General features: G+C 36.0%; 4 protein-coding genes across 5 annotated transcripts in view; all 4 read left to right on the top strand.

Annotated features, from left to right (window-relative positions):
* Window positions 1-7698, top strand: part of LOC139983307 (solute carrier family 22 member 3-like) — a 22821-nt gene extending 15123 nt beyond the window's left edge. For both annotated transcript variants that reach the window (XM_071996768.1, XM_071996766.1), the window contains exons 8-10: window positions 237-445; window positions 1131-1239; window positions 1541-7698. In XM_071996768.1, the coding sequence (XP_071852869.1) occupies window positions 237-445; window positions 1131-1239; window positions 1541-1787 (565 nt within the window). In that variant the 3' untranslated portion in view covers window positions 1788-7698. The remainder of the gene's footprint in view (window positions 1-236; window positions 446-1130; window positions 1240-1540) is intronic.
* On the top strand, window positions 3769-9482 carry LOC139983309 (uncharacterized). Its single transcript, XM_071996769.1, has 2 exons — window positions 3769-3906; window positions 7861-9482. Exon 2 carries the CDS (start codon window positions 7923-7925, stop codon window positions 9345-9347), a length of 1425 nt encoding a protein of 474 aa, XP_071852870.1. The 5' UTR covers window positions 3769-3906; window positions 7861-7922; the 3' UTR covers window positions 9348-9482.
* LOC139982501 (uncharacterized) lies at window positions 6454-6861 on the top strand. The gene has a single exon (XM_071995395.1). It carries the CDS (start codon window positions 6454-6456, stop codon window positions 6859-6861), a length of 408 nt encoding a protein of 135 aa, XP_071851496.1.
* A 27117-nt stretch (window positions 9483-36599) lies between the features above and the next one.
* Window positions 36600-53815, top strand: LOC139982500 (uncharacterized). Its single transcript, XM_071995394.1, has 2 exons — window positions 36600-39741; window positions 52885-53815. The coding sequence occupies exons 1-2, from the start codon at window positions 38321-38323 to the stop codon at window positions 53813-53815; spliced, it is 2352 nt and encodes a 783-aa protein (XP_071851495.1). The 5' UTR covers window positions 36600-38320.
* The last annotated feature ends 17471 nt before the right edge of the window (window positions 53816-71286 follow it).

The following is a 71286-nucleotide window of genomic DNA, read 5'->3' as shown; positions in this document are numbered from 1 at the left end:
TGTCTATCTGTCTATCTGTCTATCTGTCTATCTGTCTATCTGTCTATCTGTCTATCATATACATCAACAATCAATAATAATGTTACTGTTTCAGAAACTTTCGGCCATGGTATATAGCTGTTAAATTTATATTGGTATCAACAAACCAATAAATAAACCGTTTTTGGTTACCAGACACACCATTCAACTTTGCTTTCAAATCAATTCGTGTCTATTTGTCGTTTCGTTGATTAAAGGTTCGTTCAAAGTTTTGTATACTATGGCCTCTCCCTTGGTACTTCCAACCTCGGCGTGAACATCTACGTTGCATTTTGCATATCTGGTGCTGTGGAGATACCGTCTTACGTAACTAGTATATTTACCATGAAGTATCTTGGACGAAAGCTATCATCGGGAATTCTGATGATTCTAGCGGGTTTGTCGTGCTTTGCTACCATTCCAGCACGTAAGTAGCTCAGCATACGAAAAGACACCGGTTCTTTATTGTTAGAGAAATGTCAGTCCGTCAGGAAACTATCAGCTTATTACAATTTCCTTTTTAATGTTTACATTCATATTTACTTCAACTTTATTTCAACCACTGCAACATATATAACAAGACTAAGGTACATTTTTACATACGGTAGTAATGGTGCAAATAATGACAAATGCAATATATATATATAATGGAACTTAGACTACCTACGCAGTCGTTTTGTGTAACAGTCTTACTTTAATAAAGGTATAACCGTAAGCGCTTCACCCTATCATTTGGTTTCATATTCCAAAAAAAAGCATAGCATGAATTTAGTATGCGAACAGTTGATTATATGTAACACTGGTTTCACTTACACCACTAAACAAAGCAATGTTGGTACTTCATCCGCTCTATTCAATTTGATTACCACCCAAGAAGTTTACACTTGAACGGAACCTTGAAATTCACGAGTCGTGAACTTCATCGAGAATATAACATAAATGAAACCCAACATTGAAGCTCAGTACTTAATTTATAGACTTCATTGTTAAACTATTTCATTGCAAAATATACTGTCGTATATAGTTCATGATCTCACATATTCGGATACATATTTACATAAATACAAAGTATAGATCACTTTAATACTGCTTTAACTTTCTCTCGTCTACAGCATTAGGACCAGTCCGGGCAACTTTTGCTATGATTGGAAAGTTTGCGATCGCAGCCTCCTTCTCTAATATCTATGTTCACACAGCTGAAATATTACCGACACCTTTAAGGTATGTATTGCCACTTACATCGCTTAGTTCCTTTCTATGAGACTTTAAGTCCCCGTTCTCTAAATTATAACCATTCCAATGGCAACGGAAACTTCCTGTCAGTTGCATGACTTAAACGAGAGATAATTAACCAATACCCCTGCTACTTCTTTAATGAAGACTACCTCTGGCGAGAGATCTGTTTCTTTATCTGTAACACGTCCCTGGTTACACAAAAGTAAATGAACTTACTTTGAAAACAGTTGGACAATCCTACTAACCGTTAAACAAAAGTATTTTACACATTTCATTTCTCATACAGAACACTCGGTGTTGGTTCCTGTTCGATTGCAGCTCGAGTGGGAGGAATCATGGCCCCTCTCGTCTTAGTCTTAGAGAACATCTGGGGACCACTGCCTCTCGTTCTGTTTGCCTCTTCATCAGTTCTGGCTGGTGTCCTGATATTTTTGCTCCCAGAGACAAGAGGGAAGGCAATGCCAGATACAATCGCGGATACGTTGGCATTGAAGACACCAATGAAGCATCCGTCTTCTATCCAAGATGCTTGATAAAAATTACAGTCTTTTGCTATATTACGGTGATCGAATGCTCTGGTGGAACTTTCGCCCATTATATGTGAAACATCATGCGACGCAGTGGCGTGTAACTCTTAGTGGCTGAGCTTTAAAGATATAGTCGCAAAGGTCATTTTGATTTCACAGGCAGCCTTTTATGTAGTTCAGTCTAAACTGTTTATAAACCTCTTTTGCCAATTATTGATATTTGGGTTACATGTGCTAGTTATAGCCTAACATCTCGATAACAGTTTTCGCTTAGCATATTTAACAACAAATACATAAGGCATCATTATAGTTTCCATGTCCTCTTTACCTTAACCACTTAAAGAAACCAAAGGTAGAAAAGTAAAATAAAACGTTAAAGATATAAAAAGATAAGAATCAGCAATCATCTTCTCCAATCTGTAATTTAAAGGCCATGGTTTTTATCTTCAATATCGAGAATAAAAGGACAATCTTTCTCAACTATTTAGCAAGTCAAATGAGCTTTTAGCAATTAGCAATTTAGTAACACGGTTTCAAAGCCTACCAAGAGAACTCATTTGAGACGAATCGCTCGAGGGGAGTTCACCGCAAAGCAAATCACTTCAAACAGAAATATTGTCAATGCTTCTTGGCTGTGAGGATATCAGCAGTGTCACTATTATATATAATTTCTTCCCGTGATACATAGATACACATAAATTAACAAACTAGGCGATATTGGACATTCTAATTGTGCAAAAAAGTAAGTTGGTTATGTCATTATATTGTTGGTTGTACCATACCAACTGATATTTCTTTTTCAGTGCAAAATTCTGCCTTAGACAGTCTTGTCACTATCTGGTTAATTAAAGTACAGTTGAAAGGCTTAGAAATAATAAGGTATATGTACTATATTCGCCTCAAGTTTCCGATCGATGGATCAAGAGGGTTTCCCTTAAAGCCCATCTTGGGAAGATTTTCTTTATAAAGTAAGTATTTCTTCAGTTTTATACTTCTATGCTTGATGTTGTTATTATTCTTGTCGTCTTTAGTTTTGGTTGTTATGGTAATAGATAGGCTCAGGAATGGTTTCGAAAATGACAGGTTTGCATTATTTTCTCATAATCTAATCTTAATTGTTAGTAACATTGCATAAAGTTAATTAAAGTGGATAGCATTAATCAAGTAAATCAATTCGGCAGTCACGCCAGTTTTGCTTAGTTGTTCTGATGTTCTGGGATTTATCATGTGTAACCATGAAGTTAATTTTCACTCTTATGCTGATGCCACTCAGCTTTATGTATCACTCAACACTAACATACCTGGTGAAGCAAAACTGGTATTAAAGATATTACAAAACTGTATCTCTGATATTATGATTTGGATGAATTTGAATAAGATTAAATTAAACAATGACAAACCTGAGTTTTTCATAGCTGGTACAAAACAATGTCTCCAAAACCTACCTCCACTTCAGTTGGAAGTTGGAAACTGCCATATGACCCCCTCCAGTGAAGTTCGTAATCTCGGGATCATTTTTGATTCAGATTTTAAAATGACAAAACAGATTAACAGCTTAGTTTCATCATGTAATTATCATCTCAGGAATTTATTTCGTATTGGCCGTTATCTTGATAAAGAAACTCGCCATTCTGTTGTCCGCGCAGTTCTCCTCTCTCGTTTGACTATGGCAATGCCCTTTTATATGGTGCTACATCAAAAGACCTGAATCGCCTTCAATCTCTTCAAAATCGTTGCGGTTGTGCTAAATTTATTTTCTCGGCAGCTAGGTTAGATAGCCCAAAACCTCTTCTACGTGACCTGCATTGGATACTTATCCGTGAAAGAATCCATTTTAAATTATGTCTTTATGTGTATAAATGTATGAATCATGCAGCCCCGGCTTATTTCTCTGACTTGTTTCAGCGGAAAACCGCACCATTATCTGGTCCTGTTACTTGATTTATTTTATTGGCAGATCCGAAATATTGGCAAAATTAGAAGGTATATCTCAGATGATGCGTGTAAGACTTTAATCCATGCCCTTGTGACATCAAAACTGGATTACTGCAATGCCCTGCTATATGGCCTGCCTCACAAGCTGACCGATCGCCTTCAGCGAGTTCAGAAACGCGCCGCACGGCTTGTAAGTCGCACTCGTAGACATGAGCATATTACACCTATATTACGTGACTTACATTGGTTGCCTATTCATTACAGGTTCAATTATAAGATTCTGTTATATATATAAATGTTCGACAGCATTTCCCATCGAAGTTCACTGGGTTCAAGCCACTTTCTAATGATGAAGTTCTCACAATTATGAAATCCTCCAACACGGCTACCTGCAATCTTGACCCTATTCCCACTTGGTTACTTAGAAAGTGTCTTGATCCCCTTTTGCCTGTATCGATTACCATGATAAATCTTTCACTAAAAGATGGTAATGTTCCTGACAAATGGAAGATTGCTACCGTTAGTCATTGTTAAAGAAAGCAGGTTTGGACTCTTTCTATTCTAGTAATAGACCAATTAGTAATTTGAGCTATGCTTCCAAGTTAGTTGAACGAGCTGTAGTTAATGAGTTTGTCTCACATTGTTCATTACATGCTCCTTTTCCTGATTGTCAATCTGCATACAGGCAAAATTACTCTACAGAAACTGCTCTTATGAAAATACATAGTGATATATTGATGAATATGGACCAACAACAATGCACTCTTTTAATCCTGTTGGATTTGAGTGCAGCGTTCGATACTGTTAACCATGATATTCATGTGAACATGTTGCGTATCCAATTTGATATTGTTAATAATGCATAAAAATGGATTGGCAATTATCTGTCTTTCAGAAAACAGCATGTATCTATAGAAAATATCTCATCGAAAGATTTTTCTTTGAATTGTGGTGTACCCCAGGGCAGCTGTCTCGGTCCTATTCTTTATCTTTGTTATGTTTCTCAGTTGTTTGCCATTGTCTCTAAACACCTTCCTAACGCACATAGTTATGCTGATGATACACAGTTATATTGATCTTTCAATGCTGGTTCTCTGTTATCTGAGGAACGGGCTGTTCTGACAATGCAATCACTTATATTCGAAATAAGACATTGGATGATCAGCAATAGGCTAATGATCAATGATTCCAACACTGAGTTTCTTTTAATTGGTACTCGTCAACAAGTTGCTAAGACTCGGGTTCAGATGATAAAAGTAGGTAACGTGGATATTAAGCCATGTAATAGTGCAAAAAATCTTGGGGTTAATCTTGACAGCAACATGTCAATGGACATTCATATTGGAAAAGTTTGCTATAGGGCATACCATGGACTCTATAATATTCGTCAGATCAGAAAATTCCTAGATAAGGATTGTACTAAAACTCTTATTAATGCTTTTGTAATTAGTCATATTGACTATTGTAATGCACTCATGATTGGTTTACCTGATTATAAGCTTCGAAGAGTTCAAATGGTACTTAATGGAGCGGCTCGGTTGATTAACGCTCTTCCTAAATTTTGTCACATTACTTTTACTTTACAATCTCTTCATTGGTTACCTGTACAGCAACGCATTGAATTTAAACTAATCTTGCAAGTATTTAAATGTTTGAAAGGTCATGCACCTAAGTATTTATGTGATATGATCTTGGTGAAGTCTAGTTCTTACTCTTTGCGCTCACATTCTCAAATCACCCTGCATGTTCCTCGTATCAATCATAATACTTTAGGCAATAGGGCGTTTGCCTACAAAGGACCTCGGTTGTGGAATTCACTTCAGTGGAATTGATGTGTATTGACTCCTTGACCCTGGATGCTTTCAAGATAAAGATAAAAACGTATCTGTTTAGGCTTGCTTATTTTGATTGACCCGACTGGTTGGCTTTTTCCTTGTTGAGCGCTTTTGAATGTTTTGTACAAAATTAGCGCTATATAAATGCATATATTATTATATATATATATATATATATATATATATATATATACATGTAAATGTATATATATATATATATGTGTGTGTATACGCCTGATACATTACATTGAACAGTGATTCGATACATAGATACATCTAATTTTTGGATCGCTACGGACTACGTGCCGACGCTCTGTCGTGGTGTGAGAGTTATCTCTGCGGTCGTCGGCAAATGGTTGCCATTGGTAACAGTGTATCAGAAACATATCTCATGGATTGCTCTGTGCCCCAAGGTTCCGTTGCAGGACCTTTCATGTTCACTGTCTATGTATCACCACTCGAGGATCTGATGGAGGCTCGCGGCGTTCAGACAATGATGTATGCAGACGATACCCAACTGTGCCTTGTGCTTAATCCTGCTGAGGCTTGAGGGGATCAACTTCAGCGACTTGAAGACTGTATTGGCAGCGTGAAAGCGTGGACCACTGCCATCAAGTTAATGCTGAACGACACCAAGACGGAGGTTCTTCACTTTTCCTCGCGTTTTATAAAGAATCCGTCTCATATCTCCACTATTCAAGTTGGTGACACGAAAGTTGATGTTGCTCCGGAAGCACGGAATCTCGGTGCGTTGATGGACCGACACATTTCGCTTCAATCGCATGTGAGCAAAGTGTGTCGCTCTGCAAGTCTTGGGATATCAAAGATTGGTCGTTTAAGGAAATATATAGATCGGCCGACTGCTGAACGACTTGTACACGCCTTCGTAACATCTCATCTCGATGCCAATAAGTCTTCTCTGTGGCCTACCAAATTCTGCCATTGTCAAGCTACAACGCGTGCAGAATAGTGCCGCTCGAGTTGTCCTGGGTGTATTTGGTAGGGATGTTAACTTAAATGCCTTGCGAAAGAACGAGTTCCATTGGCTTCCAGTGAAGGACCGCATTGTGTTTAAATTTCTAATGCTTACTTACAAGTCACTCAACGTTCTTTCTCCTGCTTACATCAGAGATCTTCTCGCTGCTTACACCCCGGGACGCTCGCTCCGTTCAGCATCGCAGGCACTCCTCGTGGTCCCGAAAACCGTCTCAACCAAGAACTACGGAGATCGCGCTTTCTCGGTCGCTGCACCGAAGCTTTGGAACGACCTACCACACGACATAAAGACTGCCAAATCTCGCCATATTTAAGAAAATTTTAAAAACACATCTTTTTAGTTTCTCTGCGTGATTTTGTCACTTTTATATACTCGTGGTTTTATCTAGACTGTTACTTTAAAAGTAACAGTCTAGATAAAACCACGATTTATATAAAATTTATATAAATCTATTTTATGTGCTTATCCTTTGTTTTGTTTTTTATAGGTTTTGGTCTGTTCTATAGTCTTCTCGTGTTTTAAGATTTTTGTGTTCGTATTTAACATACTGTTTAATTTTCGTTTATGTGTTTTCTAGACTTTTTATTCCTTTGATATCTCTGTCTTTTTGTTTCTATTTGTTTTAGGTTTGTAAAGCGCCTAGAGGCCTTTTGGTATTTGGTGATATATTAAGAACTTATTTATTATTATTATTATTAATTTTGATAACATTTCACATATTACACTCTGTTAATATGTAAGATACCAATAACTTGAGCAAAATGTCGATAGTTTTATGAACAATTTTCTTAATATTGAGTAACGAGTTGAATCTTTCAATAAAGTATCGTCGAAATCTTCAGAATAAAAAGTCGAAAGTTGGATGATGAACGAGGAAAGTTTGAAAAATAAAATAGTCGACAGTTTGAAATGTCGAGAATAAATGTCACATTTTCGAGAAATAAAAGGGAAAAAGGGAAAAGTTTAAAAAAATTGGTGGGGGGGGGGGAGATAACCAAACTGGCCCGCATCGGTTTCTTTCTCCCTTCCGTCCCCTCCCCTATCACACATTTTGATAGCTTCCTACCTAGCCCACTGTCATTAGGACTCAAGTTCGCTTTTGATTTCTCAGAGGACAAAGTTCGAGAAATCTTGTTCTCACCCCACCTACCCTCCCCCCCCCCCCCAGCCCCACCCTCCCCTAACCCGCCCATCCCTAACTCAATATGTGTTCCGCCGTTTCCCGTGTTAAATATTTTAACTAACATATGCCACCCATTGAATAGTCTTCAAACGTTTATAATCCATTTTTTTTTATATATTGTTTCGGCAGAATTCTTCAAAAACTGGAAATCATCCTTTTGAAATACAAGACTAAGACAGTTAATTATTACAATGTATAATGTCAATTTGACTTGGTATTATATGATTTGCATCAACCTGGTGATTGTGCAGGCAAGCAATAATTGTCCGCAATATTGCAATTGCGGTTACACTGCCGTCATCTGTGACGGTGACAGTGGTACAGTGCCTAACTTTCCGATACAACATTCTATCTCATGGCTGACGGCGATTAAATTTACGAACACCGACCTTCCACGTTTGCAGACCGGACAAATTGTCCTTCCTTTTTGCCCTAACTTGTACCATTTGGACCTGAGTGACAACCAAATACTGACTGTAACTGAATCGTTGGTTGGAAACAATTCATACATTACGTATCTGAAACTGGCAGGCAACAACCTAACGAGGATTCCAATCGAATTACTGCAAACTCTGTCCTACCTTGAGACTGTTGTCTTAAATAGGAACCAAATCGATTCCGTGCCATCATCATCTTTTCAGAACAACCGAAACCTATCCGACTTGTACTTATTCGACAACCAAATACACACCATCTCACCCGGTGCGTTCATAGGATTACAACATTTAGCCTCAATAGATCTAAATAATAATCGTCTGGAGCGTTTTGCTCTGTTGGAACTTGTTAATTACCGCAAAGTGCATCTGGACGGCAATTTCTTATCGAAGTTAATAGTACACAACGATTGTACCTTTCCCAGTCTCCTAGAGTTGGTATCGTTGAGCTCAAATAGACTTAAACGTTTACAAAATTATTCTCTCTGTAGTCTGAAGAATCTACAAGATCTAATTCTGTCAAATAACGGCATAAATCAGGTTGATGGTTTCATATTTGGGAACGAAACTCATAATCTAGAATATTTGAATTTAGCTAACAATGAATTACGTCAAATTCCTGTGGAATTATTCAAGCAACTGCCGAAGCTACATGTTTTGAAGTTGTTTAAAAACAAAATTAGCCATATCCCTGCCAATGCTTTCATCAACAATAACGAATTGACTGCGATTCACCTGTCCGATAATTTGATCAGATGGTTGGATGTCTCGTCACTCCATGGATTAAACCGTTTGGATTTTCTCGACATATCGACAAATAACTTGACATCATTACCTGACGGAATTCTGGATTCATTGAGTGATTTTGGTATTGACTTGAGATATAATCCTTGGTATTGTGATTGCGAGTTAATATTCCTTAATAAATGGTTAACGAATACCGGGTATTTTACATACGGAATGTTATGTTATGACCCAATCGAATATCGAGGTACTGATTTCATGGACTGGCCTTCTAGCCACTGTGCAAGCACTACAGTTCTGGTCACACCCGTAGTCTTGACGACTCAGACGTTTGCCGAACATTCCCACATCCTAGACTTTCAAATAATAACAACACTAATGTTGTGTTTTGTTGTTAGTGTCATTGCTATTACTGTCTTGCATTGTATTACACAGTGAAAAAGAAAATATCTCTTAAACTTGTGTTATTATTACATTTATTATTCAATCCTATGGTAGAGTGTTGATATATGATATTGTTATAGTGTAGATATAATATATTGTTAGTGTTGACATATTGTATTATATAATGATGATATATTATATTATATAGTGATGATATATTGTATTGTTATTGTGTTAATATAGTACATTTTTAGTGTTGATATATTGTATTACATAGTGTTTATATATTATATGATATCGTGTTGATATATTACATCGTTATAGTGTTGATATAACATATTGTTAGTGTTGATATATTGTATTATATTGTGTTGATATATTATATTATATAGTGTTGACATATTGAATTGTTATTGTGTTGATATAGTACATTGTAAGTGTTGATATATTTCATTACATAGTGTTTATATATTATATGATATCGTGTTGATATATTATATTGTTATAGTGTTGATAGAGTATATTGTTATAGTGTATTTATATTATATTATATAGTGTTGATATATCATATCGTTATAGTGTTGATATATTATATCGATATAGTGTTGATATATTGTAGAGTTTTGATATATTTTATTGATAATATGTTGATATATTATATTATGTAGTGCTGATATACTATATTTTATATTGTTGATATATTATTTTGTATAGTGTTCATATATAATATTATTGTAGTGTTAATATAGTATAGTGTTATAGTGTTGATATTTTATATTATAATTTTTGATATATTATATTACATAGTGTTGATATGTTAGATGATATAGTTTTGATATATTATATTATTATAGTGTTAATAGTGTATATTGCTATAGTGTTGATATATTGTATTGATTAGTGTTGGTATAGTATATTATGTAGTGTTGATATAATTTATTATATAGTGTTGATATATTATATTGTTATAATGTTGATATATGGTATATTGTTGATATATTATATTGGATAGTGTTGATATATTGTATTGATTAGTGTTGGTATAGTATATTATGTAGTGTTGATATAATTTATTATATAGTGTTGATATATTATATTGTTATAATGTTGATATATGGTATATTGTTGATATATTATATTGGATAGTGTTGATATATTATATTATTAACTGTTAATATATTATATTATATAGTGTTGGTATATTATATTTTATAGTGTTGATATATTATATTGCTATCATGTTAATATATTATACTGATACTATGTTAATATATTATATTATATGGTGTTGATATTATATATTATATAGTGTTGATATGTTCTATTGTATAGTGTTGATATATTATGTTGTAAAGTGCTGCTATATTATATTGTTTTATTGTTGATATAGTAAAGTGATATAGTGTTGATATATTATATTACTATCATGTTGATATATCACATTGATATAATTTTGATATATTATATTATATAGTGTTTATATTATATATTATACAGTGTTGATATGTTCTATTTAATAGTGTTGATATATTATGTTGTATAGTGCTGCTATATTATATCGTTATAGTTTTGATATATTATATTATAAAGTGTTTATATATGATATGATATAGTGTTGATATATTGTGTTATATAGTGTTGATATATTATATTGTTACAGTGTTCATATAACATATTGTTAAAGTGTTGATATATTGTACTATATAGTGTTGATGCATCATATTGTTATAGTGTTGATATATTATATAGTGTTGATATATTAGTTTAGTCTAGTTTGGTAGAAAAGAAGGATCAGGAGGGACACTTAAGTCCCCATCAAGGACCCTATAGAAAGAGAAAAAACTGAAGACACAAACACTCAGACCCAATTACAATGCTTAAAGTGCTTGTGCAAAGCATTCTTAAACCCATTGACACTACTTGCAAGCACATCTTTCTCAGGCAAACCATTACACTCATTCACACCCCTATTAGAAAAAAGTTATGCCGAATATTAATCCTACTATGTGACTTTTGGAGTTTAAGACAATGACCTCTAGTACAACTACTGTTAGCAAACATGAAAAAGTCGGTAAAGGATAAATTGTCGAAACCATACACAATCTTGAAAACCTGGATCAAACCTCCACGTAACCTCCTAAGCTCCAGTGTGGTGAGATTCAACAGTTGTAACCGCCTATTATAAGGAACACTCTTTAAGGAACTAATCATCCTAGTAGCCCTCCTCTGGACCTTTTCAAGTACTTCCTTATCCTTGGCTTATGGGTTCCAAGCCTGCACAGCATACTCCAGATGAGGCCTAACCAACTGCTTATAAACCCTAACTACGATGTCATCTTTCAGAAAACTGAAGTTCCTCTTGATCATACCTAAAACCCTATTACCTCTTCTAGCAGCTTCAAGACAATGTTTAGAAGGTTTCAGAGATGAGTCAATGTAGATACCTAGATCTCTTTCAACAGAGACCTCCTGTAACCATTAAGATTGTATGTAAACTTTTAGTTACTACTACCAATGTGCATTACCTTGCATTTATTAATATTAAAAAGCATTTGCCACCCCTGAGACCAGGAAAAAACCTTGTCCAAATCCGTTTGAAACTTCTCAGAATCGCTTTTCGAAGAGACCTCAGAATACAATTTGGTGTCATCAGCAAACTTCTTAGCTGTACACAAAATATCTCCGTCGCTGTCATTTATATCGGCAACAAACAACAAGGGACCTAATACAGACCCTTGTGGAACCCCACTAGTAACGTCCTGCCAAGAAGAAGCACAGCCTTTAATTACCACCCTCTGTTTCATATTACCAAGCCAATTCTCGATCCAAGACAGTAAATTCCCATTGACACCCATACTCTTCAGCCTACGTAAAAGACGCCGGTGGGGAACTTTATCAAAGGCCTTCTGGAAATCCAGGAACACAACATCTACATACTTCTGCCTATTTAGTGAGCTTGTTACATCTCCCATAAACTCAAGGATATTAGTGAGTCAAGACCTTTTTTGACAAAAACCATGCTGAGACTCTCTGATCAAAGACTGACTGCTGAAGTGACAGACCATAGACTTTTTAACAATAGACTCCATGACCTTACAAACAACACTAGTGAGACTAACAGGCCTATAATTACAGGGCTTAGACTTATCACCCTTCTTGAAAATTGGGGTAATATTAGCACATCTCCAGTCCTTAGGAACATAACCTTCATTCATAAATTTACTAAAAGCCAATGAGAGTGGAAAACAGAAATGGTGTGCAAAAGTCTTCAACAAATATAGATGGATTGCATCCGGTCCAGAAGCTTTAGACGAAGCAGCTCCTTTAAGACAACCTCATTCGAAAATAAGACCGTATCCAGTTTAGGCCTATCACTGCCCCCTGAAAATCTGGAATACTACTCATATCTTCCCTTGTAAAAACCAACACAAAATAGTTGTTCAAAAGATCTGCAAGATCCTGACTATCAGTAAGTGTATTATCAGCCTGTGGTGCCCGAAGAGAAACAATTGCATCTTTAACTTTCTGCTTTGACCTGACATAAGAAAAGAAGGCCTTTGGGTTATCCTTAATTTTTAGGGCAATGCTATTTTCGAAATTCAATTTTGCATCAGAGACTAAGCAATCTATCTTCAGCTGATGAATTTTAAACTTGGCCAAAAGAGATTCAGATTTAGTCCTCCTTAACAACTTCCACATTCTTCGTTCTTGCCTAATTGCACATCTAACTTACTTATTCATCCAGTGAGGCATACTGCTTTTACGACGACGATTCTTCCACGGAACATGATTTTTCATAATGACCTTTAATTTATCAGCTAAACAAATCCAAGACTGAGAAGCACTCATATCTCTAAACAAATTAATCCAATCTGTACCCTTTAGTAAAGTTTCAATTGCCTCTGTATCTGATCTCGCAAAATCAGGGACTTTTTCCTTGCTAACAGAATTTACGACTTTGCAAACAACATCAAAAGCTAGTATATCATGATCACTAGATCCTAGTTTTCCTAGACACGTCAAATCAACAACGTTGCTTGGATCAGAACTCAAAACATGATCCAGGATGTTATCCCCCCTAGCAGGGAAAGTAACATGTTGATGTAAAAAGCAATCTTACACAACATCTAGAAAGTAACTTCCCTTCCTACTACTGGATCCATCTATCCAATTAATGTCAGGAAAATTAATTATTCAAATTGTATCAAACAGCAAGACATCATTGTCATCGCTGCTGTTAGGAGAACGGTAAACAACACCAACAACGATAACATCACTGGACCTCTGGAGTTGTCTGTGGAAAACTCGCACCAGACAGAATTTACAAAAGACCCTTGCAACTGAGATTTCTCTACACTTACAATGTCATCCCTAACATACAGTAAAACTCCCCCACCAATATTATATTGTATAGTGTTGATATGTTATGTTGTATAGTGTTGATATATGATATTGTATAGTGTTGTTATATAATATTATAAATGACCCATAGGAGAGAGTGATTGATTTTTCTACAGGACAATTTCATAATATCTGTAATACAATTCACATGAACGTCTTACATGATACATGAAGGTATTTCAAATTATTGTAATACGTTTCCATGATAACTTTGACTCTTTAAGTATAGTGTATGTTAGTCCAAGACACCGTAACTTACATAGATTATTACATGTCTTGTTACTACAGCACCACAATTAGTCGTTTTTATTTTACTCAGGGCGATGAGTACAACAGTCTAGAGGTGGTACTCGGTAACATTGTATCGTGCGTTAGGTTGTTTATTTCGTGAACGAATCTAGCGACAACGGAGTGAATGATCTCATCAGTTCAACTTAGTTCAATTCAATTCAATTCAATTCAATCCAATTCAGTTCAGTTCAAGTTCAGTTCAATTCAATTCAATTCAATCCAATCCAATCCAATACAATACAATCCAATCCAACCCAATTCAATTCAATCCAATCCAACCCAAACCAATCCAATCCAGTCCAGTTCAGTTCAATTCAATTCAATTCAATTCAATCCAATACAATACAATACAATCCAACCCAATCCAATTCAATCCAATCCAACCCAATCCAATCCAGTTCAGTTCAGTTCAATCCAATCCAATCCAATCCAATCCAATCCAATCAAATCAAATCCAACCCAATCCAATTTAATTCAATTCAGTTCAGTTTAATTAATTTAATTCAATAACATTTCTACATACGGTAGTAATGTTGCAAACAATGACAAATACAATATATATATATAGTAGAACTTAGACAATCTACCCAGTCGTTTTGTGTAAAAGTCTAACTTTGATGAAGGTATAACCGTAAGCGCAATTCACCCTAACATTTGGTGTCATATTCCAATAAAAAAAGCATAGCATGAATTTAGTATGCGAACAGTTGATTGTATCTAACATTGGTTCACTTACACCACTAAACAGAGCAATGTTGGTAAGAAATTTACACTTGAACGGCACCTTGAAATTCACGAGTCGTGACCTTCATCGAGAATATAACATAAATGAAACCCAAGATTAAAGCTCAGTACTTAATTTATAGACTTCATTGTTCAACTATTTCATGGAAAACATACTGTCGTATATAGTTCATGATCTCACATTTTCGGATACATATTTACATAAATACAAAGTATAGATCACTTTAATACTGCTTTAACTTTCTCTCGTCTACAGCATTAGGACCAGTCCGGGCAACTTTTGCTATGATTGGAAAGTTTGCAATCGCAGCCTCCTTCTCTAATATCTATGTTTACACAGCTGAAATATTCCCGACACTTACATCTTACACTTACATCGCTTAGTTCCTTTCTTTGAGACTTTAAGTCCCCGTTCTCTAAATTATAACCATTCTGATGGCAACGGAAACTTCCTGTCAGTTGCATGACTTAAACGAGAGAGGATTAACTAATATCCCTGCTACTTCTTTCTCAACTATTTAGCAAGTAAAAATAGCTTTTAGCAGTTTGCAATTTAGTAACACGGTTTCATAGCCTACCAAGAGAACTCATTTGAGACGAATCGCTCGAGGGAAGTTCACCGCAAAGCAAATCACTTCAAACAGAAATATTGTCAATGCTTCCTGGCTGTGAGGATATCAGCCGTGTCACTATTATATATAATTTCTTCCCGTGATACATAGAGCAGCTGGCAGAGATACACATAAATTAACAAACTAGGCGATATTGGATATTCTAATTGTGCGAAAAAGTAAGTTGGTTATGTCATTATATTGTTGGTTGTACCATACCAAATGATATTTCTTTGTCAGTTCAAAATTCTGCCTTAGACAGTCTTGGCACTATCTGGTTAATTAAAGTACAGTTTAAAGGTTCAATTATAATAAGGCTATATTCGCCTCAAGCTTTCGATCATAAGATCTAGAGGGTTATCCTTAAAGCCCATCTCGGGAAGATTTTCTTTATAAAGTAAGTATTTCTTAAGTTCTATACATTAATTATTCTTGTCGTCTTTAGTTTTGGTTGTTATGGTGGTAGATAGGCTCAGAAATGGTTTCGGAATTGACAGGTTTGCATTATTTTCTCATAATCTAATCTTAATTGATAGTAACATTGCATTACGTTAATGAAAGTGGATAGCATTAATCAAGTAAATCAATTCGGCAGTCACGCCAGTTTTTCAACAACAAAAACTGCTTAGTTGTTCTGATGTTCTGGGTTTTATCATGTGTAACCATAAAATTAATTTTCACTACTATGCTGATGACACTCAGCCTTATGTATCACTCAACCCTAACATACCTGGTGAAGCAGAACTGGCATTAAAGAAATTACAAAACTGTATCTCTGACATTATGATTTGGATGAATTTGAATAAGCTTAAATTAAACAATGACAACACTGAGTTTTTCATAGCTGGTACAAAACAAAGTCTCCAAAATCTACCTCCACTTCAGTTGGAAGTTGGAAACTGCCATATGAACCCCTCCAGTGAAGTTCGTAATCTCGGGATCATTTTTGATTCAGATTTTAAAATGACAAAACAGATTAACAGCTTAGTTTCATCATGTAATTATCATCTCAGGAATTTATTTCGTATTGACCGTTATCTTGATAAAGAAACTCGCTATTCTGCTGTCCGCGCAGTTCTCCTCTCACTTTTTGACTATGGCATTGCCCTTTTATATGGTGCTACATCAAAAGACCTGAATCGCCTTCAATCCCTTCAAAATTGTTGTGCTAAATTTATTTTCTCGGCAGCTAGGTTAGATAGCCCAAAACCTCTTCTACGTGCTCTGCATTGGTTACTTATCCGTGAAAGAATCCATTTTAAATTATGTCTTTATGTGTATAAACGTATGAATCATGCAGCCCGGCTTATCTCTCTGACATGTTTCAGCGGAAAACCGCACCATTATCTGGTCCTGTTACTTGATTTATTTTATTGGCAGATCCAAAATATTGGCAAAATTAGAAGGTATATCTCAGATGATGCGTGTCTGACTTTAATCCATCCATTTTGATATCAAAACTGGATTACTGCAATGCTCTGCTATACGGCCTGCCTCACAAACTGACCGATCGCCTTCAGCGAGTTCAGAAACGCGCTGCACGGCTTGTAAGTCGCACTCGTAGACATGAGCATATTACACCTATATTACGTGACTTACATTGGTTGCCTATTCATTGCAGGTTCAATTATAAGATTCTGTTATATACAAATAAGTCACTTAATGGTTTAGCCCCTATCTACCTCTCTGAATTAATACATAAATACAAGCCTACTCGATCTCTACGCTCAGAATCCAAGTCTTTACTTACCAAACCTGTTTTTAAAACTTCTACATACGGAAACAGGCGCTTCGACTACTCATCTGCGACATTATGGAACAGTTTATTGGAGGAAGCTAAGTGTGCCAAATATATAGATGAATTTCAAAACCTAGTCAAAACCTTTCTATTTAGATCTGCATTCCATTAACCGTGCTTTCTATACTATTTATATTGTCACATTATTACAACGCATTTTCCATTTTGCATTTATGGTGCTTTTAAAATTTTAATTTTACGCATAATTATATATTTTAAATTTTAAGAATTTGTATGTATAATTTTCGATTTCCCATTTGCAGTTTTTATACAATTTATTGTCAGATGGTATATAACAAATTTTCTACCCTTTCTATACCTTACATTAACGATTTATATATTTGTATATCGTGTTTGTTTGTATTTTACTGTAAAGCGCCTTAGAGCAATTTCTGATTGGATAAGGCGCTATAGAAATTTTGTAAAATAAATTAATAAATAAATATATATATATATTTATATATATATATATATATATATATATATATATATATATATATGTGTTTGTGTGTATATGTATATATATGTGTGCGTGTGTATACGCCTGATACATTACATTGAACAGTGATTCGATACATAGATACATCTAATTTTGATAAAGTTTCACATATTCTACGGCTCTGAATATAAATTCTTTATAGGATATTATAAATAGTTGAGTTGCTTATATTGTAATGTTCCTTCTACCTACATCAAGTTAAGTACCTATAGAAATCTCCCTGTCTCTACAATGTATTAATATTTACACCCTCTATTAAAAATAGCTTACAAAATATAGCGATATAATTGTATAGATGGAAATCTTTGTAGGTTCTTTCTACTAAGGTTGACATATCTTACTCGTAAGTATAGTCATCGAGCGAGTGTTCACTCCGAGAGCTACGCGCGCGACCCGCGAACATATGTCATCGTGTTTGGCTTCTGAACAGATAGGCTAAACCAAATTATATCTCCGTTGCGGCGATTCATTGTTTTACGGCGGAGCCGGGGTGGGTGGGTGGTAGGGGAGGCTTTTGTCCACCTTAAAAGATGTTTTTTTGTTGTTGAAAATAAACACTATAACAAGAATGATTTTATGTGTAAAAGTAAGTTGCCCTGACGTTTCGATCCTAGCAGGATCTTCTACAGAGGCTAAATGACAAGTTACAGTAACAGAGGGGACAAAAACACGCACAGAATACAGACAGGTTAATGAGCACGGTGAACACAATGAGATAGATGAAAGGGGATTAAAAGTAGACAAGGGATGGTGAGAAGAAAGTAACAGGGGAAGAGGAGAGGTAGGAGATAAACAGTGGAGGGACAAAGAGAGGATTAAAGGCACAGGGTAGGGAATAAACTGGAGAGGGACAAAGACAGAAAGGTGTGGAGAAAAAAAGGAGGGGAAGAGAGCTGTGAGAAGATGAGTGAAAGGGGCGAGGGAGAAAGGGGAGAAGGAATGTGGAACAGAGGAAAAGTTAGTCATGTCCTTCTTGAATGTTCAGCCCATGAGGTTGAATGGTACGAAGGCGTTGCATCCAGAGCCTCTCTCTGCTGATTCGTACTAGGTCAGGACGGCTACCTAAGGATTCAGTCCCCTTTAGGGACATGTCGTTAATGGTATGGTTGGGAAGGTTAAAATGTTCTCCAACTGGGGTCTCCGTCTTCATGGTGTTGACTGTGGATCTGTGACCATAGAATCGCTTCCTGAGGGTGATTTTGGTTTCGCCAACATACTGGATGTCGCAAACTCTACAAGAGATCAGATAGATGACATTGGTGGTAGTGCAAGTGATGTGACCCTTAGTCTTGTGTGTGAGTTGCATGCTGTGGCTGGTGATTGAATTGGATTCAACAATGTGGTGGCTGCAGACGATGCATCTCGAAGTACGATCACATTTGAAAGTACCATGCTGAATGGGTGTAGGATAAGAAGTTAGAGGTGGAACAGCAGCACAAGAAGGTCTCGTAGGTTGCGTGGTCGTCTGTAGGCGATGATGGGTTTTGCAGGAACGGCTCGTTGGAGTCTATCTGAAGTGAGGAGAATGTTGTGGTTGTTAGAGGTGATTTTCTGAAGAGGAGGAAGATTTGGGTGGAAAGTAACAACCAGGGGCAGCTTGTTGTCGCAATCTCGTCCCTTTTCGTACTTCACTGCCAAAGTAGATGATCTGGAAAGGGAGCGGACTCTCTGAATGGCTTCACGCACCCTGGCACTATGGCCCCTGGCAGTAAGGTGTTTTTCTAAAGCATCTGTATGGCGAATGAAAGAGGAATTGTTAGAGCAAATGCGACGAAGACGAAGTACTTGTCTGTAGGCAATTCCAGACTTGCAGTGACGGGGAAAGGCAGCTTGAAGAATGGAGATACTGGTGTGTGTCTGTGGGCTTGGTGTATAAGTCTGTAGAGAGAGAACCGTGTTCCTTGCGAACAGTCACATCGAGAAAGCTAACCTGTTGGTGAGAGTAATCAGAGGTGATTTGATGGTGCTGTGGAAAGAATTGATTGTGATTGATGAAGGTGAGCAGGCTATCCTCATCACTGGTCCAAACGAAGAAGATGTCATCAATGTAGCGCCACCAGATAAGGGGACGGCAGGGAGCCGTACTGAGCATGCGTTCTTCAAGGCTAGACATAAACAGGCATGCAAAGGAAGGAGCCATCCTGGTTCCCATGGCAGTCCCGTGTCTTTGAAGGTAATGCTTGTCCATGAACGTGAAGTTGTTTTTGGTGAGAACCTGTTGCATGAGAGCTTTGATATCAGAGATGGGTGGACAAGGGTGGACCTTCTTAGACAGGGCTGCACACGTGGCTGCGATACCTTCAGCATGAGGGATATTAGTGTAAAGAGAAGTGACGTCGAAAGTACCGATGATGGCTGTACTGGGGATTTGGTTCTTGATATCTTCAAGTTTCCTGAGGAAATCTGGAGTGTCATGGATATAAGAATTAATCTGAGGAACAAGAGGGTTGATGAAGTGGTCCACAAACAAGGATATCTTCTCGGTGGGAGACCCATTGCCTGAGATGATAGGCCTACCAGGGTTACCAGGCTTGTGAATGTTGGGCAGGAGATAAAACCTGGCTGCCTTACAGTCTGTGAGAGAAAGGAAAGAAACAGCCTTCTTAGAGATCTGGTTCCGCTGGTACATATCAGTGATGGTCTGTTTTTTATCTGCTTGGAGAAAATAACTGTGGGAGACAGAATCAAGAAGAGTTAAAATATCACTGTTGGAGAGATGACGCATGGCTTCCTTGATGTAATCCTGTCGATCCTGGATGACAACTGCAGAACCTTTGTCGGCTGGCTTAATGATATTGTCACTGCGAGACATCAGTGAGCAGAGTGTTGTACGCTCATCGTTTGGAAGGTGGTTGTTGTGTGTTCTGCGGAGAGGAGAGTTCGACTGGTTAGTCTCAGAGCTGACGACCTGTGTGTAGACTTCTAAAACAGGGACTCTGTTCTTAGGAGGCATCCAAGAACTTTTCTTGCAAAAGGGTTCCCGTTCAGTTGGAGGATCATCTAGGAAAAACTCACGAAGGCGAATTCTGCGAAAGAAATGAGTAAGATCTTGGCTCAGTTCCGCTTGGTCAAATGATGGAGGAGTAGGACAGAAGTTGAGTCCTTTGGAGAGAAGCCTAAGGTCTGCACTGGTAAGAGTAGAAGAAGATAAGTTAACAACTGCAGTTGAGGATGGTGGTTCAGACTCAGGTGGAGTCTGGGGCCTTTTAAAACGGTTGCAAGCGGTACGTTTTCGTCTTTTCTGAAGGTCAGTCATTTTCTTATTTCTTCTTTCTGTGAGTTCAATGTTCTGCTGAGACACTATCTAAGGACGATCGGCAGTGTTTGGTGAGGATGTTGATGAGACGGATGGAGGTGCTGTGTAAGACTCGGTTCCAATCTCTCTGGAGTCCTGGAGGGAGTGTCCCTAGTGCTGGTTGGTGTGTAACCTATAGACCTGAGGGAATAATGCGGGAGAGAGAGTAGAACCTGTAGTTGCAAAGATAGAAAGAATAGCGCTGGGATTTTTGCATCAATTTTCTGAGCTTCTGAAACAAAAGAAAATGGTGAGACATGGTGAAAGCAGCGGGATGAGTAAATGATAAAAATGAAATGAAAAACTGAAACACAAGAATACAAATACAAAGTACAAAGTAAATAAGGAGGATCACCCGAAGGGATACAGTAACAGAGCAGCTGAAAATCAAAATAAAATAAATCTGTTAGCAAACTGCTTATCCACTAGAGAGCCTGTGTAATAGAATGTGTAAAAGTAAGTTGGCCTGACGTTTCGATCCTAGCAGGATCTTCTTCAGAGGCTAAATGACAAGTTACAGTAACAGAGGGGACAAAAACACGCACAGAATACAGACAGGTTAATGAGCACGGTAATCACAATGAGATAGATGAAAACGATTTCTATTACACAGGCTCTCTAGTGGATAAGCAGTTTGCTAACAGTTTTATTTTATTTTTTAGAATCATTTTAATAAACTAAAATAATAACTGGCGATATTCATTTATAAATGTCGTCAGGTCCATCCGTACACAACAAACATGGTTGCATCGCACCTCGGTACCGCCTTGAAAAGAAATGTGGCGTCCTACTTCAACTCCCGTATACGTATATATTAATCAACCCTAAAATGATCAATCTATGTGATTCATATAACCATGCTGCAATAATTTCGACATTTCGTCGCCATTTCTGAGAAAAGTTGTTACTATTTAGAAATTAAATAGTCGAACTATTGGGTTAAACGATTCAATTGCAAGGTAAAGTCGAAATATCTGCATCATAATAATGGAAGTTATAATAGACATATTTTGAGGTAAAAATGTTAACATGTAAGATACCAATAACTTGAGCAAAATGTCGATAGTGTTATCAAGAATTTTTCTTAATATTGAGGAACGAGTTGAAACTTTCAAATAAAGTATAGTCGAAATCTCCAGAATAAAAAGTCGAAAGTTGGATGATAAACGAGGAAAGTTTGAAAATTAAAATATGTCGCCAGTTTGAAATGTCGAGAATAAATTTCACATATTCGAGAAATAAAAGAGAAATTCCGATATTACATCAAGAAAGGTAATTTTTTTTGGGGGGGGGGATAACCAAACTGGCCCGCATCGGTTTCTTTCTCCCTTCCGTCCCCTCCCCTATCACACATTTTGATAGCTTCCTACCTACCCCACTACCATTGGGACTCAGGTTTACTTTTGATTTCTCAGGAGACAAAGCTTGAGAAATCTTGTTCTCACCCCCCCCCGCCCCCCATCCCCGCTCCTCCCCTAACCCGCCCATCCCTAACTCAATACGGGTTCCGCCGTTCCCGTGTATTTTAACTTATGTCACCCATTGAATAGTCTAACGTTTATAATCCATTTTTTGATATTGTTTCGGCAGAATTCTTCAAAAACTGGATATCATCCTTTTGAAATACAAGACTGAGACAGTAATTATTACAATGTATGTCAATTTGACTTGGTTTTGTATGATTTGCATCAACCTGGTGATTGTGCAGGCAAGCAATAATTGTCCGCAATATTGCAATTGCGGTTACAGTGCCGTCATCTGTGACGGTGACAGTGGTACAGTGCCTAGCTTTCCGATACAACAGTCTATCTCATGGCTGGCGGCGATTATAGTCACAAACACCGACCTTCCACGTTTGCAGACCGGACAAATTGTCCTTCCTTTCTGCCCTAACTTGTACTATTTGGAACTGAGTGACAACCAAATACTGACTGTAACTGAATCGCTGGTTGGAAACAATTCATTCATTACGTATCTGAAACTGGCAGGCAACAACCTAACGAGGATTCCAATCGAATTACTGCAAACTCTGTCCTACCTTGAGACTGTCTTCTTAAATAGGAACCAAATCGATTCCGTGCCATCATCATCTTTCCAGAACAACCGAAACCTATCCGACTTGTACTTAGTCGACAATCAAATACACACCATCTCACCCGGTGCGTTCATAGGATTAAAACATTTAACCTCAATAGATCTAAATAATAATCTACTGGAGCGTTTTGCTCTGTTGGAACTTGTTAATAACCGCAAAGTGTATCTGGACGGCAATTTCTTATCGGAGTTAATAGTACCAAACGATTGTACCTTTCCCAGTCTCCTAGAGCTGGTATCGTTGAGCTCAAATAGACTTAAACGTTTACAAAATCATTCTTTCTGTAGTCTGAAGAATCTACAAGATCTAATTCTGCCAAATAACGGCATAAATCAGGTTGATGGTTTCATATTTGGGAACGAAACTCATAATCTAGAATATTTGAATTTAGCTAACAATGAATTACGTCAAATTCCTGTGGAATGATTCAAACAACTGCCGAAGCTACATATTTTGAAGTTGTTTAAAAACAAAATTAGCCATATCCCTGCCAATGCTTTCATCAACAATAACGAATTGACTGCGATTCACCTGTTCGATAATTTGATCAGATGGTTGGATGTCTCGTCACTCCATGGATTAAACCGTTTGAATTTTCTCGACATATCGAAAAATAACTTGACATCATTACCTGACGGAATTCTGGATTCATTGAGTGATTTTGGTATTGACTTGAGAAATAATCCTTGGTATTGTGATTGCAAGTTAATATTCATATATAAATGGTTAACGAATACCGGGTATTTTACATACGAGATGTTATGTTATGACCCAATCGAATATCGAGGTACCGATTTCATGAACTGGCCTTCTAGCCACTGTGCAAGCACTACAGTTCTGGTCACACCCGTAGTCTTGACGACTCAGTCGTTTGCTGAACATTCCCACATCCTAGACTTTCATATAACAACAATAGTTGGAATACTAATGTTGTGTGTTGTTGTTGTTAGTGTCATTGCTAGTATTGTCTTGTATTGTATTAAACACTGAAAAAGAAGAAACGTCTTAAGCTTGTGTTAGTTTTACATATATTATACAATCCTATGTTATAGTGTTGATATATTATATTATTATAGTGCTGATATATATATTGTTAGTGGTGATATATTGTATTATATAGTGTTGATATATTATATAATATAGTGTTGATGTATTGTATTGCTATTGTGTTGATATAGTACATTGTAGTGTTGATATATTGTATTACATAGTGTTTATATATTGTATATCATATTGTGTTGATATATTATATTGTTATAGTGTTGATATAGTATATTGTTATAGTGTATATATATATTACATTATATAGTGTTGATATATTATATTGTTATAGTGTTGATATAGTAAATTGTTAGTGTTGATATATTGTATTACATAGTATTTATATATTATATGATATAGTGTTGATATATTATATTGCTATAGTGTTGATAAAGTATATTGTTATAGTGTTGATATATTGTATTGATTAGTGTTGGTATATAATAGTATATAGTGCTGATATATTATTATAAAGTGTTGATATATTATATTGTTATAGTGTTGATATATTATATTTTATTGATATATTATATTGTATAGTGTTGATATATTATATTGTTATAGTGTTAATATATTATATTATAAAGTGTTGATATATTGTATTATATAGTGTTGATATATTATATTGTTATAATTTTGATATATTATATTATGTAGTGTTGATATATTATATTATATAGTGTTAATATATTATATTATAAAGTGTTGATATATTATATAATATGGTGTTGATATATTATATTGTATATTGTTGATATATTATATTTTATAGTGTTGGTATATTATATTTTATAGTGTTGATGTATTATATTGATATCATGTTGATATATTACATTATATAGTGTTGACATATTATATTATAAAGTGTTGATATATGATATGATATAGTGTTGATATATTGTGTCATATAGTGTTGATATATCATATTGTTATAGTGTTGATATAGTATATTGTTATACTGTTGATATATTATATTATATAGTCTTGATATATTGTATTATATAGTGTTGATATATTGTATCATATAGATATATTATATTGTTATAGTGTTGATATATTATATTATATAGTGTTGATATATCAAATTGTAAAGTGTTGATACTTTATATTGTATAGTGTTGATATGTTATGTTGTATAATGTTGATATATGATATTGTATAGTGTTGTTTAATGATATTATTATTGACCCATAGGAGAGAGTGATTGATTTGTCTACAGGGCGACTTCAGAATATCTGTAATACAATTCACATGAACGTCTTACATGATACATAAAGGTATTTCAAATTATTGTTATACGTTTCCATGATAACTTTGACTCTTTAAGTATAGTGTATGTTAGTCCAAGACACCGTATTTTACATGGATTATTACATGTCCTGTTACTACAGCACCACAGCTAGTCGTTTTGTACTCAGGGCGATGAGTACAATAGTCTGGAGGTAGTACTCGGTAACATTGTATCGTGCGTTAGGTTGTTTATTTCGTGAACGAATCTAGCAACAACGGAGTGAATGATGTCATCAGTTCAATTCAGTTCAGTTCAGTTCAGTTCAATTCAATTCAATTCAATTCAATTCAATTCAATTCAATTCAATTCAATTCAATTCAATTCAATTCAATCCAATCCAATCCAATTCAATTCAATTCAATCCAATTCAATTCAATTCAGTTCAATTTTCATTGTTCTTTACAATATTTAACTCACTTCTTTCCAGAGGTTCAAAAATAATTCATCGCCAAAAAAAAATAAAAGGAGATAAAATTCTTCACACAGAAGGACCTGGACAGGTAAACAAACATTCCATGTGTATCCATGCAGGTTTAAAGATTAAGCAACAAGAAGATAATTATAGAAAATTTAAGCTTTTGGGATAACATTTGCCGTTATGAATAATACAGAGCACCTTTAAACTTGGACCCCATGATTCCAATGGACTCGTAGATAGATGGTCTAGTTTGTCCAAATTTGTTCCATCCAACCAATAACAGGGACCAGACACTGAGATGGGGTTTTCAAGTAACAATGTGTAATATATTTCTTTACACATACAAATTTCACATTGCCAGCCAACGGAATATTCCTTCAACAAAAGTAGCATACACAGATTCCTTTTAACGCAGTTTATGTTCTTAAAATAAGTGAAGACCAAGAGATTCTGTTCCCAATATTCATTTATTCATCATTCTGTCGATGTACTGTATATAGTACTAATCCTTAAAACCACTGTGCGATGAGGACTGTACATATGTAGCGCATGCACTTCATACTGCCGCTGTGGCAACAACGCCTGTGTTTTGCACACATGTGTTCGGCAGACATCTTGGAAAATAGTGGTCAGATACCATTTATACTTTTCTCTAATTTAAAGTAGAATCCATCTAATCAGTCACTTCCGATCTTAGCGCATACTGTAATAATTTATAATATGGTAGTATATATATTTAAAAACTTTAAAAGCTTGACATAGAAATACTGAAAACGAATTAATTTTTATCCCCTGTTAAAAGCTCTTACATCACAATGAACAATGCTGTTTGGCAACAAACCTAAAACCAATGAGAAAATTGAAAAATAGATTGCTGTCGATATTTCATGACGACCACGCCCCTTTAAGAACAACTTTCTGTATTATCTCTTCATTTCGTACGACAAATGTCAGTGTTCATGTTTTCAAACAAAAAGACACGTTTTTATTACATTTCTGTTTGAATGCTTCAGCAAGATAAGACTTTTAACTTCCAAATCGCTACAGTTTGCAAGAAAAGGTTCTTTCTAAATAACAGTAGGACATTTTTCCAATATATATACATATATATATATATATATATATATATATATTTATATATATATATATACATATATATATATATATATATCCACAAGAAAAAAAAGGAAAAAAATGATACTTTCATTTCCAACTTTATTAATTAGAACGTTAAATAGGTTATAAAATATTTCGAGCGTTAACACGGCTCTTCTTCAGTTGTACTAATGAAATGGTGGAAACTAGACCTTATTGGTATTTAGCTTAGCATGTATGCTCATAAAAGAGAGATCCCTGTTGAGCCCATTGTTGTGTGTGTTGAGGCGTAAGAAGTTTTTAGTTCCCGGTTGCTTCTTTCATGAGCGGTTTTGAAGAAGCCGTAGAGAATGACAAATTTGAGGTCAGATAAGTTGTGATTGGGGAGATTAAATGTTCGGCAACAGGGAAACCTGGGTTATTTTTGCTGATACTTAGTTTGTGATTATTGAAGCGGAGTCTGAACTTTGTGCTGGTTTCGCCAATATAGGTGACCTGGGGCCACTTGCAACAATACAGCAGGTAGATGACATTGGCTGAGTCGCATCCAAATCTACCAGGTCTCAGAGTAGTGCCTGAGGCCCGGTGGAGGAAAGCGGGGGGGGGGGGGGGGGTTCGAGGTGTGTGCACACCAAGCATCTAGGTTTGTTACAGGGGATGTTACCACTGTCAGGTTCATTACTGGGTGGGGCGAGATTAGTGCGAACCAGCACTGAGCGGATGTTACGTGGTTGTCTACAGGCTATGACAGGGGGGCTTTGAAGAGTTCAGCTATTGTGGGGTCCGAACCTAGGGTCCCCCAAGATTGTTTGATTTCATTGAAAAGGGGGCGAAGGGAGGGGTGGTAGGTGACAACGAGGGGTAGTCTATCAGAAACAGATTTTTTACGATAGGTTAGGAGACTACATCGTTGTAGAGACAGAACCCGTTTGAGGTGAAAGTTAAGTATTCGGTACGGGTATCCCCTTTGAAGGAAGAAATCAAACAGTTCAATGGCCTTATTAAAAAAAAGGTTGGTCATGTGAGCAGATACGCCGGTATCTGAGTAACTGGCTGTAAACAATGGAATTTTTGGGTGTGGCGGGGATGAAAACTATTAAAGTGGAGATAAGAGTGCCTATCAGTTGGTTTGGCATACACCGATGTCTCTATTTTGTGATCTTCGATCATGACGAGTACATCGAGGAATGGGATTTGCTTAGTGGACCGTTCGGTGGTAAACTTTATGGAATCGTGAAAATCATTGGCAAACGTGAAAAAGTTGTCAAGTTCTTGTTCGCCCCTTATCCCATAACATAAAAATATCATCAATATAACGTACACAGAGACATGGTTTGTAAGAGGATGAAGAAAGTAATTCTTGTTCCAGGTAATACATAAAAAATATTAGCATATGAGGGGGCCATTCGGGTACCCATGGCTGTGCCTTTGGTTTGCAGATAATGGCGACCATTGAAGGTAACGTTATTATGCTCAAGTATAAACTTAATGAGCTGCGAGATCTCACCATGTTGGTTGACATCATTAGACGCCATCATCTTATTACAAGCCAGGACACCTTCGCTATGGGGGATATTGGTGTACAGGGCAGAAACATCCATGGTTACCAGAATGGCGCCTTCAGTGAGGGGCGGGACTTCCTTAAGTCTGTTAAGAAAGTGGGTGCTATCTTGAATATAGCTGGGTATGTTGGGGAGAAGAGGTTGTAAAAAAACGGTCAATGTAACTGTAGCCGTCAAAGAAAGACCGAGTCTTCTTCGGAAGGTTGCTCTTTATTTATTCGTCTTCGTTTCTTTGTTTACCTTCGTGAAAACTACAAATACAAATAATATTTATACAAACAACTACAAAGTGCACATTCGATCGAATACATATACAACTGGACAGGAAGAAGCCTTTAGGTCCGGGGTAAACTTACATCTAAACCATAACATAAATTAACGTACCTCTTGGACTCTTGCAAATATCGGCTCAGTTAAGGCGGTCTTAAGTTACAGCTATTCCTTCAGCATATGAGGACATTCACTTCACATGAATAAGGTGTGTCAAAGAAAGTAAATCGTGTCTAAGCGACATGCATGGTCGGCCCGGTCTGCACAAAGACTGTGCAGTCTGTGAGGAATAATGCCCAGTGAGAGACGTCTCGGCCTCTTACACAAAACAATTTAAACTTACCATTGTGCGGTACTGTAATGTGAAGAATTCCGCATCTGGGAATATTTGCCATGCAGGATTGCACGAGATTGCTGCCGAGCTTACAAATTATAAATACGAACAGGTTTAAATATCAATGAATATATTTTACGCATAGAAATTGTGAATCAACCGTTACAGTCAACATATTAGGCGGAAATGTCTTCTGTAAGGGTACCAATACCAGACACAATAGGCCTACCGGGAGCGAATATATGTTGTTTACGAGCGATTTCGAACACCTCGTGGTCTGACAGTTTATCGGCATTCTTATGTTTATTGCTGACAAGGCCTTTCAGTTTATGTATTTTGGGGAGTGTGTAGAAGGGTGCGGGTGTGGGGGCGGAGGGTATGAGCTTTACAACCTCTTCTCTTACCTTAACGTTAAACGAATTTACCAAAGAAATTAGGTGTCTGTGGTATTGAGAGGTGGGATCGGTGTCCAGTAGTTCGTAGAAACGGACGTCAGAAAGTTGCTTTTGCGCCTCTGCGACATAGTTGGTGGTGTCCATAACCACAATAGCTCCTCCTTTGTCTGCTGGTTTGATAATTATATCTGAGTTGCGACGGAGTTCGTTTAGGGCTTTGTGGTCGGATCTGTCAAAGTTGCTGGGTGCTGGTGTTTTGGTGCAAATGGACGAGAGAAATGAACTAAGATGCGAGTTGGCTGTATTAACAAAGCTGTCTATAAATGCGTTACGGTTGTCAGGTGGTGTCCAGGTCTTCTTGGCTATGTTGCGTTGTACGATAAGTGGGCGGTTAGACGGTTCTTTGCTGTCTGCCCATTCTCGTAGGCGAACTTTCCGGTGAATTGGTAAAAATCATTGGTCAGTTCCACGGGGTCCACCTGAGCTGTAGGGCAGTATGAAAGCCCTAGTTCCAACACATGCGCCTGTCGTGAGTTCATGGCAAGAAAGATTGACAACCAGGGAAGTCTCATTTGAGTAAGTCCCTTCATATCGAACTTAACAAAAGTCTCAAACGGAAGAACGAGAAACCGGGATCCCTAATCCGCCGTTCTCCCATCCTTAATAAACTCATCAGAAACAACACCGCCTCCTCAACACCTGACAAATATATTCACCTCAACAAGATGCTCAACACACGCTCTACCGAAGGAGCCAGAAACAAGGAGTCTGAGACTTCTTGGGGCACCCTAGGTTCGGACCCCACAATAGCTGAACTCTTCAAAGCCCCCTGTCATAGCCTATCAAAGCCCCCCTGTCATAGCCTATAGACAACCACGTATCATCCGCTCAGTGCTGGTTCGCACTAATCTCGCCCCACCCAGTAATGAACCTGACAGTGGTAACATCCCCTGTAACAAACCTAGATGCTTGGTGTGCACACACCTCGAACCCCCCCCCCCCCCCGCTTTCCTCCACCGGGCCTCAGGCACTACTCTGAGACCTGGTAGGTTTGGTTGCGACTCAGCCAATGTCATCTACCTGCTGTATTGTTGCAAGTGCCCCCAGGTCACCTATATTGGAGAAACCAGCACAAAGTTCAGACTCCGCTTCAATAATCACAAACTAAGTATCAGCAAAAATAACCCAGGTTTCCCTGTTGCTGAACAATTTAATCTCCCCAATCGCAACTTATCTGACCATAAATTTGTCATTCTCTACGGCTTCTTCAAAACCGCTCATGAAAGAAGCAACCGGGAACTAAAAACTATCTTACGCCTCAACACACACACAACAATGGGCTCAACAGAGATCTCTCTTTTATGAGCATACATGCTAAGCTAAATACCAATAAGGTCTAGTTTCTTCCATTTCATTACTACTGAAGAAGAGCCGTGTTAACGCTCGAAATATTTTGTAACCAATTTAACGTTCTAAGTAATAAGGTTGGAAAATGAAAGTATCATTTTTTCCCATTTTTTTCTTGTGGATATATCTTACTTTCCAACACACGCCAACAGACATGTCTATATATATATATATATATATATATATATATATATATATATAGATATATAGATATATATATATATAGATATATATATATATACACTGTAAGAAACGACCGTAAATTTGACGGTATTTTACCGTGCTTTTCTACAGCAGCGTACTGTAAGTTGAGTTTACAGTAATTTACTGTCGTTTCTTGAAACTTTATGAAATATCAGGAATATATTCAGAAACCTACAGTAGGCCTACATCATTACTGTATTTTGGACTCGACTTGACTCCCACAATGCATTGCATGGCATCTGATACTGTGCTGGTGCACTGATCTCTACACTAACAGTGTGCTGGTGGTCATGCAGTAAGGGGAGAAGTTCAGCTGAATAATTTGCTTGTTGCAGTTTGTTAACGCGCCTCAGACCTACCTACGACATTGTTGGTGATCATTGAATGTTAACAGTTGAAAGGATCGTTAATATGAAAAATAAATTGACTGGCATTATCTGTAATTCTCAAAATATATGGTTCATAACGGCGGTTGCTCGGTAGGTCTACATGACAAAGGAACTAACGTAGGCTAGGCCTAATACAGACAACGCTAGGCTTACGCGTACACCGTGGTAGAACTTGGAAGTTAGTCACAAGTAGGCCTATGCGCTGGCCCTATGCCTTTGTTATGGTACTCGGATCGATTCTATGATACTAGCTTTTTTGATAAGTTATTAGCCTATAGCCCAGTTTGTATAAATACCATTTTTTTTATTTCAATACCTTATACTGTGTTAGAAGCTGTTTTGCGTGAAGACAAACATTACAATAAAGGTAATATGTGAAATCAACTTTTAGAAGTTTTTGTCTCTTTTTTTCTTATCTTTTTTTGAGTAAGTTTTTGTTTTCTTAATAACACACATGTTGTAAGCAACCTTGTTTGAAAGGCAAGAAATTGCGTATTAATAGCTCTCAGCTGCAGATGGGAATTTTTCCTGTAAGGGTTTGATTGAATTGGTACTTTCTTCATGGAAAACTTGTATCGGTTGAAAAGTGATAGTAATAATAGCAGAGAACTACTGTTTCCCCATATAGTTTACAGTAGCAAACAATTTTATATTTTTCATTTACAGTAAAATACTGTTTCCTACAATAATCGATTTACAGTAATTGATTTTATTACTGTATTATTTTACAGTAATGTACTGTTTTCTACAATAATTGATCTACAGTAATTGATTTTTTACTGTAACATTTTACAGTATAGTACTGGAGATATATTTTACAGCAAGAGGTGTTTTACCGTAAAATTTACAGTAAATTACTGGCAACTCTGCTGCCAGTAATTTACTGTAAAATTTACGGGTAATTGTTTACAGTGTATATATATATAATATATATATATATTGTAACGATTTGGGGGGTGGGGGTTGAGATTGGGTAGCGTTAGGCCGGCAGGTTAGGATCCTTGGCCGATGGTGTTGTATTTTGATTGGCCACAAAGTCGGCGAAATAGCGTGGAGTCAAACACAAGTAGAAATTATCCAAACAATCCAGGTAAGTATAAAACGGTTTATTTCCGCAACTGACTATTAAAATAAATGTAAATGGACTTCTTCGTCCTAAACAAGGATAAATAAATCAGCTCTCAAATGCTCTAAGAAGTAACAGATAAATACGGCGAGAAGTAAAAGAAAAACGATGAAATACAGCTTCAGAGGCCTGCTCTAAATGGTATTGGCTTCAGGGCGTAAACCTGCCAAGATACCAAACAACGCTATAGACCTTGCTGTTGAAGAACTCGATTAAGGTGTCCCCTAATTCCTTCGAAAACATCCTTATATACGGGATCTAATTTACATAAACTTACAATGGGTCTCTTTGACTAAGAATGGTTGATAAAAGAGTGCAGCTTTCCTAAGGTCTGATAATCCCCCCGAAAACGAAATACATTTTAAACCCTTAATAGAACATTAGCTAAAAACATCTGCACCCATCCCACATGAATGAATTTTACGATCGTACGACATACTGCTACGTAATGAATATAACCATAACGTTTGTGATGGCGGATCATCCGCATAGCGGCAAACAATGGTCTATGCAGCGCGCGGCTAATCCTACTATTACTACAGTAACAAAGGGAATACCTAAGCCAAGGGATTAACCCGGAGAGCCGCTCCGCAGGGCTCCGCCACTGCTCCCCATACGCTCCGCACGACCTTGGCCAGAGGTCGGCCCGAGCATTACAATATATATATATATATATATATATACACTGGTTTCACTTACACCACTAAACAAAGCAAAGTTGGTACTTCATCCGCTCTACTCAATTTGATTACCACCCAAGAAATTTACACTTGAACGGAACCTTGAAATTCACGAGTCGTGACCTTCGTCGAGAATATAAAATAAATAAAACCCAACATTGAAGCTCAGTCCTTAATTTATAGACTTCATTGTTAAACTATTTCATGGAAAAACATACTGTCGTATATAGTTCATGATCTCACATATTCGGATACATATTTACATAAATACAAAGTATAGATCACTTTAATACTGCTTTAACTTTCTCTCGTCTACATACAGCATTTGGACCAGTCCGGGCAACTTTTGCTATGATTGGAAAGTTTGCAATAGCAGCCTCCTTTTCTAATATCTATGTTCACACAGCTGAAATATTCCCGACACCTTTAAGGTATGTTTAGCCACTTATATCGCTTAGTTCCTTTCTTTGAGACTTTAAGTCCCCGTTCTCTAAATTATAACCGTTCTAATGGCAACGGAAACTTCCTGTCAGTTGCATGACTAAAACGAGAGAGGATTAACTAATATCCCTGCTACTTCTTTCTCAACTATTTAGCAAGTCAAAATAGCTTTTTAGCAGTTTGCAATTTAGTAACACGGTTTCATAGCCTATGAAGAGAACTCATTTGAGACGAATCGCTCGAGGGAAGTTCAACGCAAAGCAAATCACTTCAAACAGAAATATTGTCAATGCTTCCTGACTGTGAGCATATCAGCCGTGTCACTATTATATATAATTTCTTCCCGTGATACATAGAGCAGCTGGCAGAGATACAAATAAATTAACAAACTAGGTGATATTGGACATTCTAATTGTGCGAAAAAATAAGTTGGTTATGTCATTTTGTTGTTGGTTGTACTATACCAAATGATATTTCTTTGTCAGTTCAAAATTCTGCCTTAGACAGTCTTGGCACTATCTGGTTAATTAAAGTACAGTTGAAAGGCTTAGAAATAATAAGGTATATGTACTATATTCGCCTCAAGCTTCCGATCAATGGATCTAGAGGGTTATCCTTAAAGCCTATCTCGAGAAGATTTTCTTTATAAAGTAAGTATTTCTTAAGTTTTATACTTCTATGCTTGATGTTGTTATTATTCTTGTCGTCTTTAGTTTTCGTTGTTATGGTGATAGATAGGCTCAGGAGTGGTTTCGGAAATGACAGGTTTGCATTATTTTCTCATAATCTAATCTTAATTGTTAGTAATATTGCATTACGTTAATTAAAGTGGATCGCATTAATCAAGTAAATCAATTCGGCAGTCACGCCAGTTTTTCAACAACAAAAAATGCTTAACTGTTCTGATGTTCTGGGATTTATCATGTGTTACTAATGTGTTGGTAATGTTCCTGATAAATGGAAGATTGCTACCGTTAGTCATTGTTAAAGAAAGCAGGTTTGGACCCTATCTATTCTAGTAATAGACCAATTAGTAATTTGAGCTATGCTTCCAAGTTAGTTGAACGAGCTGTAGTTAATGAGTTTGTCTCACATTGTTCATTACATGCTCCTTTTCCTGATTGTCAATCTGCATACAGGCAACATTTCTCTACAGAAACTGCTCTTATGAAAATACATAGTGATATATTAATGAATATGGACCAACAACAATGCACTCTTTTAATCCTGTTGGATTTGAGTGCAGCGTTCGATACTGTTAACCATGATATTCATGTGAACATGTTGCGTATCCAATTTGATATTGTTAATAATGCATAAAAATGGATTGGCAATTATCTGTCTTTCAGAAAACAGCATGTATCTATAGAAAATATCTCATCGAAAGATTTTTCTTTGAATTGTGGTGTACCCCAGGTCAGCTGTCTCGGTCCTATTCTTTTTCTTTGTTATGTTTCTCAGTTGTTTGCCATTGTCTCTAAACACCTTCCTAACGCACATAGTTATGCTGATGATACACAGTTATATTGATCTTTCAATGCTGGTTCTCTGTTATCTGAGGAACGGGCTGTTCTGACAATGCAATCACTTATATTCGAAATAAGACATTGGATGATCAGCAATAGGCTAATGATCAATGATTCCAAGACTGAATTTCTTTTAATTGGTACTCGTCAACAAGTTGCTAAGACTCGGGTTCAGATGATAAAAGTAAGTAACGTGGATATTAAGCCATGTAACAGTGCAAAAATCTTGGGGTTCATCTTGACAGCAACATGTCAATGGACATTCATATTGGAAAAGTTTGCTATAGGGCATACCATGGACTCTATAATATTCGTCATATCAGAAAATTCCTAGATAATGATTGCACTAAAACTCTTATTAATGCTTTTGTAATTAGTCATATTGACTATTGTAATGCACTCATGATTGGTTTACCTGCCATTATAAGCTTCGAAGAGTTCAAATGGTACTTAATGGAGCGGCTCGGTTGATTTACGCTCTTCCTAAATTTTGTCACATTACTTTTACTTTACAATCTCTTCATTGGTTACCTGTACAGCAACGCATTGAATTTAAACTAATCTTGCAAGTATTTAAATGTTTTAAAGGTCATGCACCTAAGTATTTATGTGATATGATCTTGGTGAAGTCTAGTTCTTACTCTTTGCGCTCACATTCTCAAATCACCCTGCATGTTCCTCGTATCAATCATAATACGTTAGGCAATAGGGCTTTTGCCTACAAAGGACCTCGGTTGTGGAATTCACTTCAGTGGAATTGATGTGTATTGACTCCTTGACCCTGGATGCTTTCAAGATAAAGATAAAAACGTAGCTGTTTAGGCTTGCTTATTTTGATTGACCCGACTGGTTGGCTTTTTCCTTGTTGAACGCTTTTGAATGTTTTGTACAAAATTAGCGCTATATAAATGCATATCTAATTATTATATATATATATATACATGTGTATGTATGTATATATATATATATATATATATATATATGTGTGTGTGTGTGTGTGTGTATACGCCTGATACATTACATTGAACAGTGATTCGATACATAGATATATCTAATTTTTGGATCGCTACGGACTACGTGCCGACGCTCTGTCGTGGTGTGAGAGTTATCTCTGCGGTCGTCGGCAAATGGTTGCCATTGGTAACAGTGTATCAGAAACATATCTCATGGATTGCTCTGTGCCCCAAGGTTCCGTTGCAGGACCTTTCATGTTCACTGTCTATGTATCACCACTCGAGGATCTGATGGAGGCTCGCGGCGTTCAGACAATGATGTATGCAGAAGATACCCAACTGTACCTTGTGCTTAATCCTGCTGAGGCTCGAGGGGATCAACTTCATCGACATGAAGACATCAAGTTAATGCTGAACGACACCAAGACGTAGGTTCTTCACTTTTCCTCGCGTTTTATAAAGAATCCGTCTCATATCTCCACTATTCAAGTTGGTGACACGAAAGTTGATGTTGCTCTGGAAGCACGGAATCTCGGTGCGTTGATGGACCGACACATTTCGCTTCAATCGCATGTAAACAAAGTGTGTCTCTCTGCAAGTCTTGGGATATGAAAGAATGGTCGTTTAAGGAAATATATAGATCGGCCGACTGCTGAACGACTTGTACACGCCTTCGTAACATCTCATCTCGATGCCTATAACAGTCTTCTCTGTGGCCTACCAAATTCTGCCATTGTCAAGCTACAACGCGTGCAGAATAGTGCCGCTCGAGTTGTCCTGGGTGTAAGTGGTAGGGATGTTAACATAAATGCCTTGAGAAAGAACGAGTTCCATTGGCTTCCAGTGAAGGACCGCATTGTGTTTAAATTTCTAATGCTTACTTACAAGTCACTCAACGGTCTTTCTCCTGGTTACATCAGAGATCTTCTCGCTGCTTACACCCCGGGACGCTCGCTCAGTTCAGCATCGCAGGCACTCCTCGTGGTCCCGAAAACCGTCTCAACCAAGAACTACGGAGATCGCGCTTTTTCGGTCGCTGCACCGAAGCTTTGGAACGACCTACCACACGATATAAAGACTGCCAAATCTCGCCATATTTAAGAAAATTTTAAAAACACATCTTTTTAGTTTCTCTACGTGATTTTGTCACTTTTATATACTCGTGGTTTTATCTAGACTGTTACTTTAAAAGTAACAGTCTAGATAAAACCACGATTTATATAAAATTTATATAAATCTATTTTATGTGCTTATCCTTTGTTTTGTTTTTTATAGGTTTTGGTCCGTTCTATAGTCTTCTCGTGTTTTAAGATTTTTGTGTTCGTATTTAACATACTGTTTAATTTTCGTTTATGTGTTTTCTAGACTTTTTATTCCTTTGATTTCTCTGTCTTTTTGTTTCTATTTGTTTTAGGTTTGTAAAGCGCCTAGAGGCATTTTGGTATTTGGTGATATATTAAGAACTTATTTATTATTATTATTATTAATTTTGATAACATTTCACATATTACACTCTGTTAATATGTAAGATACCAATAACTTGAGCAAAATGTCGATAGTTTTATGAACAATTTTCTTAATATTGAGTAACGAGTTGAATCTTTCAATAAAGTATCGTCGAAATCTTCAGAATAAAAAGTCGAAAGTTGGATGATGAACGAGGAAAGTTTGAAAAATAAAATAGTCGACAGTTTGAAATGTCGAGAATAAATGTCACATTTTCGAGAAATAAAAGGGAAAAAGGGAAAAGTTTAAAAAAATTGGTGGGGGGGGGGGGGAGATAACCAAACTGGCCCGCATCGGTTTCTTTCTCCCTTCCGTCCCCTCCCCTATCACACATTTTGATAGCTTCCTACCTAGCCCACTGTCATTAGGACTCAAGTTCGCTTTTGATTTCTCAGAGGACAAAGTTCGAGAAATCTTGTTCTCACCCCACCTACCCTCCCCCCCCCCAGCCCCACCCTCCCCTAACCCGCCCATCCCTAACTCAATATGTGTTCCGCCGTTTCCCGTGTTAAATATTTTAACTAACATATGCCACCCATTGAATAGTCTTCAAACGTTTATAATCCATTTTTTTTTATATATTGTTTCGGCAGAATTCTTCAAAAACTGGAAATCATCCTTTTGAAATACAAGACTAAGACAGTTAATTATTACAATGTATAATGTCAATTTGACTTGGTATTATATGATTTGCATCAACCTGGTGATTGTGCAGGCAAGCAATAATTGTCCGCAATATTGCAATTGCGGTTACACTGCCGTCATCTGTGACGGTGACAGTGGTACAGTGCCTAACTTTCCGATACAACATTCTATCTCATGGCTGACGGCGATTAAATTTACGAACACCGACCTTCCACGTTTGCAGACCGGACAAATTGTCCTTCCTTTTTGCCCTAACTTGTACCATTTGGACCTGAGTGACAACCAAATACTGACTGTAACTGAATCGTTGGTTGGAAACAATTCATACATTACGTATCTGAAACTGGCAGGCAACAACCTAACGAGGATTCCAATCGAATTACTGCAAACTCTGTCCTACCTTGAGACTGTTGTCTTAAATAGGAACCAAATCGATTCCGTGCCATCATCATCTTTTCAGAACAACCGAAACCTATCCGACTTGTACTTATTCGACAACCAAATACACACCATCTCACCCGGTGCGTTCATAGGATTACAACATTTAGCCTCAATAGATCTAAATAATAATCGTCTGGAGCGTTTTGCTCTGTTGGAACTTGTTAATTACCGCAAAGTGCATCTGGACGGCAATTTCTTATCGAAGTTAATAGTACACAACGATTGTACCTTTCCCAGTCTCCTAGAGTTGGTATCGTTGAGCTCAAATAGACTTAAACGTTTACAAAATTATTCTCTCTGTAGTCTGAAGAATCTACAAGATCTAATTCTGTCAAATAACGGCATAAATCAGGTTGATGGTTTCATATTTGGGAACGAAACTCATAATCTAGAATATTTGAATTTAGCTAACAATGAATTACGTCAAATTCCTGTGGAATTATTCAAGCAACTGCCGAAGCTACATGTTTTGAAGTTGTTTAAAAACAAAATTAGCCATATCCCTGCCAATGCTTTCATCAACAATAACGAATTGACTGCGATTCACCTGTCCGATAATTTGATCAGATGGTTGGATGTCTCGTCACTCCATGGATTAAACCGTTTGGATTTTCTCGACATATCGACAAATAACTTGACATCATTACCTGACGGAATTCTGGATTCATTGAGTGATTTTGGTATTGACTTGAGATATAATCCTTGGTATTGTGATTGCGAGTTAATATTCCTTAATAAATGGTTAACGAATACCGGGTATTTTACATACGGAATGTTATGTTATGACCCAATCGAATATCGAGGTACTGATTTCATGGACTGGCCTTCTAGCCACTGTGCAAGCACTACAGTTCTGGTCACACCCGTAGTCTTGACGACTCAGACGTTTGCCGAACATTCCCACATCCTAGACTTTCAAATAATAACAACACTAATGTTGTGTTTTGTTGTTAGTGTCATTGCTATTACTGTCTTGCATTGTATTACACAGTGAAAAAGAAAATATCTCTTAAACTTGTGTTATTATTACATTTATTATTCAATCCTATGGTAGAGTGTTGATATATGATATTGTTATAGTGTAGATATAATATATTGTTAGTGTTGACATATTGTATTATATAATGATGATATATTATATTATATAGTGATGATATATTGTATTGTTATTGTGTTAATATAGTACATTTTTAGTGTTGATATATTGTATTACATAGTGTTTATATATTATATGATATCGTGTTGATATATTACATCGTTATAGTGTTGATATAACATATTGTTAGTGTTGATATATTGTATTATATTGTGTTGATATATTATATTATATAGTGTTGACATATTGAATTGTTATTGTGTTGATATAGTACATTGTAAGTGTTGATATATTTCATTACATAGTGTTTATATATTATATGATATCGTGTTGATATATTATATTGTTATAGTGTTGATAGAGTATATTGTTATAGTGTATTTATATTATATTATATAGTGTTGATATATCATATCGTTATAGTGTTGATATATTATATCGATATAGTGTTGATATATTGTAGAGTTTTGATATATTTTATTGATAATATGTTGATATATTATATTATGTAGTGCTGATATACTATATTTTATATTGTTGATATATTATTTTGTATAGTGTTGATATATAATATTATTGTAGTGTTAATATAGTATAGTGTTATAGTGTTGATATTTTATATTATAATTTTTGATATATTATATTACATAGTGTTGATATGTTAGATGATATAGTTTTGATATATTATATTATTATAGTGTTAATAGTGTATATTGCTATAGTGTTGATATATTGTATTGATTAGTGTTGGTATAGTATATTATGTAGTGTTGATATAATTTATTATATAGTGTTGATATATTATTGTTATAATGTTGATATATGGTATATTGTTGATATATTATATTGGATAGTGTTGATATATTGTATTGATTAGTGTTGGTATAGTATATTATGTAGTGTTGATATAATTTATTATATAGTGTTGATATATTATATTGTTATAATGTTGATATATGGTATATTGTTGATATATTATATTGGATAGTGTTGATATATTATATTATTAACTGTTAATATATTATATTATATAGTGTTGGTATATTATATTTTATAGTGTTGATATATTATATTGCTATCATGTTAATATATTATACTGATACTATGTTAATATATTATATTATATGGTGTTGATATTATATATTATATAGTGTTGATATGTTCTATTGTATAGTGTTGATATATTATGTTGTAAAGTGCTGCTATATTATATTGTTTTATTGTTGATATAGTAAAGTGATATAGTGTTGATATATTATATTACTATCATGTTGATATATCACATTGATATAATTTTGATATATTATATTATATAGTGTTTATATTATATATTATACAGTGTTGATATGTTCTATTTAATAGTGTTGATATATTATGTTGTATAGTGCTGCTATATTATATCGTTATAGTTTTGATATATTATATTATAAAGTGTTTATATATGATATGATATAGTGTTGATATATTGTGTTATATAGTGTTGATATATTATATTGTTACAGTGTTCATATAACATATTGTTAAAGTGTTGATATATTGTACTATATAGTGTTGATGCATCATATTGTTATAGTGTTGATATATTATATAGTGTTGATATATTAGTTTAGTCTAGTTTGGTAGAAAAGAAGGATCAGGAGGGACACTTAAGTCCCCATCAAGGACCCTATAGAAAGAGAAAAAACTGAAGACACAAACACTCAGACCCAATTACAATGCTTAAAGTGCTTGTGCAAAGCATTCTTAAACCCATTGACACTACTTGCAAGCACATCTTTCTCAGGCAAACCATTACACTCATTCACACCCCTATTAGAAAAAAGTTATGCCGAATATTAATCCTACTATGTGACTTTTGGAGTTTAAGACAATGACCTCTAGTACAACTACTGTTAGCAAACATGAAAAAGTCGGTAAAGGATAAATTGTCGAAACCATACACAATCTTGAAAACCTGGATCAAACCTCCACGTAACCTCCTAAGCTCCAGTGTGGTGAGATTCAACAGTTGTAACCGCCTATTATAAGGAACACTCTTTAAGGAACTAATCATCCTAGTAGCCCTCCTCTGGACCTTTTCAAGTACTTCCTTATCCTTGGCTTATGGGTTCCAAGCCTGCACAGCATACTCCAGATGAGGCCTAACCAACTGCTTATAAACCCTAACTACGATGTCATCTTTCAGAAAACTGAAGTTCCTCTTGATCATACCTAAAACCCTATTACCTCTTCTAGCAGCTTCAAGACAATGTTTAGAAGGTTTCAGAGATGAGTCAATGTAGATACCTAGATCTCTTTCAACAGAGACCTCCTGTAACCATTAAGATTGTATGTAAACTTTTAGTTACTACTACCAATGTGCATTACCTTGCATTTATTAATATTAAAAAGCATTTGCCACCCCTGAGACCAGGAAAAAACCTTGTCCAAATCCGTTTGAAACTTCTCAGAATCGCTTTTCGAAGAGACCTCAGAATACAATTTGGTGTCATCAGCAAACTTCTTAGCTGTACACAAAATATCTCCGTCGCTGTCATTTATATCGGCAACAAACAACAAGGGACCTAATACAGACCCTTGTGGAACCCCACTAGTAACGTCCTGCCAAGAAGAAGCACAGCCTTTAATTACCACCCTCTGTTTCATATTACCAAGCCAATTCTCGATCCAAGACAGTAAATTCCCATTGACACCCATACTCTTCAGCCTACGTAAAAGACGCCGGTGGGGAACTTTATCAAAGGCCTTCTGGAAATCCAGGAACACAACATCTACATACTTCTGCCTATTTAGTGAGCTTGTTACATCTCCCATAAACTCAAGGATATTAGTGAGTCAAGACCTTTTTTGACAAAAACCATGCTGAGACTCTCTGATCAAAGACTGACTGCTGAAGTGACAGACCATAGACTTTTTAACAATAGACTCCATGACCTTACAAACAACACTAGTGAGACTAACAGGCCTATAATTACAGGGCTTAGACTTATCACCCTTCTTGAAAATTGGGGTAATATTAGCACATCTCCAGTCCTTAGGAACATAACCTTCATTCATAAATTTACTAAAAGCCAATGAGAGTGGAAAACAGAAATGGTGTGCAAAAGTCTTCAACAAATATAGATGGATTGCATCCGGTCCAGAAGCTTTAGACGAAGCAGCTCCTTTAAGACAACCTCATTCGAAAATAAGACCGTATCCAGTTTAGGCCTATCACTGCCCCCTGAAAATCTGGAATACTACTCATATCTTCCCTTGTAAAAACCAACACAAAATAGTTGTTCAAAAGATCTGCAAGATCCTGACTATCAGTAAGTGTATTATCAGCCTGTGGTGCCCGAAGAGAAACAATTGCATCTTTAACTTTCTGCTTTGACCTGACATAAGAAAAGAAGGCCTTTGGGTTATCCTTAATTTTTAGGGCAATGCTATTTTCGAAATTCAATTTTGCATCAGAGACTAAGCAATCTATCTTCAGCTGATGAATTTTAAACTTGGCCAAAAGAGATTCAGATTTAGTCCTCCTTAACAACTTCCACATTCTTCGTTCTTGCCTAATTGCACATCTAACTTACTTATTCATCCAGTGAGGCATACTGCTTTTACGACGACGATTCTTCCACGGAACATGATTTTTCATAATGACCTTTAATTTATCAGCTAAACAAATCCAAGACTGAGAAGCACTCATATCTCTAAACAAATTAATCCAATCTGTACCCTTTAGTAAAGTTTCAATTGCCTCTGTATCTGATCTCGCAAAATCAGGGACTTTTTCCTTGCTAACAGAATTTACGACTTTGCAAACAACATCAAAAGCTAGTATATCATGATCACTAGATCCTAGTTTTCCTAGACACGTCAAATCAACAACGTTGCTTGGATCAGAACTCAAAACATGATCCAGGATGTTATCCCCCCTAGCAGGGAAAGTAACATGTTGATGTAAAAAGCAATCTTACACAACATCTAGAAAGTAACTACCCTTCCTACTACTGGATCCATCTATCCAATTAATGTCAGGAAAATTAATTATTCAAATTGTATCAAACAGCAAGACATCATTGTCATCGCTGCTGTTAGGAGAACGGTAAACAACACCAACAACGATAACATCACTGGACCTCTGGAGTTGTCTGTGGAAAACTCGCACCAGACAGAATTTACAAAAGACCCTTGCAACTGAGATTTCTCTACACTTACAATGTCATCCCTAACATACAGTAAAACTCCCCCACCAATATTATATTGTATAGTGTTGATATGTTATGTTGTATAGTGTTGATATATGATATTGTATAGTGTTGTTATATAATATTATAAATGACCCATAGGAGAGAGTGATTGATTTTTCTACAGGACAATTTCATAATATCTGTAATACAATTCACATGAACGTCTTACATGATACATGAAGGTATTTCAAATTATTGTAATACGTTTCCATGATAACTTTGACTCTTTAAGTATAGTGTATGTTAGTCCAAGACACCGTAACTTACATAGATTATTACATGTCTTGTTACTACAGCACCACAATTAGTCGTTTTTATTTTACTCAGGGCGATGAGTACAACAGTCTAGAGGTGGTACTCGGTAACATTGTATCGTGCGTTAGGTTGTTTATTTCGTGAACGAATCTAGCGACAACGGAGTGAATGATCTCATCAGTTCAACTTAGTTCAATTCAATCCAATTCAGTTCAGTTCAAGTTCAGTTCAATTCAATTCAATTCAATCCAATCCAATCCAATACAATACAATCCAATCCAACCCAATTCAATTCAATCCAATCCAACCCAAACCAATCCAGTCCAGTTCAGTTCAATTCAATTCAATTCAATCCAATACAATACAATACAATACAATCCAACCCAATCCAATTCAATCCAATCCAACCCAATCCAATCCAGTTCAGTTCAGTTCAATCCAATCCAATCCAATCCAATCCAATCCAATCAAATCAAATCCAACCCAATCCAATTTAATTCAATTCAGTTCAGTTTAATTAATTTAATTCAATAACATTTCTACATACGGTAGTAATGTTGCAAACAATGACAAATACAATATATATATATAGTAGAACTTAGACAATCTACCCAGTCGTTTTGTGTAAAAGTCTAACTTTGATGAAGGTATAACCGTAAGCGCAATTCACCCTAACATTTGGTGTCATATTCCAATAAAAAAAGCATAGCATGAATTTAGTATGCGAACAGTTGATTGTATCTAACATTGGTTCACTTACACCACTAAACAGAGCAATGTTGGTAAGAAATTTACACTTGAACGGCACCTTGAAATTCACGAGTCGTGACCTTCATCGAGAATATAACATAAATGAAACCCAAGATTAAAGCTCAGTACTTAATTTATAGACTTCATTGTTCAACTATTTCATGGAAAACATACTGTCGTATATAGTTCATGATCTCACATTTTCGGATACATATTTACATAAATACAAAGTATAGATCACTTTAATACTGCTTTAACTTTCTCTCGTCTACAGCATTAGGACCAGTCCGGGCAACTTTTGCTATGATTGGAAAGTTTGCAATCGCAGCCTCCTTCTCTAATATCTATGTTTACACAGCTGAAATATTCCCGACACTTACATCTTACACTTACATCGCTTAGTTCCTTTCTTTGAGACTTTAAGTCCCCGTTCTCTAAATTATAACCATTCTGATGGCAACGGAAACTTCCTGTCAGTTGCATGACTTAAACGAGAGAGGATTAACTAATATCCCTGCTACTTCTTTCTCAACTATTTAGCAAGTAAAAATAGCTTTTAGCAGTTTGCAATTTAGTAACACGGTTTCATAGCCTACCAAGAGAACTCATTTGAGACGAATCGCTCGAGGGAAGTTCACCGCAAAGCAAATCACTTCAAACAGAAATATTGTCAATGCTTCCTGGCTGTGAGGATATCAGCCGTGTCACTATTATATATAATTTCTTCCCGTGATACATAGAGCAGCTGGCAGAGATACACATAAATTAACAAACTAGGCGATATTGGATATTCTAATTGTGCGAAAAAGTAAGTTGGTTATGTCATTATATTGTTGGTTGTACCATACCAAATGATATTTCTTTGTCAGTTCAAAATTCTGCCTTAGACAGTCTTGGCACTATCTGGTTAATTAAAGTACAGTTTAAAGGTTCAATTATAATAAGGCTATATTCGCCTCAAGCTTTCGATCATAAGATCTAGAGGGTTATCCTTAAAGCCCATCTCGGGAAGATTTTCTTTATAAAGTAAGTATTTCTTAAGTTCTATACATTAATTATTCTTGTCGTCTTTAGTTTTGGTTATTATGGTGGTAGATAGGCTCAGAAATGGTTTCGGAATTGACAGGTTTGCATTATTTTCTCATAATCTAATCTTAATTGATAGTAACATTGCATTACGTTAATGAAAGTGGATAGCATTAATCAAGTAAATCAATTCGGCAGTCACGCCAGTTTTTCAACAACAAAAACTGCTTAGTTGTTCTGATGTTCTGGGTTTTATCATGTGTAACCATAAAATTAATTTTCACTACTATGCTGATGACACTCAGCCTTATGTATCACTCAACCCTAACATACCTGGTGAAGCAGAACTGGCATTAAAGAAATTACAAAACTGTATCTCTGACATTATGATTTGGATGAATTTGAATAAGCTTAAATTAAACAATGACAACACTGAGTTTTTCATAGCTGGTACAAAACAAAGTCTCCAAAATCTACCTCCACTTCAGTTGGAAGTTGGAAACTGCCATATGAACCCCTCCAGTGAAGTTCGTAATCTCGGGATCATTTTTGATTCAGATTTTAAAATGACAAAACAGATTAACAGCTTAGTTTCATCATGTAATTATCATCTCAGGAATTTATTTCGTATTGACCGTTATCTTGATAAAGAAACTCGCTATTCTGCTGTCCGCGCAGTTCTCCTCTCACTTTTTGACTATGGCATTGCCCTTTTATATGGTGCTACATCAAAAGACCTGAATCGCCTTCAATCCCTTCAAAATTGTTGTGCTAAATTTATTTTCTCGGCAGCTAGGTTAGATAGCCCAAAACCTCTTCTACGTGCTCTGCATTGGTTACTTATCCGTGAAAGAATCCATTTTAAATTATGTCTTTATGTGTATAAACGTATGAATCATGCAGCCCGGCTTATCTCTCTGACATGTTTCAGCGGAAAACCGCACCATTATCTGGTCCTGTTACTTGATTTATTTTATTGGCAGATCCAAAATATTGGCAAAATTAGAAGGTATATCTCAGATGATGCGTGTCTGACTTTAATCCATCCATTTTGATATCAAAACTGGATTACTGCAATGCTCTGCTATACGGCCTGCCTCACAAACTGACCGATCGCCTTCAGCGAGTTCAGAAACGCGCTGCACGGCTTGTAAGTCGCACTCGTAGACATGAGCATATTACACCTATATTACGTGACTTACATTGGTTGCCTATTCATTGCAGGTTCAATTATAAGATTCTGTTATATACAAATAAGTCACTTAATGGTTTAGCCCCTATCTACCTCTCTGAATTAATACATAAATACAAGCCTACTCGATCTCTACGCTCAGAATCCAAGTCTTTACTTACCAAACCTGTTTTTAAAACTTCTACATACGGAAACAGGCGCTTCGACTACTCATCTGCGACATTATGGAACAGTTTATTGGAGGAAGCTAAGTGTGCCAAATATATAGATGAATTTCAAAACCTAGTCAAAACCTTTCTATTTAGATCTGCATTCCATTAACCGTGCTTTCTATACTATTTATATTGTCACATTATTACAACGCATTTTCCATTTTGCATTTATGGTGCTTTTAAAATTTTAATTTTACGCATAATTATATATTTTAAATTTTAAGAATTTGTATGTATAATTTTCGATTTCCCATTTGCAGTTTTTATACAATTTATTGTCAGATGGTATATAACAAATTTTCTACCCTTTCTATACCTTACATTAACGATTTATATATTTGTATATCGTGTTTGTTTGTATTTTACTGTAAAGCGCCTTAGAGCAATTTCTGATTGGATAAGGCGCTATAGAAATTTTGTAAAATAAATTAATAAATAAATATATATATATATTTATATATATATATATATATATATATATATGTGTTTGTGTGTATATGTATATATATGTGTGCGTGTGTATACGCCTGATACATTACATTGAACAGTGATTCGATACATAGATACATCTAATTTTGATAAAGTTTCACATATTCTACGGCTCTGAATATAAATTCTTTATAGGATATTATAAATAGTTGAGTTGCTTATATTGTAATGTTCCTTCTACCTACATCAAGTTAAGTACCTATAGAAATCTCCCTGTCTCTACAATGTATTAATATTTACACCCTCTATTAAAAATAGCTTACAAAATATAGCGATATAATTGTATAGATGGAAATCTTTGTAGGTTCTTTCTACTAAGGTTGACATATCTTACTCGTAAGTATAGTCATCGAGCGAGTGTTCACTCCGAGAGCTACGCGCGCGACCCGCGAACATATGTCATCGTGTTTGGCTTCTGAACAGATAGGCTAAACCAAATTATATCTCCGTTGCGGCGATTCATTGTTTTACGGCGGAGCCGGGGTGGGTGGGTGGTAGGGGAGGCTTTTGTCCACCTTAAAAGATGTTTTTTTGTTGTTGAAAATAAACACTATAACAAGAATGATTTTATGTGTAAAAGTAAGTTGCCCTGACGTTTCGATCCTAGCAGGATCTTCTACAGAGGCTAAATGACAAGTTACAGTAACAGAGGGGACAAAAACACGCACAGAATACAGACAGGTTAATGAGCACGGTGAACACAATGAGATAGATGAAAGGGGATTAAAAGTAGACAAGGGATGGTGAGAAGAAAGTAACAGGGGAAGAGGAGAGGTAGGAGATAAACAGTGGAGGGACAAAGAGAGGATTAAAGGCACAGGGTAGGGAATAAACTGGAGAGGGACAAAGACAGAAAGGTGTGGAGAAAAAAAGGAGGGGAAGAGAGCTGTGAGAAGATGAGTGAAAGGGGCGAGGGAGAAAGGGGAGAAGGAATGTGGAACAGAGGAAAAGTTAGTCATGTCCTTCTTGAATGTTCAGCCCATGAGGTTGAATGGTACGAAGGCGTTGCATCCAGAGCCTCTCTCTGCTGATTCGTACTAGGTCAGGACGGCTACCTAAGGATTCAGTCCCCTTTAGGGACATGTCGTTAATGGTATGGTTGGGAAGGTTAAAATGTTCTCCAACTGGGGTCTCCGTCTTCATGGTGTTGACTGTGGATCTGTGACCATAGAATCGCTTCCTGAGGGTGATTTTGGTTTCGCCAACATACTGGATGTCGCAAACTCTACAAGAGATCAGATAGATGACATTGGTGGTAGTGCAAGTGATGTGACCCTTAGTCTTGTGTGTGAGTTGCATGCTGTGGCTGGTGATTGAATTGGATTCAACAATGTGGTGGCTGCAGACGATGCATCTCGAAGTACGATCACATTTGAAAGTACCATGCTGAATGGGTGTAGGATAAGAAGTTAGAGGTGGAACAGCAGCACAAGAAGGTCTCGTAGGTTGCGTGGTCGTCTGTAGGCGATGATGGGTTTTGCAGGAACGGCTCGTTGGAGTCTATCTGAAGTGAGGAGAATGTTGTGGTTGTTAGAGGTGATTTTCTGAAGAGGAGGAAGATTTGGGTGGAAAGTAACAACCAGGGGCAGCTTGTTGTCGCAATCTCGTCCCTTTTCGTACTTCACTGCCAAAGTAGATGATCTGGAAAGGGAGCGGACTCTCTGAATGGCTTCACGCACCCTGGCACTATGGCCCCTGGCAGTAAGGTGTTTTTCTAAAGCATCTGTATGGCGAATGAAAGAGGAATTGTTAGAGCAAATGCGACGAAGACGAAGTACTTGTCTGTAGGCAATTCCAGACTTGCAGTGACGGGGAAAGGCAGCTTGAAGAATGGAGATACTGGTGTGTGTCTGTGGGCTTGGTGTATAAGTCTGTAGAGAGAGAACCGTGTTCCTTGCGAACAGTCACATCGAGAAAGCTAACCTGTTGGTGAGAGTAATCAGAGGTGATTTGATGGTGCTGTGGAAAGAATTGATTGTGATTGATGAAGGTGAGCAGGCTATCCTCATCACTGGTCCAAACGAAGAAGATGTCATCAATGTAGCGCCACCAGATAAGGGGACGGCAGGGAGCCGTACTGAGCATGCGTTCTTCAAGGCTAGACATAAACAGGCATGCAAAGGAAGGAGCCATCCTGGTTCCCATGGCAGTCCCGTGTCTTTGAAGGTAATGCTTGTCCATGAACGTGAAGTTGTTTTTGGTGAGAACCTGTTGCATGAGAGCTTTGATATCAGAGATGGGTGGACAAGGGTGGACCTTCTTAGACAGGGCTGCACACGTGGCTGCGATACCTTCAGCATGAGGGATATTAGTGTAAAGAGAAGTGACGTCGAAAGTACCGATGATGGCTGTACTGGGGATTTGGTTCTTGATATCTTCAAGTTTCCTGAGGAAATCTGGAGTGTCATGGATATAAGAATTAATCTGAGGAACAAGAGGGTTGATGAAGTGGTCCACAAACAAGGATATCTTCTCGGTGGGAGACCCATTGCCTGAGATGATAGGCCTACCAGGGTTACCAGGCTTGTGAATGTTGGGCAGGAGATAAAACCTGGCTGCCTTACAGTCTGTGAGAGAAAGGAAAGAAACAGCCTTCTTAGAGATCTGGTTCCGCTGGTACATATCAGTGATGGTCTGTTTTTTATCTGCTTGGAGAAAATAACTGTGGGAGACAGAATCAAGAAGAGTTAAAATATCACTGTTGGAGAGATGACGCATGGCTTCCTTGATGTAATCCTGTCGATCCTGGATGACAACTGCAGAACCTTTGTCGGCTGGCTTAATGATATTGTCACTGCGAGACATCAGTGAGCAGAGTGTTGTACGCTCATCGTTTGGAAGGTGGTTGTTGTGTGTTCTGCGGAGAGGAGAGTTCGACTGGTTAGTCTCAGAGCTGACGACCTGTGTGTAGACTTCTAAAACAGGGACTCTGTTCTTAGGAGGCATCCAAGAACTTTTCTTGCAAAAGGGTTCCCGTTCAGTTGGAGGATCATCTAGGAAAAACTCACGAAGGCGAATTCTGCGAAAGAAATGAGTAAGATCTTGGCTCAGTTCCGCTTGGTCAAATGATGGAGGAGTAGGACAGAAGTTGAGTCCTTTGGAGAGAAGCCTAAGGTCTGCACTGGTAAGAGTAGAAGAAGATAAGTTAACAACTGCAGTTGAGGATGGTGGTTCAGACTCAGGTGGAGTCTGGGGCCTTTTAAAACGGTTGCAAGCGGTACGTTTTCGTCTTTTCTGAAGGTCAGTCATTTTCTTATTTCTTCTTTCTGTGAGTTCAATGTTCTGCTGAGACACTATCTAAGGACGATCGGCAGTGTTTGGTGAGGATGTTGATGAGACGGATGGAGGTGCTGTGTAAGACTCGGTTCCAATCTCTCTGGAGTCCTGGAGGGAGTGTCCCTAGTGCTGGTTGGTGTGTAACCTATAGACCTGAGGGAATAATGCGGGAGAGAGAGTAGAACCTGTAGTTGCAAAGATAGAAAGAATAGCGCTGGGATTTTTGCATCAATTTTCTGAGCTTCTGAAACAAAAGAAAATGGTGAGACATGGTGAAAGCAGCGGGATGAGTAAATGATAAAAATGAAATGAAAAACTGAAACACAAGAATACAAATACAAAGTACAAAGTAAATAAGGAGGATCACCCGAAGGGTTACAGTAACAGAGCAGCTGAAAATCAAAATAAAATAAATCTGTTAGCAAACTGCTTATCCACTAGAGAGCCTGTGTAATAGAATGTGTAAAAGTAAGTTGGCCTGACGTTTCGATCCTAGCAGGATCTTCTTCAGAGGCTAAATGACAAGTTACAGTAACAGAGGGGACAAAAACACGCACAGAATACAGACAGGTTAATGAGCACGGTAATCACAATGAGATAGATGAAAACGATTTCTATTACACAGGCTCTCTAGTGGATAAGCAGTTTGCTAACAGTTTTATTTTATTTTTTAGAATCATTTTAATAAACTAAAATAATAACTGGCGATATTCATTTATAAATGTCGTCAGGTCCATCCGTACACAACAAACATGGTTGCATCGCACCTCGGTACCGCCTTGAAAAGAAATGTGGCGTCCTACTTCAACTCCCGTATACGTATATATTAATCAACCCTAAAATGATCAATCTATGTGATTCATATAACCATGCTGCAATAATTTCGACATTTCGTCGCCATTTCTGAGAAAAGTTGTTACTATTTAGAAATTAAATAGTCGAACTATTGGGTTAAACGATTCAATTGCAAGGTAAAGTCGAAATATCTGCATCATAATAATGGAAGTTATAATAGACATATTTTGAGGTAAAAATGTTAACATGTAAGATACCAATAACTTGAGCAAAATGTCGATAGTGTTATCAAGAATTTTTCTTAATATTGAGGAACGAGTTGAAACTTTCAAATAAAGTATAGTCGAAATCTCCAGAATAAAAAGTCGAAAGTTGGATGATAAACGAGGAAAGTTTGAAAATTAAAATATGTCGCCAGTTTGAAATGTCGAGAATAAATTTCACATATTCGAGAAATAAAAGAGAAATTCCGATATTACATCAAGAAAGGTAATTTTTTTTTGGGGGGGGGGATAACCAAACTGGCCCGCATCGGTTTCTTTCTCCCTTCCGTCCCCTCCCCTATCACACATTTTGATAGCTTCCTACCTACCCCACTACCATTGGGACTCAGGTTTACTTTTGATTTCTCAGGAGACAAAGCTTGAGAAATCTTGTTCTCACCCCCCCCGCCCCCCATCCCCGCTCCTCCCCTAACCCGCCCATCCCTAACTCAATACGGGTTCCGCCGTTCCCGTGTATTTTAACTTATGTCACCCATTGAATAGTCTAACGTTTATAATCCATTTTTTGATATTGTTTCGGCAGAATTCTTCAAAAACTGGATATCATCCTTTTGAAATACAAGACTGAGACAGTAATTATTACAATGTATGTCAATTTGACTTGGTTTTGTATGATTTGCATCAACCTGGTGATTGTGCAGGCAAGCAATAATTGTCCGCAATATTGCAATTGCGGTTACAGTGCCGTCATCTGTGACGGTGACAGTGGTACAGTGCCTAGCTTTCCGATACAACAGTCTATCTCATGGCTGGCGGCGATTATAGTCACAAACACCGACCTTCCACGTTTGCAGACCGGACAAATTGTCCTTCCTTTCTGCCCTAACTTGTACTATTTGGAACTGAGTGACAACCAAATACTGACTGTAACTGAATCGCTGGTTGGAAACAATTCATTCATTACGTATCTGAAACTGGCAGGCAACAACCTAACGAGGATTCCAATCGAATTACTGCAAACTCTGTCCTACCTTGAGACTGTCTTCTTAAATAGGAACCAAATCGATTCCGTGCCATCATCATCTTTCCAGAACAACCGAAACCTATCCGACTTGTACTTAGTCGACAATCAAATACACACCATCTCACCCGGTGCGTTCATAGGATTAAAACATTTAACCTCAATAGATCTAAATAATAATCTACTGGAGCGTTTTGCTCTGTTGGAACTTGTTAATAACCGCAAAGTGTATCTGGACGGCAATTTCTTATCGGAGTTAATAGTACCAAACGATTGTACCTTTCCCAGTCTCCTAGAGCTGGTATCGTTGAGCTCAAATAGACTTAAACGTTTACAAAATCATTCTTTCTGTAGTCTGAAGAATCTACAAGATCTAATTCTGCCAAATAACGGCATAAATCAGGTTGATGGTTTCATATTTGGGAACGAAACTCATAATCTAGAATATTTGAATTTAGCTAACAATGAATTACGTCAAATTCCTGTGGAATGATTCAAACAACTGCCGAAGCTACATATTTTGAAGTTGTTTAAAAACAAAATTAGCCATATCCCTGCCAATGCTTTCATCAACAATAACGAATTGACTGCGATTCACCTGTTCGATAATTTGATCAGATGGTTGGATGTCTCGTCACTCCATGGATTAAACCGTTTGAATTTTCTCGACATATCGAAAAATAACTTGACATCATTACCTGACGGAATTCTGGATTCATTGAGTGATTTTGGTATTGACTTGAGAAATAATCCTTGGTATTGTGATTGCAAGTTAATATTCATATATAAATGGTTAACGAATACCGGGTATTTTACATACGAGATGTTATGTTATGACCCAATCGAATATCGAGGTACCGATTTCATGAACTGGCCTTCTAGCCACTGTGCAAGCACTACAGTTCTGGTCACACCCGTAGTCTTGACGACTCAGTCGTTTGCTGAACATTCCCACATCCTAGACTTTCATATAACAACAATAGTTGGAATACTAATGTTGTGTGTTGTTGTTGTTAGTGTCATTGCTAGTATTGTCTTGTATTGTATTAAACACTGAAAAAGAAGAAACGTCTTAAGCTTGTGTTAGTTTTACATATATTATACAATCCTATGTTATAGTGTTGATATATTATATTATTATAGTGCTGATATATATATTGTTAGTGGTGATATATTGTATTATATAGTGTTGATATATTATATAATATAGTGTTGATGTATTGTATTGCTATTGTGTTGATATAGTACATTGTAGTGTTGATATATTGTATTACATAGTGTTTATATATTGTATATCATATTGTGTTGATATATTATATTGTTATAGTGTTGATATAGTATATTGTTATAGTGTATATATATATTACATTATATAGTGTTGATATATTATATTGTTATAGTGTTGATATAGTAAATTGTTAGTGTTGATATATTGTATTACATAGTATTTATATATTATATGATATAGTGTTGATATATTATATTGCTATAGTGTTGATAAAGTATATTGTTATAGTGTTGATATATTGTATTGATTAGTGTTGGTATATAATAGTATATAGTGCTGATATATTATTATAAAGTGTTGATATATTATATTGTTATAGTGTTGATATATTATATTTTATTGATATATTATATTGTATAGTGTTGATATATTATATTGTTATAGTGTTAATATATTATATTATAAAGTGTTGATATATTGTATTATATAGTGTTGATATATTATATTGTTATAATTTTGATATATTATATTATGTAGTGTTGATATATTATATTATATAGTGTTAATATATTATATTATAAAGTGTTGATATATTATATAATATGGTGTTGATATATTATATTGTATATTGTTGATATATTATATTTTATAGTGTTGGTATATTATATTTTATAGTGTTGATGTATTATATTGATATCATGTTGATATATTACATTATATAGTGTTGACATATTATATTATAAAGTGTTGATATATGATATGATATAGTGTTGATATATTGTGTCATATAGTGATGATATATCATATTGTTATAGTGTTGATATAGTATATTGTTATACTGTTGATATATTATATTATATAGTCTTGATATATTGTATTATATAGTGTTGATATATTGTATCATATAGATATATTATATTGTTATAGTGTTGATATATTATATTATATAGTGTTGATATATCAAATTGTAAAGTGTTGATACTTTATATTGTATAGTGTTGATATGTTATGTTGTATAATGTTGATATATGATATTGTATAGTGTTGTTTAATGATATTATTATTGACCCATAGGAGAGAGTGATTGATTTGTCTACAGGGCGACTTCAGAATATCTGTAATACAATTCACATGAACGTCTTACATGATACATAAAGGTATTTCAAATTATTGTTATACGTTTCCATGATAACTTTGACTCTTTAAGTATAGTGTATGTTAGTCCAAGACACCGTATTTTACATGGATTATTACATGTCCTGTTACTACAGCACCACAGCTAGTCGTTTTGTACTCAGGGCGATGAGTACAATAGTCTGGAGGTAGTACTCGGTAACATTGTATCGTGCGTTAGGTTGTTTATTTCGTGAACGAATCTAGCAACAACGGAGTGAATGATGTCATCAGTTCAATTCAGTTCAGTTCAGTTCAATTCAATTCAATTCAATTCAATTCAATTCAATTCAATTCAATTCAATTCAATCCAATCCAATCCAATTCAATTCAATTCAATCCAATTCAATTCAATTCAGTTCAATTTTCATTGTTCTTTACAATATTTAACTCACTTCTTTCCAGAGGTTCAAAAATAATTCATCGCCAAAAAAAAATAAAAGGAGATAAAATTCTTCACACAGAAGGACCTGGACAGGTAAACAAACATTCCATGTGTATCCATGCAGGTTTAAAGATTAAGCAACAAGAAGATAATTATAGAAAATTTAAGCTTTTGGGATAACATTTGCCGTTATGAATAATACAGAGCACCTTTAAACTTGGACCCCATGATTCCAATGGACTCGTAGATAGATGGTCTAGTTTGTCCAAATTTGTTCCATCCAACCAATAACAGGGACCAGACACTGAGATGGGGTTTTCAAGTAACAATGTGTAATATATTTCTTTACACATACAAATTTCACATTGCCAGCCAACGGAATATTCCTTCAACAAAAGTAGCATACACAGATTCCTTTTAACGCAGTTTATGTTCTTAAAATAAGTGAAGACCAAGAGATTCTGTTCCCAATATTCATTTATTCATCATTCTGTCGATGTACTGTATATAGTACTAATCCTTAAAACCACTGTGCGATGAGGACTGTACATATGTAGCGCATGCACTTCATACTGCCGCTGTGGCAACAACGCCTGTGTTTTGCACACATGTGTTCGGCAGACATCTTGGAAAATAGTGGTCAGATACCATTTATACTTTTCTCTAATTTAAAGTAGAATCCATCTAATCAGTCACTTCCGATCTTAGCGCATACTGTAATAATTTATAATATGGTAGTATATATATTTAAAAACTTTAAAAGCTTGACATAGAAATACTGAAAACGAATTAATTTTTATCCCCTGTTAAAAGCTCTTACATCACAATGAACAATGCTGTTTGGCAACAAACCTAAAACCAATGAGAAAATTGAAAAATAGATTGCTGTCGATATTTCATGACGACCACGCCCCTTTAAGAACAACTTTCTGTATTATCTCTTCATTTCGTACGACAAATGTCAGTGTTCATGTTTTCAAACAAAAAGACACGTTTTTATTACATTTCTGTTTGAATGCTTCAGCAAGATAAGACTTTTAACTTCCAAATCGCTACAGTTTGCAAGAAAAGGTTCTTTCTAAATAACAGTAGGACATTTTTCCAATATATATACATATATATATATATATATATATATATATATATATTTATATATATATATACATATATATATATATATATATATATATATATATCCACAAGAAAAAAAAGGAAAAAAATGATACTTTCATTTCCAACTTTATTAATTAGAACGTTAAATAGGTTATAAAATATTTCGAGCGTTAACACGGCTCTTCTTCAGTTGTACTAATGAAATGGTGGAAACTAGACCTTATTGGTATTTAGCTTAGCATGTATGCTCATAAAAGAGAGATCCCTGTTGAGCCCATTGTTGTGTGTGTTGAGGCGTAAGATAGTTTTTAGTTCCCGGTTGCTTCTTTCATGAGCGGTTTTGAAGAAGCCGTAGAGAATGACAAATTTGAGGTCAGATAAGTTGTGATTGGGGAGATTAAATGTTCGGCAACAGGGAAACCTGGGTTATTTTTGCTGATACTTAGTTTGTGATTATTGAAGCGGAGTCTGAACTTTGTGCTGGTTTCGCCAATATAGGTGACCTGGGGCCACTTGCAACAATACAGCAGGTCGATGACATTGGCTGAGTCGCATCCAAATCTACCAGGTCTCAGAGTAGTGCCTGAGGCCCGGTGGAGGAAAGCGGGGGGGGGGGGTTCGAGGTGTGTGCACACCAAGCATCTAGGTTTGTTACAGGGGATGTTACCACTGTCAGGTTCATTACTGGGTGGGGCGAGATTAGTGCGAACCAGCACTGAGCGGATGTTACGTGGTTGTCTACAGGCTATGACAGGGGGGCTTTGAAGAGTTCAGCTATTGTGGGGTCCGAACCTAGGGTCCCCCAAGATTGTTTGATTTCATTGAAAAGGGGGCGAAGGGAGGGGTGGTAGGTGACAACGAGGGGTAGTCTATCAGAAACAGATTTTTTACGATAGGTTAGGAGACTACATCGTTGTAGAGACAGAACCCGTTTGAGGTGAAAGTTAAGTATTCGGTACGGGTATCCCCTTTGAAGGAAGAAATCAAACAGTTCAATGGCCTTATTAAAAAAAAGGTTGGTCATGTGAGCAGATACGCCGGTATCTGAGTAACTGGCTGTAAACAATGGAATTTTTGGGTGTGGCGGGGATGAAAACTATTAAAGTGGAAATAAGAGTGCCTATCAGTGGGTTTGGCATACACCGATGTCTCTATTTTGTGATCTTCGATCATGACGAGTACATCGAGGAATGGGATTTGCTTAGTGGACCGTTCGGTGGTAAACTTTATGGAATCGTGAAAATCATTGGCAAACGTGAAAAAGTTGTCAAGTTCTTGTTCGCCCCTTATCCCATAACATAAAAATATCATCAATATAACGTACACAGAGACATGGTTTGTAAGAGGATGAAGAAAGTAATTCTTGTTCCAGGTAATACATAAAAAATATTAGCATATGAGGGGGCCATTCGGGTACCCATGGCTGTGCCTTTGGTTTGCAGATAATGGCGACCATTGAAGGTAACGTTATTATGCTCAAGTATAAACTTAATGAGCTGCGAGATCTCACCATGTTGGTTGACATCATTAGACGCCATCATCTTATTACAAGCCAGGACACCTTCGCTATGGGGGATATTGGTGTACAGGGCAGAAACATCCATGGTTACCAGAATGGCGCCTTCAGTGAGGGGCGGGACTTCCTTAAGTCTGTTAAGAAAGTGGGTGCTATCTTGAATATAGCTGGGTATGTTGGGGAGAAGAGGTTGTAAAAAAACGGTCAATGTAACTGTAGCCGTCAAAGAAAGACCGAGTCTTCTTCGGAAGGTTGCTCTTTATTTATTCGTCTTCGTTTCTTTGTTTACCTTCGTGAAAACTACAAATACAAATAATATTTATACAAACAACTACAAAGTGCACATTCGATCGAATACATATACAACTGGACAGGAAGAAGCCTTTAGGTCCGGGGTAAACTTACATCTAAACCATAACATAAATTAACGTACCTCTTGGACTCTTGCAAATATCGGCTCAGTTAAGGCGGTCTTAAGTTACAGCTATTCCTTCAGCATATGAGGACATTCACTTCACATGAATAAGGTGTGTCAAAGAAAGTAAATCGTGTCTAAGCGACATGCATGGTCGGCCCGGTCTGCACAAAGACTGTGCAGTCTGTGAGGAATAATGCCCAGTGAGAGACGTCTCGGCCTCTTACACAAAACAATTTAAACTTACCATTGTGCGGTACTGTAATGTGAAGAATTCCGCATCTGGGAATATTTGCCATGCAGGATTGCACGAGATTGCTGCCGAGCTTACAAATTATAAATACGAACAGGTTTAAATATCAATGAATATATTTTACGCATAGAAATTGTGAATCAACCGTTACAGTCAACATATTAGGCGGAAATGTCTTCTGTAAGGGTACCAATACCAGACACAATAGGCCTACCGGGAGCGAATATATGTTGTTTACGAGCGATTTCGAACACCTCGTGGTCTGACAGTTTATCAGCATTCTTATGTTTATTGCTGACAAGGCCTTTCAGTTTATGTATTTTGGGGAGTGTGTAGAAGGGTGCGGGTGTGGGGGCGGAGGGTATGAGCTTTACAACCTCTTCTCTTACCTTAACGTTAAACGAATTTACCAAAGAAATTAGGTGTCTGTGGTATTGAGAGGTGGGATCGTTGTCCAGTAGTTCGTAGAAACGGACGTCAGAAAGTTGCTTTTGCGCCTCTGCGACATAGTTGGTGGTGTCCATAACCACAATAGCAACTCCTTTGTCTGCTGGTTTGATAATTATATCTGAGTTGCGACGGAGTTCGTTTAGGGCTTTGTGGTCTGATCTGTCAAAGTTGCTGGGTGCTGGTGTTTTGGTGCAAATGGACGAGAGAAATGAACTAAGATGCGAGTTGGCTGTATTAACAAAGCTGTCTATAAATGCGTTACGGTTGTCAGGTGGTGTCCAGGTCTTCTTGGCTATGTTGCGTTGTACGATAAGTGGGCGGTTAGACGGTTCTTTGCTGTCTGCCCATTCTCGTAGGCGAACTTTCCGGTGAATTGGTTAAAATCATTGGTCAGTTCCACGGGGTCCACCTGAGCTGTAGGGCAGTATGAAAGCCCTAGTTCCAACACATGCGCCTGTCGTGAGTTCATGGCAAAAAAGATTGACAACCAGGGAAGTCTCATTTGAGTAAGTCCCTTCATATCGAACTTAACAAAAGTCTCAAACGGAAGAACGAGAAACCGGGATCCCTAATCCGCCGTTCTCCCATCCTTAATAAACTCATCAGAAACAACACCGCCTCCTCAACACCTGACAAATATATTCACCTCAACAAGATGCTCAACACACGCTCTACCGAAGGAGCCAGAAACAAGGAGTCTGAGACAAGTTGGGGCACCCTAGGTTCGGACCCCAGAATAGCTGAACTCTTCAAAGCCCCCCTGTCATAGCCTATCAAAGCCCCCCTGTCATAGCCTATAGACAACCACGTAACATCCGCTCAGTGCTGGTTCGCACTAATCTCGCCCCACCCAGTAATGAACCTGACAGTGGTAACATCCCCTGTAACAAACCTAGATGCTTGGTGTGCACACACCTCGAACCCCCCCCCCCCCCGCTTTCCTCCACCGGGCCTCAGGCACTACTCTGAGACCTGGTAGATTTGGTTGCGACTCAGCCAATGTCATCTACCTGCTGTATTGTTGCAAGTGGCCCCAGGTCACCTATATTGGCGAAACCAGCACAAAGTTCAGACTCCGCTTCAATAATCACAAACTAAGTATCCGCAAAAATAACCCAGGTTTTCCTGTTGCTGAACAATTTAATCTCCCCAATCACAACTTATCTGACCATAAATTTGTCATTCTCTACGGCTTCTTCAAACCGCTCATGAAAGAAGCAACCGGGAACTAAAAACTATCTTACGCCTCAACACACACACAACAATGGGCTCAACAGAGATCTCTCTTTTATGAGCATACATGCTAAGCTAAATACCAATAAGGTCTAGTTTCTTCCATTTCGTTACTACTAAAGAAGAGCCGTGTTAACGCTCGAAATATTTTGTAACCAATTTAACGTTCTAAGTAATAAGGTTGGAAATGAAAGTATCATTTTTTTCCATTTTTTTCTTGTGGATATATCTTACTTTCCAACACACGCCAACAGACATGTCTATATATATATATATATATATATATATATATATATATATATATATATATATACATATGTTGGGCGCACACGGAAAAGGGACTATTGGCGTTGGTTGCGTCTAGCCAGGATACATAATTTTACATATCTGATATTACTTGCGAAATGGTTAGAAAGTAATGCCTCGTAATATAATGCTGTTCGTAATAGGGACCAGTGGTTTCTTGATGTTCTCGATGTTAAAGGGCTAAAGAGGTATTTTGGTGTTTATATATTATAAGCTAAATGCTTTCTTCGTGTGTGTTTGCTGGTTCACGTTTGTGCAATAGTAAAAATTTGTGTAGTTTTATTTGTGCCAAAAAACAAACTATAAAAATGTTGTATTTAGTACTGTAAGTTTTCTATTTTTGTATTTCGATAGTTTTACGGAGTCATGGAGTCTATGTGCGACTGCGGAGTAAATAAATTGCGGTGACTTCAACTTTTGTACGAAACCGTCCTAATTTTCGTCTTGCCACGACCGTTACAATAGATATTAGAAAAAGAGGCTGCGATTGCAAACTTTGCAATCGTAGCAAAAGTTGCTCGGACTGGTCCTAATGCTGTAAACGAGAGAAAGTTAAAGCAGTATTAAAGTGATCTATACTTTGTATTTATGTAAATATGTATCCGAATATGTGAGATCATGAACTATATACGACAGTATATTTTGCAATGAAATAGTTTAACAATGAAGTCTATAAATTAAGTACTGAGCTTCAATGTTGGGTTTCATTTATGTTATATTCTCGACGAAGGTCACGACTCGTGAATTTCAAGGTTCCGTTCAAGTGTAAACTTCTTGGGTGGTAATCAAATTGAATAGAGCGGATGAAGTACCAACATTGCTTTGTTTAGTGGTGTAAGTGAAACCAGTGTTACATATAATCAACTGTTCGCATACTAAATTCATGCTATGCTTTTTTATTGGAATATGAAACCAAATGATAGGGTGAAGCGCTTACGGTTATACCTTCATCAAAGTTAGACTGTTACACAAAACGGCTGCGTAGGTTGTCTAAGTTCCATTATATATATATATATATATATATATATAGATAGATATATTGTATTTGTCATTATTTGCACCATTACTACCGTATGTAGAAATGTAATTGAATTGAATTGAACTGAACTGAATTGAACTGATGACATCACTCACTCCGTTGTTGCTAGATTCGTTCACGAAATAAACAACCTAACGCACGATACAATGTTACCGAGTACTACCCCCAGACTATTGTACTCATCGCCCTGAGTAAAAAAACGACTAATTGTGGTGCTGTAGTAACAAGACATGAAATAATCTATGTGTGTTACGGTGTCTGAGACTAACATACACTATGCTTATAGAGTCAAAGTTATCATGGAAACGTATTACAATCATTTGAAATACCTTTATGTATCATGTAAGACGTTCATGTGAATTGTATTACAGATATCATGAAATTGTCCTGTAGAAAAATCAATCACTCTCTCCTATGGGTCAATAATAATATTATATAACAGCACTATACAATATCATATATCAACACTATTCAACATAACATATCAGCACTATACAATATAAAGTATCCACACTATACAATATAATATATCAACACTATATAATATAATATATCAACACTATAACAATATGATGTATCAACACTATATGATACAATATATCAACACTATATCATACAATATATCAACACTATATAATATAATATATCAACACTATAACAATATAATATATCAACACTATAACAGTATAATATATCAACACTATATAACACAATATATCAACACTATATCATATCATATATCAACAAATTATAATATAATAAATCAGCACTATAACACTTAACTATATCAACACTATAACAATATTATATAGCAACACTATACAACATAATATATCAACACTATACAATAGAACATATCAACACTGTATAATATATTATTTCAACACTGTATAATATATTATTAAAACATTATATAATATAATATATCAACGTGATATCAATATGATATATCAACATGATATCAATATAATATAATATATATGCAATATTAAGTATCAACACTATATAATATAATATATCAACACTATACAATATGATATATCAACACTATAACAAGCTACTACATATCAATACTATAACAAACTACTATATATCAACACTATATCATATCATATATCAACACTATACAATAGAACATATCAACACTATATCATATATAATATAAACACTATATAATATAATATATCAACATGGTATCAATATAATATATCAACAATATAAATTATCAACACTATACAATATAAAATAGCAGCACTTTACAACATAATATATCAACACAATACTATAGACCATATCGTCACTATATAATATATAATATCAACACTATATAATATAATATATCATTATCATATCAATGTAATATATCAACATGATTGCAATATAATATATCAACACTATATCATATAATATATCAACACTATAAAATATATTATATCAACACTATGCAATAAAATAGATCAACACTATATAATATAATATACCAGCACTATATAATCTAATATATCAACACTATATAATATAATATATCAACATGATATCAGTATAATATATTAACATGATAGCAATATAATATACCAACACTATATAATATAATATATTAACACTATATAATATAATATACCAAAACTATATAATATAATGTATCAACAGTACATAATATAATATATCAACAGTATACCATATATCAACACTTTAACAATATAATATATCAACACTATATAATAAATTTTATCAACACTACATACTATACTATACCAACACTAATCAATACAATATATCCACACTTCTAAAATATACTTTATCAAAACTATAACAATATAATATATCAACACAATATCATATAATATATCAACACTATATAATATAATATATCAAAAATTTATAATATATCAACACTATAACAATATACTATATCAACACTATACAATATAATATATCCGCACTACATAATATAATATATCAACATATTATCAATAAAATATATCAAAATTCTACAATATATCAACACTATATAATATAATATATCAACACTAAAACGATATAATATATCAACACTATAACGATATCATATATATCAACACTATATAATATAATATAACATAATATAAATACACTATAACAATATACTCTATAGACACTTTAACAATATAACATATCAACACAATATCATATAATATATAAACACTATGTAATATAATATATCAACACTAACAATGTACTATATCAACACAATAACAATACAATATATCAACACTATATTATATAATATATCAACACTATATAATACAATATATCAACACGAACAATATATTGTATCAACACTATAACAAGATAATATATCAACACTATAACATAGGATTGTATAATATATGTAATAATAACACAAGTTTAAGAGATTTCTTCTTTTTCAGTGTTTAATACATTGCAAGACAATACTAGCAATGACACTAACAACACAACACACAACATTAGTATTCCAACTATTGTTGTTATATGAAAGTCTAGGATGTGGGAATGTTCAGCAAACGACTGAGTCGTCAAGACTACGGGTGTGACCAGAACTGTAGTGCTTGCACAGTGGCTAGAAGGCCAGTCCATGATATCAGTACCTCGATATTCGATTGGGTCATAACATAACATCTCGTATGTAAAATACCCGGTATTCGTTAACCATTTATTAAGGAATATTAACTCGCAATCACAATACCAAGGATTATATCTCAAGTCAATACCAAAATCACTCAATGAATCCAGAATTCCGTCAGGCAATGATGTCAAGTTATTTCTCGATATGTCGAGAAAATCCAAACGGTTTAATCCATGGAGTGACGAGACATCCAACCATCTGATCAAATTATCGAACAGGTGAATCGTAGTCAATTCGTTATTGTTGATGAAAGCATTGGCAGGGATATGGCTAATTTTGTTTTTAAACAACTTCAAAATATGTAGCTTCGGCAGTTGTTTGAATAATTCCACAGGAATTTGACGTAGTTCATTGTTAGCTAAATTCAAATATTCTAGATTATGAGTTTCGTTCCCAAATATGAAACCATCAACCTGATTTATGCCGTTATTTGACAGAATTAGATCTTGTAGATTCTTCAGACTACAGAAAGAATGATTTTGTAAACGTTTAAGTCTATTTGAGCTCAACGATACACGCTCTAGGAGACTGGGAAAGGTACAATCGTTTGGTACTATTATCTTCGATAACAAATTTCCGTCCAGATACACTTTGCGGTAATCAACAAGTTCCAACAGAGCAATTCGCCCCAGAAGATTATTATTTATATGTATTGAGGTTAAATGTTGTAATCCTATGAACGCACCGGGTGAGATGGTGTGTATTTGATTGTCGACTAAGTACAAGTCGGATAGGTTTCGGTTGTTCTGGAAAGATGATGATGGCACGGAATCGATTTGGTTCCTATTTAAGAAAACAGTCTCAAGGTAGGACAGAGTTTGCAGTAATTCGATTGGAATCCTCGTTAGGTTGTTGCCTGCCAGATTCAGATACGTAATGAATGAATTGTTTCCAACCAGCGATTCAGTTACAGTCAGTATTTGGTTGTCACTCAGGTCCAAATAGTACAAGTAAGGGCAGAAAGGAAGGACAATTTGTCCGGTCTGCAAACGTGGAATGTCGGTGTTCGTGACTTTCAACACTCCCAGCCATGAGATAGACTGTTGTATCGGAAAGCTAGGCACTGTACCACTGTCACCGTCACAGATGACGGCAGCGTAACCGCAATTACAATATTGCGGACAATTATTGCCTGCCTGCACAATCACCAGGTTGATGCAAATCATACAACACCAAGTCAAATTGACATAATACATTGTAATAATTAGCTGTCTCAGTCTTGTATTTCAAAAGGATGATATCCAGTTTTTGAAGAATTCTGCCGAAACAATATCAAAGAAATGGATCATAAACGTTTGAAGACTATTCAATGGGTGGCACATGTTAGTTAAAATATTTAACACGGGAAACGGCGGTTAATCAATATTAATAAAATTCTTCATGAAACTATCGTTCATAAAACTATCGACATTTTCCTCAAGTTATTGGTATATCTTGCATAACATTTTTATCTCAAAAACGTATATATATTATAACTTCCATTGTTATGATGCAGTTATTTCGACTTTACCTGCAATTGCATCGTTTTACCCATCACCAGTTCGACTATTTAACCTAAACATTAACAACTTTTCTCAGAAATGGCGACGAAAATGTCGAAATTATTTCAGCATGGTTATATGAATCACATAGATTGATCATTTTAGGGTTGATTAATATATACGTATACGGGAGTTGAAGTAGGACGCCGCCTTTCTTTTCAAGGCGGTACCGAGGTGCGATGTAACCATGTTTGTTGTGTACGAATAGACATGACGAAATTTAGAAATGAATATAGTCCGGTTATTATTTATCAATCTTGTTATAGTGTTTATTTTCAACAACAAAAACTCATCTTTTAAGGTGGACTAAAGCCTCCCCTACCCAACCCACCCCGGCTCCACCGTAAAACAATAAATCGCCGCAACGCAGATATAATTTGGTTTAGCTTAACTGATCAGAAGCCAAACACGATGACAGATGTTCGCGGGTCGCGCGCGTAGCTCTCAGAGTGAACACTCGCTCGTTTACTATACTTACGAGTAAGATATGTCAACCTAAGTAGACAGATCTTAAAAAGATTTCCATCTACAAGTATATCATTATATTTTGTCAGCTATTTTTAATAGAGGTTGTAAATATTAATACATTGTAGAGACAGGGAGATTTCTATACTTACTTAACTTGATGTAGGTAGAAGGCACATTACAAAATACGCAACTCGACTATTTATAATATCTTAAATAGAGTCTATATTCATATATATATATATATATATATATATATATATATATATATATATATATATATATATATATATATATATATATATATATATATATATATATATATATATATATATATATGTATATATATATATATGTATGTATGTATGTATGGGTGTATGTACGTGTGTATGGGTGTATGTATGTATGTACGTGTGTATGTATGTATGGGTGTATGTATGTATATATATATATATATATATATATATATATGTGTATGTATATATATATCTATATATATATATATATATATGTATATATATATATATATATATATATACATATATATATATATATGTATATATATGTGTATATATATATATATATATATATATATTTCTGTATATATATATATAAATATATATATTTATGTATATATATATATATATACATACACATATATATAGATATATATATATATATAGATATATATATATATATATATATATATATATAGATAGATATATATATATATAGATATATATATACATACACACACACACATATATATATATACATACATACATACATACATACATACATACATACATACATACATACATACATACATACATACATACATACATACATACATACATACATACATACATACATACATACATACATACATACATACATACATACATACACACATACACGCATACATACATACATACATACATACATACATACATACATACATACATACATACATACATACATACATACATACATACACACACACATACACACACACACACGCATACGTACGCACCTGGTATGCAATACAATACACCTTGATTTCTTAAAAACAAGGAAATACTAAATGCAAGATACTCCTTCTGGATCCGCTCATGTTCTGTAAATTAATGAAATATTCGATGCATGCGTTCAAAGAAATGCTCGTAACCATACAAAATATCAATTTCGCATAAATCACACCGATTTAGAATTTGGAATGACCTTAAAGATTTTTTTAGCTCAAGTTATTCTCTCCAATACGGCGGAAAAGGTTGAATATAAAAACAATCTGCCAATTATTAGTGCAATGCAAATCATATGATTTTGCTTATCATATTCTGTATATTAATAATTATGATATATATCCCAAGGATCCTGATTTCCCGGATAAGAGCGTATAAGAATTACTTGATCTTATGTCGAGGTCAAAAATGAACAAACAGACTATATTAAAAAGCTTTCTGACACAACAGGCGGATCTGTTGGTAACATCTGAACCATTTTAAAGGACATTAAAGGCAAACGATTTCATCAGATATCGTTTTAAGAAGTCTTGAACTGCTGTCATAAGTTTTTCGACCTTCACTTTTACCTGACTCTACTTCCACAATAAGAGTTGAAAAATCCACAAAACTAACGAAAGAGATTAATCTCAAATGAAAATTATAAATATCTGCTTAGTCATGAATATGTGCGGGCAACAATTAAGATAGACGTAACAAAATAACGTTAAAAGAGAAACATGACCAAACCATAAGATATTCACCAGACAATCCGTCAGTTGCGTGGTTTTATCACTAAAAATGTCCTTATTTATCCCGTTAGAACAAAGAATTGAGAGGTACAAGATTGTTACATATAGTTACACGACAAAAATGTAGTAGTACATTCTAACTGTATGTATAAATAATTTTAAAGTTTCACTTTAACTATAACAAATATCACTGTTTGAAACGTACTGACGGCACTTGTCACCGTCACTGAACAAGTCTAGCTTTGAGATTGTCACTGCTCAGTATGTTTGGGAGTACAAATGTACCATTAATATAGTTACAATCATAGTCAAATGTATTTGTGTTTATGAGTACCTATGAAAGATGTCACTGTTTCAGTGGAGCTATATGACAAAGGTGAATCTTTTACTGCAGTTAGACGACAAATGTCACTGTTCGATGTATCTTAATATATCTGTAGATGTTATTGTATCAATGTAAAGCCATGTATGAAAAACGTTATAAAATCAGTGGAAGCTATTAAGGATGAAACTGCTTACGTGGGGTTGTAAATGATTTCATTACATGGTGAAAAATAGCTATGTAAACTTTCTTATTCCAGGGAAGCTTTGCAAGTGGCCGTAGTTCAAGTACTGTTAATGTAAATATTGTAATGTTTCCAAATGACTAAGACAATGTTACTCTGTTTCGGTATAGCTTTTAATATATGATACTGTTCACATATAGCTACGGAAAATTGTAATTTTGGTATGTAGGTATGTTGAAGAGTAGTCGAGTTTATCCAAATGTGCACAAAATCCAGAGGAATGGAAGTAGGCTGACATATACTCGTATTTCATATTGTTTCAATCAGGTTAAAGAAGACACCAAAAGGGACGTTGCCTACTGTGATATGTTTCGTCACCGAACTCTTACATACTACATGATCAATTTAATGTACAACTGGTAAGATCCTTATATACATTTGTAAATAGATGAGAAAACACGTCTACGCTCTCGTTTCTTTACGTATGAGTTATCTTCGTTTTAATGTTCCGATACTAAATGAGCACATTTTCAATATATATGATAGAGAACTCAGTAACTCAATTTTTCAATATATATGAAAGAAACCTCAGTAACTGAATAACAACTCAGTTAGTCGCACTGACTGCCCTGTCATGCCTACACTTTTCTGTTATAATTATTTTTTTCTGTTACTCCTTGTCACTTTTGGTGACCATGTACTGAAGGAGTGGTAATTCTGTGCACATTGTCAGATCAAGAGCACTAGGTGGTGCAATCTGTCCAATCGTAACTCTTATATACATTATAAGCTCTCATTGACAGTTAAAGAAAGCCTGCAATACGCATGCACACCCGTAGAATCACTATCTATCTATCCATCCATCCATCCATCCATCCATCCATCCATCCATCCATCCATCCATCCATCCATCCATCCATCCATCCATCCATCCATCCATCCATCCATCCATCCATCCATCCATCCATCCATCCATCCATCCATCCATCCATCCATCCATCCATCCATCCATCCATCCATCCATCCATCCATCCATCCATCCATCCATCCATCCATCCATCCATCCATCCATCCATCCATCCATCCATCCATCCATCCATCCATCCATCCATCCATCCATCCATCCATCCATCCATCCATCCATCCATCCATCCATCCATCCATCCATCCATCCATCCATCCATCCATCCATCCATCCATCCATCCATCCATCCATCCATCCATCCATCCATCCATCCATCCATCCATCCATCCATCTATCTATCTATCTGTCTATCGATCCATCTATCGATCCATCCATCCATCCATCTATCTATCTATCTATCTATCTATCTATCTATCTATCTATCTATCTATATATCTATCTATCTATCTATCTATCTATCTATCTATCTATCTATCTATCTATCTATCGATCCATCTATCTATCCATCTATCTATCCATCTATCTATCTATCTATCTGTCGATCTGTCTATCTGTATATCGATCCGTCGATCTGTCTATCGATCCATCCATCCATCCATCCATCCATCCATCCATCCATCCCTCCATCCGTCCATCCGTCCATCCATCCTTCCATCCATCCATCCATTCATCCATCCGTCCATCCGCCCATCCATCCATCCATCCGTCCATCCGTCCATCCATCCATCCGTCCATCCATCCATCCATCCATCCATCCTCCATCCGTCCATCCATCCTTCCATCCATCCATCCGTCCATCCATCCATCCATCCATCCATCCTCCATCCGTCCATCCATCCATCCATCCATCCATCCGTCCATCCATCCATCCATCCATCCATACATCCATCTATCTATCTATTTCTTTTATGGGACAGACATACGACGGAAATGTTACAGACAGGGGCGTTGGGAGAGGGCTCAAATGGTGCGACAGAGAAAGGTGAAGATATAGAGCGGCGTTTGATGGGCACTGC

The sequence above is a fragment of the Apostichopus japonicus genome, chromosome 16, assembly GCF_037975245.1.
Source record: "Apostichopus japonicus isolate 1M-3 chromosome 16, ASM3797524v1, whole genome shotgun sequence".
Lineage (NCBI taxonomy): Eukaryota > Metazoa > Echinodermata > Holothuroidea > Aspidochirotida > Stichopodidae > Apostichopus > Apostichopus japonicus.
Note: the sequence above shows the minus strand (reverse complement) of the source record. Positions and strands in the feature narration are given on the sequence as shown.

Coding starts and splice junctions, on each gene's coding strand:
- LOC139982501 (XM_071995395.1), top strand. CDS start 6,454: ATGCCAATAAGTCTTCTCTGTGGCCTACCAAATTCTGCCATTGTCAAG.
- LOC139983309 (XM_071996769.1), top strand. CDS start 7,923: ATGTATAATGTCAATTTGACTTGGTATTATATGATTTGCATCAACCTG.
- LOC139982500 (XM_071995394.1), top strand. CDS start 38,321: ATGTATAATGTCAATTTGACTTGGTATTATATGATTTGCATCAACCTG. Junction 39,742..52,884: donor GTCTTGCATTGTATTACACA/GTGAAAAAGAAA, acceptor TTGTTTCGGCAG/AATTCTTCAAAAACTGGATA.